At 38.1% G+C, this 60,839-nt stretch overlaps 2 protein-coding genes across 2 annotated transcripts; both read right to left on the reverse strand.

Moving 5' to 3' along the window:
• Nucleotides 1-310: 310 nt before the first annotated feature.
• On the reverse strand, nt 311-19,898 carry LOC139696792 (myb-like protein X). Its single transcript, XM_071595633.1, has 7 exons — nt 17,820-19,898; nt 16,997-17,052; nt 12,245-13,961; nt 9,006-9,281; nt 5,696-6,037; nt 3,538-3,730; nt 311-2,675 (listed from the first exon to the last, which is right to left on the reverse strand). The coding sequence occupies exons 1-7, from the start codon at nt 19,864-19,866 to the stop codon at nt 2,492-2,494; spliced, it is 4,815 nt and encodes a 1,604-aa protein (XP_071451734.1). The 5' UTR covers nt 19,867-19,898; the 3' UTR covers nt 311-2,491.
• Nucleotide 19,899: 1 nt separating this feature from the next.
• On the reverse strand, nt 19,900-54,474 carry LOC139696877 (protein ELYS-like; the record flags this gene model as incomplete). The annotated part of the gene is made up of 22 exons (XM_071595757.1): nt 54,211-54,474; nt 53,857-54,134; nt 49,660-49,990; nt 47,975-48,158; nt 47,260-47,527; nt 45,659-45,818; nt 42,984-43,373; nt 41,928-42,121; nt 39,311-39,638; nt 38,131-38,332; nt 34,829-35,089; nt 33,040-33,151; nt 32,480-32,643; nt 32,286-32,398; nt 31,983-32,127; nt 31,545-31,753; nt 30,880-31,240; nt 29,759-29,893; nt 28,749-28,923; nt 25,742-25,817; nt 25,080-25,425; nt 19,900-21,541 (listed from the first exon to the last, which is right to left on the reverse strand). Coding segments are annotated over exons 1-22 (6,201 nt in total), but the record flags the coding sequence as incomplete, so codon positions are not given.
• Between the last annotated feature and the right edge of the window lie 6,365 nt (nt 54,475-60,839).

Below are 60,839 nucleotides of genomic sequence, written 5' to 3' on the forward strand. Positions count from 1 at the left end.
TGATCATCCTCCTCATTCGCCAGATCTCGCCATCTGCGACTTTTTCCTATTTACAAAATGTGATGAGGGGGTATCACTGGGACGATATGAACACAATAAAGCGAGAAACGATGAGACAACTAAAACGCCTAACTGCCAAGGGTGCTTTAAACAGTGGAAAAGAAGATGGAATAGAGGCACCGCAACGAATGGAGAGAACTGTGAAGGGGACAAAATTGATATAGACTAAATTTTGCAAAATAAAGTTTTAATGGCCTCAGTTAACATATTTATGGGACATAGTATGTATGTAAGAGCACATCCCCATTAGCCCTATGAATATTAAGTTCTGCAACATGTGAGATATAAGGAAATGCACTACTTGTACACATTAACAATTTGGGAATTTTTCAGGATGAACTTTCAATGAAATAGTAAACTCAAGTTACTTACAACCGACTGAAAACTGTGATATTTTTGAGATTTGCATAAAAGGCAACCATTTTCCATACCTTATCGAGCAATATGTATTTAAGAGTATTTTTCAGGGGAACTGGCTTGCACTTGTAGGTTTACCTTATATATATCCCCAGTACATAAGACGGAAGTTTATTAAGGGCATATTTTGGAGTAAACAAAGGGCTGGAAAATGTGGTAATAAAAATTTAGATTCTTATGGGTGACCAGTCATTCTAATCGTATTCACAAAGAAATGTCGTAAGATTTTTTTCCCGGGTTTTTCTGTTAAAAAACTCATTTGCATGAATATCCTCATTGAAAATTAGGGGAAGAGGATTAAGGGTTTGGAACAGATAAAGAATTGTTGCTCGGGGGGGGGGGGGGGTAGTAAATAGGCCTGACAGCAGCAGAGTCATTAGTGATTAACCCATAAGAATCCAGCACAAATTAGTTACATTTATTTAAAATGAAAAATTTCTTGCCTGCCAGGGCATCCAATTCTCTTTTTCGGAAAAAGTAAATACTTCTTGACTTGATAAGCACAAATTCTAAGATGTTTTTCATTTGAAATCATAATTTTTCACTCCATTTTATTCAACCAAATTTCATATTTTCAGCAATCGCTTATGATTCACACTTAGCTGTACATTGTCCGAGCACCTGAAATTCAGATGATTAAAGTGAAAAAAAGGGGGAAACTGCCATTGAGCATTGCACACATTAATGGATTCCAAACATTAACTGACGTTAATAAAGATATCGCTGGATGACCTTTATTACTTCTTCATTGGAATAAAAAAACCATAAATACAGTAATCAATCGAAGGTCAGTTTGTTAGGTGATGGTGGAGTTCACCCAGTACTAATATCTGAACAACCACACAGCTCAAATGAAATAAAATTAACTAAAATTGCTTTCTAGTCAGGGTTTTATTAACCCTTGTTATCATTGTGGAACTGTATTTAGAACTGCTATACATCTCATTCACAAATGAAGTCATCATCCACGCAATACCCATAGTGAAATGCTACTTCACTTTGACATTTATGTAGTCAAAAACCCTAATTCATAAATCCAAGATTCAATGCTATTTCTGACCAGCAGACAGCCTTAAGGATTCCTTTGAGATGAAAAACATCTCAGACTAACAGACTCTTTTGGCTTCCTTCCTGTTTAATACATTAGATGGTAGTCATAATGTAGCATTATTCGTTAACTTGCCACAGAACACCTCACAACATCATATTTCAGCACCAGCATTCTCACCCTTAGGTTGTATTCAATTATAAATTAAAAATTTTATTTGGCTTAAAAAAAAAGATTACACCAAATAATCGCCGCAAAAAAAATTGGAATAAGCAGCAAACATGCATATTATTATTGCTAACAAAAAATTTTGTTTTCGTTTAGTTATTCCAATCAGGAATGAAAGCTTCAGTCACCGAGTGTACTGTCACCTGAAAATAGCAAGGAATGGAAAATTTCTTGTTTTTTTAAACACATTGCTAAAATTGGCGATGTGCAAAAGGAAACATTGAATGAGAGCATGAAATGACAACTCAAACAAGTATGGCAATATTGGTTTTTCCCTTTCATTGGCATTTCATAAATGGACTACACCAATGCACATTAAGCCGAAAAAATTTCCCAGATGAAAATGTCGGTTAACCGGTTAGAAGTATGGCTGTCATTAAGATGATTACCATCATCATTCTCTTCAAAAGAGGAGAAAGAAGCACTGTGAATAACAAGTCCACATAAACATTTCAAGAAATAAAAACAACTTATCACACACTTTCAATGAAGAAAGAAATGAACTCACCACATTTAACTTTTTATTTGATTTGGTAAAAAATGTAGTCCTCTCTCAACAAGTCTGCAATTATTTGCATGAGACCCTACTTTCATTAAAAAAAAAACCCTCCAATTCATGCAGCATGAAACTTGTGCCTGTGGCAGAGACAAATTTTCACAACACAAGACTCCAGTACCTATCACAGGTATCACATCACAACTATATTACACCTCTCTGCATCTGACCCATTCTGGTCATTAAAGTTTAGCAGACTTCCGCGGCTTATATGGCACTATAACTCTCCTAGGCTGTGGCTTCTTTCTCGATGAACTTTTACGTTTTTTGGGCAATGCATCCGAATCGTCTTTGGCACGATTAGCATCCTTATCCTCTAATTCTATATCGACACCTTGGTCCAATGCACTTTCCGACACCACTGACCTGCAAAGAGGAGAGACAATTTTTAAATCACAACAGGATAATTATGCAAATTACTTCAGTGATTATATTGTTACTGTGACAACTACATAACAGGGTTATGACTTGGGAGTGAAATTTGGGCCGGGAGTCCATGAGTAATTGTAACTGGTGGCAATGGTTCTTGGCCTTCTAGTACATGGCAAAAACTGTAACAAGGTTCGCTTGGCACTGTAATGTTGGAACCTGGTAAATGACTAACATTATTCATAATATGTACAAATTAAGAGCATGGAAATCATGGCTCTCTCAGTTCCTTCCAGAATACAATCGTACAGGTTCTGACAATTATTTACCAAATTGAATCTTATTTAGTGTATTTTAATCTAATTGTAAATCGCCACTATTTCAATTGGCTATGCCTGTTACACCAATAATCATTTGAAATGAATTATGTTTTTGATTTTAAGTGATGTACGTTATCATAATTAATTCAAGTTAACATCATATTAAAAGAAAAAATTGCTTTCTCAAAATTTGACTAGGTGGATATTTCATAAAGAACTAATTTCAATGTTTATTAACCTTTCAGAAGTGAGGAAATTTCACCTAAGACAATGGTATAACCTCAACCTTTCTTCAAGTTAGTATTCACATCAAAACTACAATGCTGATTTGATTGGAAATTTCACGGCTTCTTGACCACTATTGGAAACCCGCAAACAAACATGACTCCTCTTGGGAGTCATAGGTTCAACAAAAAGCATATCCATCATTTCTTTTTCATTTCAAACTGGGAGGGTATCATGGGCGAAATTATCTAGTTAAACAATTTCCAATCCCGAAATCATTATAATAAATAAAATATCACAATGGCTCAACTCACCCTGTTGGCGAAGATCCCTTTTTCCTTAGTATTGGATGCAGACCTTTCTGTGCTCCTGCCCCTTCACTGCTATCTTCTTCATCCTTGATCTCTTCAATAGGCTGCAGGCTGCCAGCAGAGCTACGCCTTGTTCGCTTTTTTAAAGACAAAGCAACCTCTTTATCCTCGATTGCTGGCTCCTCCACTTCTGGAACTGTGGGTTCACAAATTAAAAGATTACAGCAAAATGTTTCCAATACTGATCCAATGAATACGTAATTAATCATGACATAACATTAAAGGTGTCGATGTAAACCAGTGAAATATTGAAAACTATATCCAATTTTTTTGCTTCTGATTCTGTGTGGACTGGCAACGATATAATCACACTGCCAAAGGAAAAATATGCCATTTCAATTACAATACAGTAAGCTCTCAATTATGTGTATGTGGGTTATCTGAGCTACTCTCTTGCCAGCGCTTCAAAATTTGAATAAAAATACAATCTTAAAGAAAATCAAATGCTTTGAATCTTCGATATACTTTTTAAAAAATGTTTGAATCAAATGGGTTTTCTTAAAAGTTGTTAATCACACAAAAAAATTGTTAACAGTGCTTAATACTTTAATTTTAACATTTTTGTTCTATCCATAATTTCTAATTACCATTTCCCTTGTATCCATTTAACCCTGAGAATTTCATTTTCTCCTTTAAGGCAAGCTTTACTATGCAACAAATAAGTCATTAATTATCTAAACAGTTCTAATCAGTATTCCATATGACAAATATGTATCCATATCAGCAATCCTTACTTAAAGCCCATCCTTTGTCAGTCATGTCAATAAAATTACAGAGATTTAACTGGAGAATAAATAGATTTAAGATGACATTTTCCCCCACAAACGATAAAGGATCAGAATAAAATAATGTTTGCCCGACTACGCTAGGAGGGAACTGTGTTTTGGGTCAGGTGTGTAATTACCCCCTGCCATATACCATAGCGGTGGCTTGCAGGGTACTAATAAATTAATTTGTTTTTTGCTGGCTAAGTGATAGGTTTAGCTTTCTGAGGAAAATATATTCTGCTCTGCACTTGATGATAATTGTTCATTCTTGTTTCACTGTAATTCTACACTTTTAAAGTAGCCAAAAAACAGAAAACCATATTTTACAGGGCTAAAAAACAAATTAATTGCACAGAAAGAAAAAAGAGAATTTCAATACAGACATCTATTTATATCATGACCATATTTTCTATGTATTTTGGCTTTCTGTGTTGTTTGATTATTCCTGCTTAATCATACATCAATTTAACATGGATAACCGAGAGTTTACTGCATTTTCAAAGAAACTGTTCACGTAGTATTAGATGTAATCCGATGGTGAGCACTTAAAAAATTACAGCATGATAAGGAGACACCTGACTTCACAGCAAGAATGTATGAACCAGGCAACATATGTCCCGACACTTAAGAACCATGGATGAGTAGGGCAATGAAATGATGGCAATTAGAGACCCAAGAATCACTTGGAAGACAAATTCAAGGCTCGGTCAGTTTCTTCTCAGAGCGGCAAGGAGGAAAATGCTGCAGATGTTCACAAAGAGGATGATTAGACCTCAGAGACACTGATTAGACACTAAGCACCAAATCCAATTTCAGCTTTGATGCAGGAGTGGTGCAACAGACTGGTGCATGTACACACAAAGGTCATCAGAATTCAAAACACATTGAATGCTAGAGCTGCAAGGACTGTCCAAAGGAAAGAAGATGGGAAAGAGGGAAGTACTTTGTACTGGTAGCCATCAATTACTTAAAATCAGGAAGAGCAAGAGATAACACCCATTTGAGTGACATTTTGAACATTAATCCATCCAATAAAGTAACAGGGAAACATTTTACACACTGTCTACACTTTGGGATATAAAGCGGATTGATAACCAACCAAATGAGCTGCCAAATACCAGAACTCAATTGACTCTGGTAGGCTGAATGGCACAATGCCATTGAATCAGTCAAATTTACTCAAATTCATAAAACTCCAAAGAGAACCTGGCCAAAAGAACTCCACCAATTTCACACGCCAGAAAGACATAAGAATCTTTCCCCATTCGTTTATTCAATTCATCCAAGTAATATCCCACCATAAAATGGCACATTCCTCACTCTCCCCAACTCACCAGGTTTCCCTTTGCTCTTCCCTCTCTGCACACCCCGCCTTGGGCTGCTCCAAAGGGCTTCAATTGCCTTCAAAGACATCTTTGAGCCCGCAAGAGAGGATCTGCCCCTTCGGCGGGGTGGCGTGGCCTGCACTATGTCATCCATGGTCTCTTCATGGGCTTCTTCTCCAGGAGACGTGGACGGTGCAATTTCGCTATGCTCAGGAATAGCAGCCAAGCTTGCTGCTGAATGATAACGGGCAGCCATGGGGCGCTGACGTCCAGTGGTGACCACAGAAGAATGGGGAACCACCTTAGGAGGGGAGAGGGTGAACTCCATGGTTTCCTTTGGCACATCCAATACTGATTGAGGGGGAGAGAGAGAGAGTGTCAAGATATATTTTTTCAGTTAGGAACATACAAATCAATCAAAAGAAAATGAAAGGTATATTTATACGTCATAATAAATAATGGCTCATATTTGTGCATAGGTTTACACTGTACTGATCAGTTGATTACTGCAAATACCTCTGGGGTTTCTTGGTTCTGCTTGAAGAGACAAAAAAATTGATAGTAATTAATGTAGACTTATGAAGAGCTCAAATTATGGCTTCACCAATGAGTAAAATGTCCCAATTAGCTGAAATAACTGCTCCTTTGTTCAATCACACTACAGCTCTTAATTAACAACAGATTGAGCGATATGGAAACGGGAGGTTAGCTTACCAGTTACAATAAACATAAGATCTACATTCCACATAACTTAATTCCTGATAGCTGGTGAAATGAAAGACTGGAATAAAGGAGCACAAAGAGATGATCTAATATGAACGATTAAATAACCAGAAAAAGAAACACAATGTGAAACCAAGCCTGTAAAATATTCCATGGAAAACATTGAAAATTGATGGGCTACGTCTTTTAAATTTAATAATAACAACTGTATCAACTGTAATACATACATGCGTGGCACATTATTGAAATACTACCTTGATCAAAAAGTTCCCGGAATAACCACCGTGTGCCGCTCCCATCGTTCCGATTTGAGTTCTGTTTTTTTTGTTAAATTGGTACATCTGTTGTTGATATTCCCTTTAAATCTTAGTGTCATAACTTGACATTTGCAAAAGTTACGTAGCCAAGAGTACATCTATCTCTGTGTGTGTTGGCGATTTTTTACAATTGCAGAAATGGATTTAAATTTGCAACAACGAACTTGTATTAAATTTTGCGTAAAAAACGGATTTAGTGGCGCACGGACGTTGGAAATGTTGGAAAAGTGTTTCGGCAACGATTCTCTAAAAAAAAACGGTCGTTTACCAGTGGCACGAGCGGTTCAGAAGTGGTCGTGAGTCAATCGAAGATGATGAACGCAGTGGCAGACCATCGACATCGAAAGTCGGTGAAAAAATTGATAAAGTAAAAGAAATGTTGGTCAATAACCGCAAATTAACCATCAGAGAAATAGCGGAGGACTTGAACATTGCCTATGGATCCGCCCAAGACATTGTGGTTAATGATTTGGGTTTCCGTCGTGTAGCATGCCAAAAGACCTCAATTTCATGCAAAAAAGAGACCGTGTTGACGTCGCAAAAGACATGATTTGCGAGGCTGAATCCGATCCCACATTCATCAAAAGGATCATTACTGGAGACGAGACGTGGGTTTATGAGTACGACACGCAATCCAGACATCAGGCAAGTGAATGGCGTTCACCAAATGAGCCGAGACCAAAAAAACCACGTCGTTTTCAGTCAAAAAAGAAGGCAATGCTGACGGTTTTCATGGATTACAACGGTGTAGTGCATCATGAATTTTTGCCAGAAGGCCAGACAGTAAACAAAGAGTATTATTTGGGCGTTATGAGACGTTTGCGTGAAGCAATTCGCCGAAAGAGACCAGAAATGTGGGCAGAAAACTCGTGGATTTTGCACCATGATAACGCACCGTCGCACAGTGCTATCATTATTCGTAATTTTTTGACGAAAAATGCAACAAATACCATCCAACAGCCACCGAATTCACCTGATTTGGCTCCCTGTGACTTCTTTCTGTTCAATCGAGTTAAAAAACCATTACGGGGAACGCGTTTTAGCAGCCGAGAGGAAGTAATGGAAAAATCGCAGGAAGCACTGATGGACATACCGAAAACCGAATATAAAAAATGTTTCGAGGATTGGATCAAGCGCTGGCATAAGTGTGTTGCAGTCGATGGGGATTACTTTGAAGGGGACAATATAGATTTAGATGAATAAACTTGTATTTTTAATTTTCTGAATAAATTCCGGGAACTTTTTGATCAAGGTAGTATGTAAAAGGTGATGGCTTAAAATTTTGGAGTTAACTAGAACAGATTTATTTGATTCATCCAGGGGACTGTTCCGGAAGATTTTCCAATTATTCAATAACCTACAATAAATTAAACATTTTTCCTCTCTGCACACTCCCTGCACTACTTCCGCACGTTTTTGATGCCCATACTTTTCTAACCGTACACTTCCACTAAATGGCGATGAATTTATATCGGAGAAGCAGTCGTCATTCGGCTTCGTGACGTGGCGGGAGAAAGTTACGATGCCAGGATTAAAAAGCTGGTTACAAGGATGAAAAAAGTTATTGATCGTCAAGGCGACTATGTAAAAAAATAGCTAAATGCTCAGCCTTTTCTACGATGCACACAAACTTAAGAATAAATTTGATTTTTTCATGAAAACAAATAGGAGACCATACTTTTCCAATCGCCCTTATACTTTAAATGCAACATCAATGTTCAAGTATAAGATGATTTTTCCTTGAATATAATGGTTAATAAATCTGGCTGTTTGTCAAGCATCTTCATTAATCTGTAAATACAACAGCAAAAAGTTGATCTAGTCCACAAATAAGTGAGATTTCACAAGCTTAATATAATTCCACAGCATCTATTTTAAATTGCTAGGTATAGGTTTTGAAGTTCCGAACAGTTTCTAGATTTCTTAGAATGCAAAAATTGGCACTATGGCCTGCTATTTTTAAAATCATGTCAAAGTGCACACTTCTATTCACAAATACACAAAATATCAGGAAATAAATACTCCGCCACTTTAGTAAGTACAAATATTTTAGAATTCTGTACAGGTGCACCATGGAAGGAACTCCTACAAAAATCTCCTCCAACCTAAAGAGTGATTAAATTAACCACAATGGAGCACTTTAGCGGCATATACTCAACAATTTTAGATGAATTCCTGGTCAGGATCTTCTATTTAGTCATACTTAACAAAGGAAATTTCAAAAGCATGCTGACTTCTGTTAATATTTTTTTGTTTTTTATTCTTTAGTCAATACATACCGGAGGGATCAGAGTGCACTTGTTTTGGGGGTGAGAAAACAAAGGATGTGTCCACGGAAGGAACACCTTCCTCCTCTTCATTTTCTTCCGTCAACCGGAGGAACCTGGCAGATCTGCCGCCCCTGGTCGACTTCCTTGGACCACTTTTGGTTGGGGTGACAGCTGGAGGCTTAGCCCGTTTCCGACCACTGCGCAAGGTCAACTCCTCAACCCTGTCTTCTTGAGCCGCTGATAGACGACTTCTGGAGCTGGCAACCGAACTTGAGTAACCGGAGACTGTAAACATATAATTCATCATCATTAAGAAAGAGAATGAAAGGAATGCTCATCAAGGAAATGAAAGAGATAGATTAAAAATACATGACTATTAAACAGATTAGGAACTGCACAAAATTTGGTGGTATGAGATGTAAACAATAGATTATCAAATTGTTAACTGTAGAAAACCTTCATCCACAAATATGATATCCTCTATTTTCATACTCAACAGTAGGCAAATGGCTACTATATGGTTTTTAAATTGCACTTTTTTACTCCTAACTGTGCCAGACCGCATCTCATGGGCAGGAGAAATACTGGTCCTACTTCATTCTATAAGTCTCAAGCAGATTCGCTGGGCGAATGAAATTTTCTATTAACCATTTTATCCCTCATCGGGTATACAAAATGCTTGTTTGCATCATAAATGTTGATAATAACATTGTTTTAAGCCAGTAATAAATAATAAAGCTTTGATATTTCCGTATTTTCTAAAAAAAAGTCCCAAATAAATCTTATATGCATGTATGCAATGTGTAGTATGTTTAGTTTCATCTCACACGTGGTGCTGCTGTGAAACTCATATGCATTGGGCTAACGGGGATGTTACCCCTCGGCTCAAACAATGTATCACACGGGAGTCTACAGACACTCAACTGTAAGTAATTTGATTCCAAGTCATTCAATGTATAATAGTTTCTTTTGTATTTGGTGTACATATCTGCTTTTACACACAGAAACAAAATGTTCCATATAGTTAAAATTAGAATAACCACAACAGATAAAAAGAGAGTAGATTGTCATACAGTATCACATTTAAACTTGTGAGTAATGAATTAACCTTCAGAACAAGTACACAGGGCACCTGCAAGGCATTTTGGGCCACCTGCGATAGAGAAGGTTATATCAGAATGGAGAAAGCAGAAAATTGATTTAGTGAACACAGGTAGGAGTAAAAAACATTACATTCATGCGCTCCTAAAGGGCATAAGCTTGAGGAACATGCTAACAACTGGATAAAATACCGGTGGAATGAGATTATTATTTCAAAAAAAATGAATGGAAGCAAAAAAATTAGCAATATTACCCATTTTTCTGGGACAGCATTATGTTGAGAAGGATTCCCTGAGAGAAATGGTCCCTATATGCATACCAGAACAAAAAAGCACCAAAACTGCCATTTGAATACGAAAGGTTCTAGAATTCCACAGCGAAAATATCTGCGATTATGATTTTGCCAGGAGTGATGACATGTTTCTGTGATTCTACAATGAATCAACGTTTAGACAGCATTTATTGATGCAATGATTGATTTCAAGTGTTAACATTAAAATGCTTTTCAGTTTGATCCAATAATATTTGTACATTCTAACTTGAAAAATCATTGTGTCCATCACATAAGCCTGGAAATAAGGTAACAGTTAGTCAGCTGACCTGATGACTAGCTAACTGAGACATTAACCCTCTTAGTGTGGTGGGGATTCCAGGGGTACTAGTGAGAAGTGCGAAGGGTAATTTAAGAAAATGTATCACCTTAGGAAAAAAATATTTTGAAGTTATTTGTTTAGACATCCATATGCAGTTTTTTTTAATTTAAAATAAAATATTGTAGTTAACAATTATGTTATACATTTACATCATCTGAAAAATAAATGTAATTATTACAGTATTATAAATTTGAAGAATATTTTTTTAGCAATAATATTTCGATTTTTAGACACAATACTTATACTTTTTAAAACATTTTACATTAAAACAATAAAACTACCATATTTAAATATAAGAAAGAATCAAAAAGACATGAAGAAAAAATTATAAATAAATAAAGAAAAACCAGTGAATTGCAAATTTTTTTGTCAGCCTCTGCATAGTTCGATTTTGTTGAAAAGGCTGATCTCACTGAGTCAAATTGGGACTTTTCCCCTTTCCTTGAGACTTCGGCAATGTGCTTACAATCTAAAGGCAGAAAAAAACGAAGTTCTAACTCACAGAGAACTGCTGACAATGTAATCTAATACACAGGGCGCAAATGATTAGATAGGATGGACCGCAAGAGAAACCAAAATAATTACAAAGCAGTACTCTCATTTCCATCTTATCAACAAAGTCTGAATAAGCAGTTATATATCAACACCACCACACCATAACACATTCAAGAGATTACAGATGAAAACAGATTAGTAGCCTTTCAGTGGCTTTTCATAGTGGAAAGACCACTCAGAAAAAAAAACGAGCAGACAATTAGGCTGAGCTTCACAACATGTAAAAACTGAACGTAAAATTATAGTAAGAATTATACTTTTTGAAAAGCATTTAAAATTACTAATAAAAAATTAAAAAATGTGTCATATAATTGTATGGAATTCACCCTATCGATAGCACAAAAACCATAAATTATTAAAGAAAAAACCATAAGTTACAGCAATTTAAACAATAGCCTACGCAAGAGCCGATATATCGGCCCGCCGCACTTTTCGCCAGGGATATAAAAGCTGATATATCGGCCCGCCGCACTAAGAGGGTGAAACAATGAGTCATAATTCTGGCCCTAAATGCTTACTTGCAGCAGCTTCCTCTTGTATTTATCAAAAGGAATTCATCGACATAAATCAAATTATTTTATAACAAATGTCCAAAATAATTTTGGTTTTTTCAAAACAAGATCTTTTCCAGTCTATCATCACAATGCCTATTCAGCTAAATGGTCAGTTAACTGAATATGAGCAGTGATAGGGTGTGGCAAGTAACAGATCAAACATGAACAGTGAAAATAACTAAAGAGAAAATACATTTGCATATTACACAGAAAATATAAATGGCATGGTCAAATTATTTATTGCTAAAACTTGAGATTTCCAACTACACCGATGAAAACGAATGGCATTTGCACTGATTTCAAGTCCAGCATATGCCAATAGTCAAACTTTTCGTGGACACTACTTATAAAATCTTTAAGATTTGATTGAGCACATTCTACTCACCCTCTGAATCAGAATCATTCGGCGGAGAGGACCTCTCGTGCGACAGGGCCTCTGCTGTCAGTGGGCTGCCACCCCTCAGCCTCGCACTCCTCCTCGTGGCTGGGGACCCAGTTTCACTCCTCCGCCTCACCCTTCCGGAGCGCTGTAACTCTTGCGTCGGGGTCAGCGGGGGCTCCTCCCTCTCCATGCTTGCTCGGGTCCTCATGCTCTTCCTTAGCACTCTGCCACTTGCACAGCTGCCCACTGTCGAGGCCACCGAGGGTGTGGGGGACACTGCCCTCAAGAGAGCAACTGAATCAACCTCCTTCGCCTCCTCCTCCATTGACTTGCCGCCTTGGGGAACCCCAGTTTCCTGGTCTGCACCCACCCTAGTAGACCGCCGCCTCCTCGGGGCCCGACCACTACGGGTGCTCTCCACCGTCGATGCCACCGAGTGAGTTGGCGAACTCAACCATGCCGCGGCAGCATCCTCAGACTGTGCCACAGCCCGAGGAATGGGTGAGAGACGAATCTCTGTGGAGGCACTGCTGTGCGGTGAGGACGACTTGGTGCTCAGGCGTCTACTTCTCCTCGCGGCAGGCGATGCAGACACCATTGGGGAATGGTGCCTCAGCCTCTCAGCTATGCTAGGACTCTCGGGCAATGCTGATGCACCAACGGCAGTCTCATGTGGTTCATTTTCAGTCCTCCCTTCTGTAGTATCCTTATCCATGGACTTAGTTTCTGACATGGTCCTTTCCCTGGTAGGGCTTGACACACTGCCATGGGATGAAGCGGATTTACCACTGCTCTTCCTTGTTTTTCTAGCACTGGGACTGGTGCTGGTAGAGCCCTTCTTTAGTTTCTTCAGTCTTCCCTCTAAACTCAAAGTCCAAGGTGAAGAAGACTCTTCATCTTGTGGTGCCTTGGTAGATTCATCCAAAGTCTTGACGGGCAATTCTTCCGCAACTTCAGAGGGCGCTCTTTCTTCAGGATTTATGGTGCTCTTTGGAACAGATTCCTGCTGGTGTGATGTTTCTTGAGCCACTGCAGATTTATCACTAGGAACTTTGCCACCTATATCACGAATCCTTGCAGAGGACCGCAAGGGTGTTGTTGGCAATGACGTATTGTGTGAAATTTCCATGGGCACTGGAGTAGCAGGTGCATCTTTTTTGACAGCTCGAGGAGGTGTTTTGGCCTTTGTCTTCTTTTTGGCAGACATGGGCGTGGATGGGCTCTCAGTACCACCGAGGCTTCGAGACAGGAGGGACATCTGGTGCCGGGTTAGCCTTCTTGATGTTGCATATTCCTCAATCTTTGCTGACAGATTCATTTCCTCAACTTCAGACTTCTCTTCACTGGGTGTTTCCACGGAATCTTCCAATTTCTCCCTGATCTCTTCGGGCATTTCCTCACCTGTCTCTGCCGTTTCCTCAATAATTTGCGTTGGAGTTCTTTCCACTTTCAGCACATCACCACCCTTCACTTCCCCTGCTTTGGGCGTCACTTCCTCAATACTTGAATCTGGTATCTGATTAGGACTTTCATTGATAACAGTCACTACTTGTTCACCCTGTGTCTTTGAGGTCTTCCTAACGTAATTTTCATTGGAAGAAACTACAGTTAATGTGCTTGATTCAACAAGTGGGACATCCACTTCTTTGTCTTCTTGTTTTGATGTGTCCTCTTCATTATCTGAATCTTTGACCAACAAAATCTCATGGTCCTGCTTATTCTGAAATGAGAAGATTCCAAATTATTTTTTGACCTCAAGATTAATAATTAATATTCAATGGAGTTAATACAAGATCTTTAACATAATTAATAAAATATAATCTACACCCATTCCATGCAAATGTTTCAGAAATACCTACACATAGCTGAAAATGGCCAAATGTGGGAGCAAACATGCAAACAACATATTCCATTCAGATGACATAATAAGATATCACGCATATCCTTTCAGTGATTGATATGATGTCCTCATATATCAAATTGCAGCCAAGGGCATCATACGAGGTGCGGCAATTTAATAACCAGACGTGTTGGCAGCCAACACGCCACGGCAGGTTTGAGCATGTCTGTGCCTGTTAATGGCTTTCCCACCATGAGCTCAATGGGCATAGCCGTACATTGTTCAGTCTCACTGTAACTATCGCCAGTTCAAGTCCTTGTGCTAGCATCTCATTGAAAAACACCTAGATATTCCAGTTTTATCAACAAGTTAGCCTCAAGTTTCTTGCAAAATTGGGGTCATGAGATGTTAAAGGAAGTGCACGGATGTGAATGTTTATCACACAAGTTTTTGAGTGGTTTAAAAGTTTTAAGGAGGGACGTGAAACAACCAAAGATGATCTGTACCCTGACCCCAAATTCAACACGGCAAAAAAAAGCAAAAATGATCATATCAAAATTCAAAGCCAGGATGATTGTTTTTTTTTTTTGACAAGGGAGGAATTGTCTATGTTCACTGGGTCCCCGAAGGTTCAACAGCCAATCAGCATTATTACGTGGAGGTTCTGACTGCCCTTCATTATAGAGTAAGGAGACGGAGAAAATTTGCGGAAGAGTAATTCCTGGATGCTTCGCCAAAGCAATACCTTGCCAGCCCATACCACCTTGTCTGTGAAGGCACTCTTTACAAAATACAGCACCCCCATGGTGGACCACCAACCGTGCTCCGCCGACCTGGCCCGCTGCGACTTTTACTTACAAAGGTCAAACCGGAACTTGAGGGGACAAAAATTTGACGGTGGAAGAGGTAAAAGCAAAAGCAACGGTGGTTCTCAACAAGCCGACAGAAGTACACTTCCAACACTGCTTTGAAATATGGAAAATTCATAGGGAGCATCGTAGGGATCAGCAGGGAGAGCACATTGAACACCTTTCTAATGTAATTCATGAACATATTCACAGACATGAATAATGTTTTGTAACACCAGTCCGGTTTTTTAATTGCCACACCTCTTAAGTCTTTATGATCGCATGCTTCCGGCTTTGGCATAGGCAAGCTTTTTTTTTTGATTCCCTTCTCTTCAATTGAAACCCAAACTTTCTAATATAACCACTATCACCTGCTTCATAATTATTTTCGACCCATTGCAAAATATTATCTCTGAAGAAACTTTCACTCCTGGTTTCCTTATTTTGAATAGTGATGATTGGAAAGCATCGCTAATTTATATTGCTTCCTCGCAGTGTGATTATAACCCGACCAGAATCTCCAAATAGGGATATCTTATTTAACCCATTGCATACAAAAATCACTGTGTAAAAAAACTTCAGTTGATATTATATCTCCTGACTTTCTGGTTGTAGCGTATAATAATATGTCCAGGGAATGTTTTTTTAGTGTACAAAATGTCACCCACCATCTGCTATACCTTTAGCTCTGTTGATGAGAAACCTTCAATAATTTTTCCTGCAACCTGGGAATTCTGCAACTTTTTTGCCTCATAATCCATTATACTGTCTTCCAAGTTCCAATACGTATCTCAATGGAAGTCATTTGGTCCATCTAAAATTGGCTGCATAGCAGAAATTTGTCTTTGAATTCTGTGCCAGCATGATAATTTTTATTTTGAATTTGGCTCGTTTTGGACTTCCTTACGCTCATCAAGTGAATTCCATTAATCTTATGGATAAAAATGATAAGGAAACATTCAGCCATGGAGCACTACTTTTAGGAAATCATTGGGAGCAACAGTGAGTAAGTTATATTGTCCTTAAGTAAATCAGATGACATTTTATTTCACAAAGCAAGCACAAGGTATACGTCTCTCTATCCATCTCTCTAAATCAAGTGAATCCTCATCTTGAATGGTCAGTTTCGCCAAAGTTCACCAAAGAAGACAAAGGGGAAAATGAAAAAGATGTATGTGATGGATTTTCAAAACACACAAATTTACATGAGCATGAAAATATTACCAACTTTAAAATCTCAACATGCTCAAAATAGTAATTGGCAGCAGAACATCTTGACGATACCTAACTGCAGTTGCTCCAAACTTACATACATGTAAGAGTGAGAGTGCCCTTTATATGGTCGTCTAATACAAGGACATGCGCAGAACTCTTTCAAGTAGTGAAACTTCTTTGCAATCATGTTTTCATGCCTATTCCTCAAATACAAACTTCCCATGGCATACCCGAGACATGAGTGGACACATCAGTGCTCTGGGTTAAGGGTCATTTGCTGGCAAACACACTGTCCCTCTCTCTCACTAATAGTCAACAAATCAAGAAGGGATTGGCTATCCTACCCTGTAACCTTTTCTATAGCACAGTGAAACAAAAACTAAAGATTTTCTTCTTACATACCGATTACTAGCGGTGTTTCTTTTCTACTGTCATTTGGAAGTGCTTTGCAAATTAAATGTACATTTGAGTCGCACATGCACATAAGACGATGTGTTGACTTGGGTCCTGTCCAACATGAGACAGACTATGAGGAGAATTGGCAGATGCTGCACTATACATCATGCCGATCTGTAGATCATCATACACTTTTCACAAATCAGATACACCCCTAATGCTGGTTGATACCTGCTTCTGGCCAGCAGTCCAATACAATTGCATTTGAGTGTTTCACAATTTACGAGAAAGATTCCTGAATGACTTACTATGAGCATTAAGCGAGGTTCCACTGTACTTTGCTTCCAAACTTGGTTGGTTCTTGGTTTAAAAATATATATAAAATAATAATGGGGTTCTGAATCCAAAAATTTACTATTCCGTTTCTCTCGGCACTCAAGCTGCTGTAAAACTTACCTCATTCGTGGGCATTCGGTCATGAGAGGGTTGAGGCTGCAAGACTGTCACTGCTTCTGAAATTGATTGAATAGTTAAATGTACTTGAGAAAAATGATACACAGATAAGGAAGTGAAACCTTCTGAAGATTTTTTTTACACAGAATGAGGCATTTCATATCGAAATTATGTCATCTGGAGATGTTCCTTTGAACAATCTTGTTACTAAGGTGTAAATGAAAGATTAGCGTTTGTTGAAAAGCTAACAGTCATCAACGGCAAATAGACTAGGTAAGACAATAAACAAATCATGGTCATTTTTGTTTATAAGAAAACTGCATTCTTACGAATTGTCTTTCCTGGTCCGATTAACTGTGTGAATGAGACTTGACTGTACTATGAAGTATAATTCACTTTAATCAGGTTACTAAAATAATGTAATAAGAGCAAAAACTTATCTCTATCTTTCATTTTAACAAATACTAAAATGGTCCTTATTATTTAAATAAGGGTCCCAGAATATATATAATGTTATGTGCAGATTATGTTCTATTACTGCATTTGTTAAATTAATTCCTAAATACATCACTTTATACTTTTGTACACAAATATTTTATGCACAACTTTTATCATGATTATTACTTAATTCCAGCTTTTTTTAAAATATGCTTTTTTTACACCTAAGAAAGTTGTCCTAAATTGAATAAAGGATTATATGTCATATGGATGAACGACAGAACAAGAATTAACATGTGCAACATATATTATTTATAAGTCAAACTTGACATATTAATAATATTTGTGCATCAAACTTGAATTAAAATTGACAAGAATGAAAGCTTACCACTATTCTCCTTTTCAGCTGGGCGAATCAACTCTGGCTCCTTAGAATCCAACACCTTTGATTCCTTCAACTTGGAATCAGTTGCAACGGCAGTGGCCTCAGATTTGTCTAGCATCAATCCTTCTGAATTTGCCTCTGAATCCAGCTCTGCTGCTTTGGTCCCTTCAATTGACTGCTGCTCCTGAACCTCCACTGGTTTGACAGGAACTGGACTAGCTTCTCTTTTATCTACCTCCTCAAAACCTTTACCCTCAAATACTTCGGCTTCCTCATTCACGAGAATAATCCTGTCCACATCAGCATGCTTGACCTCTTCTTCCTCCGCCTTCTCAAGCTCCTTGGAATGTTTTAATTCCCCCACATCGACTGCCTGCACATCCCCTTCTGGACCAGATGTTTCCTTAATCCCAGTAGCTTCCACCTTCATTTCTACATCTTCCGCAGATTTAGTCAGAACGACTACCTGTGCTTCTTCCATCCTTTCTGCTTCATGTCCTTCCACAGATAGTGGGGTATCTATTTCTCCTATTTCTTTCACCTCTGCAACTCCTGCTGATGTCTCCACTGGCTCTGTATCCAGCTCAATTGCCTCTGCAACAATACTTTTCAGTGTCCCCTTGCTACTTTCCTTCTGTATCTTCTCTTCTTCACTCATTACCTCTTCCTTATCTGCAATTTCCATGGACTCTGTGTCCAGTTCAACCACCTCTGCAACCTTTTCCATTCGTTCTTCAGATTCCACCAAAACTACCCTCTCTTCATCCTTCCTCACCACTCCTCTATCTTCAATCTCCTTCGAAATCTCCACAGGTTCTGCATCTGGCTTAACAACATCTTCAACAATGCTTCCCACGGCCCCCTCACTCACCCCCAAGTCTGCCCTCTCTCCTTCCTTCTTCACCTCTTCAACCTCTACACTATTCACTGAAATCTGACCTGGCACAGTTCTGGGCTTAACCGAATCCCGAATAATGTTCGTCACCCTTTCCCCACCAGTGAACAGCTGTTTACTCTGCCCTGCAGCACTAACACTGGGTGCACTCTCATACATTTTATCCCGTTTGGTTTTCTTTTTAAACACATCAAACTTCTCTTCCAATAAAACTACATCCTCTTCAACAATACTATCCCCAACTTCCATCCGGCTCTCCAACTCAACAAAGTTATCCTCTACATCTTTGTTCTCTCCCTCGACTGCTTCCACCCTCTCTTCCTCAACTTCTTCATGTTCTTCTGCTGGAGTACTTGACATCTCATCCTTTGTCTCTTCCTTTACCACATCATCATCTCCTCCTGCCCATATTTCCTCAATCTCTTCATTTTCCTTTGATAAAGGAACCACTGTCTCCTTGTCAGGTACCTCTACCGCATCCTTTCCATCGCCAGCCTCCACTTCCACTTGTTTTTCCTCCACTTTCTTGGGTGCCGTCACCATAACGGGTGACTCAGCAGGAGGATGGTCGGAATCAGAGGACAGGACCAAGGAGGGGGGTTCCTCGGCCTCTTCCGCTGATTCCTCTTCAGTTGCAGGGACCTTACGATCTGGGGTAGGAAGTTGCACCTCTTTGGTCACCACCCCTGCTTTCATTGCCCTCACTGGCACTTCATCTACCAACTCAACAATACCATCATCATCCTCTTCTTCTTCTTCCTCATCCTCTTCCTCCTCACTGTCATCATCGTCATCATCGTCGTCATCTTCTTCTTCTTCATCGTCATCATCATCTTCATCTTCATCAATTTCTTCATCATCATCACCTTCTTCTTCATCATCATCATCCACTTCTTCCACCTCAGCACCCACTTCTTCAACCTCATCATCCACTTCTTCCACCTCATCATCCACTTCCTCCCCATCATTCCAACCAAAATTCTCTCCCAAATGCTCTTCCTTTATCCCATATTCCTCCTCCCACTGCTTGATCAAAGATTTAGTTGACTTTCCCTTGTTCGACACACCTATCTGGACTCCCACAACCTCAAGTCCTGCCCTATCATCCAATGCCCGCCCTTCATCTCCAAGATTCTCCACCTCTTCAGAGCCCATGTACTCCCCCTCCTCGCCTTCCTCCTCCTCCCCTTCATCTCCCTCTTCCTCACCCACCCCCAGTTCGTTGTTCTCCCCCGACTCCTTCTCCCACTTGGTAATCCAAGTCTTCCTTGGATTCTCATTCTCCAACTCCTCCTCCTCCTCCTCCTGACTGCCTGAATGTCCCTCCCCTCTGTTCCCGTCATATCCCTCCATCTCTTCCTCATACTCGTACTCACCCCAGTACTCTTTCTCTTCCTCTGTCTCCCCCAGCATTGGACCCCATGGGGAATCCCCGCCATGTGCCTCCGCAGCCTTGTCTCCAACGCTCTCCCTGCCACTCTGCCCTTCCTCGTCCTCCTCCTCCTCCTCATCCTCCTCTGTGCTACTGATCACGACCACATCATCATCGTCCTCCGGCTCTTCCCCTTCACCCTCACTCTCCTCATCTCGCCTCTCTCCCTGCTCAGCCACTTCAGGGGACAACTCTTCCACACTCTTGCCACTCGCATCAAGTTCCTGATCATCCTCTCCCTTTCCATCACCTTCCGTCTCATCCTCATCTGCTTCCACCCCTCCAGCCTTGGCTTTTGCTTCCTCTTCCGCCACCTCTTGGCTTTTCATGCCCTCTCGGATGTCTTGACCTTCATTTATCTCTCCCATAGCATATTTCTTTTCCTCCTCCTTCTCCACGATGCTGGCCACTTCCTCAACCGTGCTCAATCTGTTCGTACCCTCCTCCACCATCTCATCCAAAGAGGTCTCCCTAGTGTCCAATCTGAACATGCCGTGCTGTTTCTCCACCGTGGCGTTGACATCACCTGCACTGCTCTCATAAATTCCCACCTCTCCCTCACCTCTCTCTCCTTCCACAACTGCCTTTCCTTCAGACTTCATCACCTTTTCCAGAGGCAGAGCCACGAGGGATGGAGGACCATCTGCATCCGCTTCTTCCACCTCATGTATACCTCTTTTCACATCCGCTTCTGTTCTCTCAACCTCTTGTGGGACTTCTGACACCTTTTCTCCTTCCAGTGCAACCTCATCCTCAACCTTTTCTTCTTTTGCTAGATAGTCATCATGGACTGGAATCTCCAGCAATCGTGGTTTGCTTTTGTCTACAATTTCACCAACCTCTACTTCATCTTCCATTAATTCCTCATCAGCAACCTTCTCAGATTCTTCATCCAATGCCACAGCCTCTTGCCTTTCGGGGTCCTTACTTTCCAGGGTTGCAGGCTCCGTGGCCTCTATCCCTTCAATTTCCTGCGGCAGGCCTTCTTCCTCTTCTTCATTTTCTTCCATCTCATCATCAACTTCCTCTTCATCATCCTTGAAGAGCAAGGATGGGCGCAACCTCTTTGACTCCTGGTATGGTGAGCCAAACAGCTTAATATACGAATCAGTCAGAATTATTGTTCCTCTCTTGCCCTCTGCAGGACTGCTGCCTACTCCCTCCTCCTCAACAGTTTCCACATTCTTTGGTTCCTCAAAGCTGTGAAATTCACCACTTTCATCACTGCTTGCTTCAGCCTGCAATTTTCTCTTTAATGGCAACTTCTCATTCACATGGATGCTACTTCTGGTCCTGGGCCCCTTGCGCTCTGTCACTCTCTCCAATTCATCTTCCACAAAGGATTCCCTAACCGTTTTCACTTTCGTGGTGGTTTTTGTAGATGAAACAAACTCTCTCCTGTATTTGAAATGAAAAGAAGAAACAAATTATTTTAAATGAATTCCTGCTTTCAATTCCCGTATTTTCTGGCCCATAAGATGCACCAGAACTACTGAGACACTGTGATTTCCCAGATTAGAATTTATGAAAAAATACTTGGATCGCACAGAAAAGGAACCAAGTATTTTTAATGGAAGATAACAGAATTATTACATTACAAAATTGGCACGTATATCAAAGTTTATTCATCACAGAATTTCAGAAGTACATCAACAGTGCTTGTAAAAAAAAACGTACAGTTATTTTCACTGGAGTTGTCACTTTCCTCATACTTAACGTCATCTTCACTTTTATCTTGCGCACGGCTAATTCCATATTTTGAAAAGACTTTTTGATAACCTCAAATCACAGCTTATAGTTTAAATTCAATACTGTATGGTAATCCTCTCTCTTTAGATCCAATGAGATTATTCTAATTTTAACATTTTATGCAACACTTAGTTTATGTGTGTAAAAGCAGATATGTACACGACAATAAAAGGAATGTATTACACCTTGAGGGACACTCATACTGAGTACCTGTAGACTATGAGTTTACTATGAAAGATACAATGTATGAGCAGATGTTAGTCCAATGTGTATACTTTCACAACAGCACCACATGTAAGATTAAATTAAATGCAGTACATTGTATATATTTAGGATTGTTTAGAGAATTTTTGTAGGAATTACTGAGATGGAAATATAAAAACTCTATTGCTTACTAAAGGCCAAAAACAGTGTTATTGTCAAAATTTTTAACAAAGGCATCTATATTCTATGCAGGAAAAAATGATTACTAGCAAGTATTTTTCCTGGAGAATCAGCATGCGTCTCATTGGACAAAATTATGCCCACATACAATTGGCCCGGAACATTCATGCTGATTTAAGCATATTTTGGAGAATAGAATTTAGGAAATACTGCACTGCAAGAGCCCAAAATGATATGATTAAAACAAGCACGAAGTAAAAAAATTGAAGACTCTCTGCCACGTCATTGAAGCAGGAGGATAGACGTAGACTGGAGGCTTTTGAAATGTGGGTGTGGAGAAGAATGGAGAAGGTGAAATGGGCAGAGAAGAAAACAAATGAGGAAGTACTTGGTATGGTGGGCGAAAAGAGGGGTTTGCTGGGAGAAATCCTATGGAGGCAGGAAAAGTGGATAAAGGGGGTGTTGACCGGCAGTGGGATGTTGAAGACTGTGATAGAGGGTAGAATGTTGGGCAAAAGAGGAAAGGGAAGGAACAGGATAGGGATGTTGGACGGGATGAAGGGAGGAAGAAAGTACTCAGAGATGAAGAGGGACCTGATATAGAGTAGGATGATGGATTTTGTGTTCTGTTAGGAGTAATAAAATGTTTGTTTGGTAGTTGTGTCCATCCAAAAACCTACCTTAACCGGTATATTACCTTTAAAAAAAAAAATATGGATTAAAAATGTGACCTTAGAAGCAAAACTTTGAGGAGTGTAGAAATGAATACGGGAGATGTTTTTTTAGATATTTTAACTCAACGGGAGACAGATGAGGCATAAGATTTTGCATTTGTTGGACTCTAAAGCAAAACATAGTAGGCTACCCAGCACGCCTACTCTCAATCACAGCTGTCCAGCAATTGCGAGTAATTCATAAATGCAAGAGTAATTCTAGCTACAAATTACCAGGCTGGGCATCATATCTGAGGACATAATTTCAGGACATTTCAAATTTTTCCAGGTCGCTTTTTGTGGATATTTAAAATATAGATAAACTTATGGAACCATTACAAATATGTTCATTCAAGGTATCCTACATATAAAAAAAGGATGCTTTGGAAGTTCCTAAAGACTACTATCATACCATGAGAGCTTCCTCTTCTTTTCCCTATATTATCTCTTCCTCCATTTCTTTACGACTTCTGCCTGCCTTTAACCTGTCTAAAAAGCCTTACTTCCTTCCCATTCACGCGACATCCTCCCATCTATCACGGCCTAATTTCCTCCAACCACTTTCTCTGCCTTTTCTTGATTTCCCTCAGTAACTGCCTCCCTTTGCCCATACTATTTAACACCACACCATTTGTCTTTCTCTCTGTCCAAATTATCTTACATGTTGTCTGCCATCCCCACATCAAACCCTCCACAATCTACGCTCTGGTTTATTCCCTCCTGCTTTAATGCTTTAACTTACCTTTCCTACTTATAGAGAATATCATTTTTTTGTTTTCTTGTGGTTAAACCTCATTCCTTACTTCACATTATTCCTCCAAAGAACTCAACTATAACTGCAATCCCTTGGCAGTATGACTTACTATCAATTTATTATTTGCATCACTCATAGACTTACACCTCGCCTCCCACATTTACTCCCAGCTCAAGCCCTTCCCACCCCAGCAGAAATGTTGAAACGGACCGGTGATAACTGGCAACCCTGTCTCACTCCCCAGTTTCTTTTGCCTCAATTCTCCTTCAGCTACCCTTACCTGTGCCAACTGATTCATGAACAAGTTTTGAATAAGTTGCCCATCTCTCACTTAATGGTTCCTCTATCTCACTATCTAATATTCCTGGACCTAAGCTATCCTTATCTATATTCCTTCCCCAACCTAAATTGCCTCACCAAGTGTCTTTACCACAGAGCTCTTCTACATATTCTTTCCACCTTTGCTGTATCTTATCTTTATCTAATGGCAACTTCCTCTTCATCTCTCTTCTGGTAGGTTAAGTTTTTTTTCCTAGTTAAATCCTTACAAACTCCTTACTCCCTGAAATTCCTCCACATGGCAATGCACTGCTCCTTCCCACACAACTCCTTAGCACCATTAGTTTCTCTCCCAAGTTTTACATCTGTATATTCTTCACCCCATTTCCATGTTAATGTTCTTTCATTTTATTCTTTTACCCAACCACTAATAATTAATCCTGTTATCCATGGTTTCCTAATCCTCTTTAGTTTTTTTCTTGTTGTTCAATTCTTTATATCCCAGTTTTAAGAACCATTCATCTTCCCCAACCCTAATCATTCCCCTATGATATAGATACGTATAATATTTTTCTAGGTAGTCATTCATATTTACACTTATTAAAGCTTAAAAAATGCATTTTGAAATTTTCCTACACATCATATTTTTTTTAAATTTTAAATTACATTTAATAACCACTACATTGCATTACAAATTTTTGTTAAATGTAGTGAATGTAAATGTAATCCCAATAAAATATGCCTTTTTCCATTTTTTATGACTCAGTCTATGGATTTGAATATAGATACACCATAATATAAGCATATAAGCATAGTAAATTCATTAGAACAAAGCACAGAAGGAATCTTAAGGTTTATTTCTAATTTGCCCACAGATGAGCTGAATGCATTAATTAGTATTCCCTGAGGATATACATCACTTAAGAGTGGATGAGTTCCTCCATTTGAAGCACTGTGGTCTAATCCCCACACAATAGTGCATGTTAGGATTGTTACCCTATGCAGATGCAAATGAATGCTTTTCCGGTTTCATACTGAGAATGCACAAAATACTAACCTGACAGGAGTTAGCGAAGATTTCTTAGCAGGGCTGGGCTGGATAGAAGGACGTGGGCTGGGCTGGATGGAAGAACGTGGGCTGGGCTGGATGGGAGTGCGTGGGCTAGGCCGGGTCCTTGGGCTTGGCTGCACACGTGTCTTCACGAGTTCCTTGATGGGAGACCTGGAGAGGGGACTCTTTGAGGTCGGCACCTTCAGCTCCCTCTCTGAGCCACTTCTATCGCCTCTGCTATGAGTTGGCCACTGTATGGGTGAGGCCATGGTGGGCGATGGTGTCAACCCAGTTGGCAGCTGGAAGCGGATCAGTCGGCCGAGAGACTGCCCCTCATCTTCCTCGTGGACACCTGTAAGAAAGAGAGATGGCCACACACCACCTAAGTGAAGTAATAGAGGTCATACCGTGAGGCAACCAACGGCTAAAGTCAATCATGGCATCAGGGATGGATGGGTAATTAGGCAGAGGCATGATTTTCAGGGAATGGATGAAGGGTCAAGAGAAATGCAGCATCGGCAAAATCCTACTCCTAACTACCAGGTGTACAACTATCAAACGCGGATTCTTTTCCAAAAAAAAAATTTGGAAAAATGATAAGAGAGCTTGGTATATATTGATGAAGTATAGTAACATCATGAAATTAAGAGAAGAAATTTATTTCTTACCTTCATTCTCCTCCTCTTGGTAATAATCAGTGGCAAAGCTGGGAGACTCAGCTGTCATATCTCTTGTTTTTCGGACCTAAATGGAAGAAGTAATATTAAAATTTAAATCTAATGAATACCAAGACACGCAGCAAAAAAAAGTGAGAGTTATGAAAAAATTAAAATTGACATTCACAAGTTCATTTTCATTTTACCAATAAGAAAAGTCAACTTTTCCAGGTTAATACAAAGGAAATTTTTTTTAAATGATCGCAAAACCGGTATCCCATGGTTCATTTTTTTCTTTCATTTCTTCATCATATTCACACACATGAAATCAGTTCATGTCATGCAATGTGATCATTGCAAATCATGCAATGTCTCAATATCGCACAAGCAGGGAAAAATTCATGAATTCAGTGTTCATGCATTGGTGGCTTGAAAGAAAACTTTCTTTAGTAGACTTAAGCAGGAACACATACGAGGGTGGTTCAATAAGTACATGTGTTAGAACTGAAGAAACCATTTTTTCAAAAACATTTTATTTTTCAACATTAGTCCCCTTTTAGAAAGATACACTTCTCCCAACGTTCCAGCCATTTTTTTTAACCCCTCCAAAAAATAGGATTTGTCGAACTCTCCAAAATACGCCTCTGTCTCGGCGATAACTTCCTCGTTTGAGCTAAATTTTTTTCTCGCGAGCCATTTCTTCATGTTAGGGAATAAGAAAATTCACAGAGAGCCAGATCAGGTGAATACGGGGGGTGCGGCAGCAATTCATAATGTAGTTCATGCAGTTTGGTGGCGACAACTCCGGATCAGCTAGCTGTCCACCGTGAGCAATCGCGGCACCCATCGGGCCAACAATTTTTTCATCGCCAACTTATCATGTAAAATATTAATTGCCGTTCCGGTCGACACACCCACGGCCTCTGCTACTTCACGCACTATTGTTCGTCGATCAGCAAGAATCATGGTGTGGACTTTTTGAATGATTTCCTCAGTAACCACGTCTGCCGGGCGTCCTGGTCACTCCTCATCAAAAACAGATGTTCGCCCACGTTTAAATTTGTTGAACCAATATCTAACTGTGGTCATAGATTCTGAAGTGTCCCCATAAACGACATCCAACTTTGCTTTTATCTCCTTGCATTTCTTCCCATCCAAAAACAAAAAGCAAATTACCGAACGATACTGCTCTTTTTCCATCTTAGCGAAAATCACGAAACACTAATTACTCGAATGGCTGCCAAATCCAAACAAACCTTTAAATCAGTCTGAAATTTCTTTCACCATCATTTGATAGATGGCAGCACACGATGATAACATAAACTTCCCTCAGGAAAGCCCTTTGTCGTCAAACACTACTTACTTAAAACAGTACTTATTGAACCGCCCTCTTATAGGAAAAATTACATGACTTAATCCTTGAAGAAAAAATGTGTTTTTGTTCTCTTTCTGATAGTTTTTTCAGAAATGAAAAATGGAGTATTCCAGCAAAGTAGTCCATGACAATGCATGAAAATATTTTCCATGGTTGTATAATAATGTGCGACTTGAAATCTCAAATAAACATATGAATTAGAAACAAATATTGAAAGAGTCATTCTGCTTCTAATGCTAACTGCCAATACAAATGAGCACAGAAAAACCAGTCACTTGCATCAATTCATCAAGAATTTACAAGGGTCCCTACATTACAAAGCTCCATGGGATAAATGTAGCTGGAATGCACACTCCATTTCTGAAATAGATTTCAAACAATAATTACAAATAAAGTTACTAAGTGACGCCAGCAAACATTTGTGCTGTTCGTACATATCCTGCACGCGTATCCTGTATATGAGTTATGCAAATCCTTTCCAAATTTATGATACCACAGCTTAAACATTTAGAAACATTCTTTTTATAAATCTGAAGAAAATTTAAAATATTTTGGGGCTTAAAACTTGGATTCTCCTAATTGGGAAAACGTTTTCTGTTATTTCAATAAAATAAAACTACTTCACTATTTTCCAAAGCATAGAAACTGTTTTTTCACATTACTGCACAAAGTTATTACACATAACTCTTGAAGACTAATCCAAACCAGTGCTATTTAAAATAAATATTATTTTCTATGATGAATTGAGCGGTGGTTTTCATACATATACATGCAGATCATTTTAAAAGTGATGGGAAATACTTTTTAGGGTAGGTAGATCATGCATTTTTGAGCACTTTTTCTCTATTTTCTTACAGATCCATATGCCCTTAGTTATACTGAATTGGTGCTTATGGCACCCAACAAACTGAATCAAAAACATTTGTTAGTAATCAAAATTATCCTTCATAGCTTCCATTATCATTACAGTTTAAATTTTTTAACATCCATTAAGTAACTACACATCTTCAATATAATCCCACCATTCACAGGGTAAACCCTTAATATTTCCAGATAGAACCAGAAGTTTTCTTCAATTTCTTCAGCCAAAAATCATTTTTCAATCATATCTCTTTCAATTTCAGAGATAGGAAAAGCATTTTCCTTATTAAAGATATGTAGAAAATAATTTCCTTTCCAATGATACCAATTACACAGCTGTGACATGAATAGTGAATGAGAAAAAGATGTTACTAATTGAAATAATTTTCCTTAAAACAGTTTTCGGACAAGCACACACGATTTAATTAAAAATTGCCAATTTTCTACAAAATAAAATTTAATGCGACTGGTTTCAATGTAACTACATTATCTTCATCATCTGATGATGATGTAGTTACATTGAAACCGGTTGTATTAAATTTTATTTTGTGGAAAATTGCCAATTTTTAATTAATCATGATATTCCACCATATCACACTTGAAAAGTCTCTTTTTAAGCACACATGATAAGCACATTTCTGAGTGATTTGAGGAATAACTGAGAAACAGAACCGTACTTAATTGTCCAAGTAGAAAATAGATGAACTTCATGACACATGGAGGCCATAAGTAACAATTAGCATTTGAGTATGTGTTCACGTTATGGACTAGGAAAAAAATAACCTTTAGTATTGAGTGAGGTGTCCTGGGAAGTTTCTCTCTTGGAGGTGTAGAGCCTTCAGTCCCCGTAGAACTATAATCATCATTCAGCAAGCCATCCATGCCATCAGCCTTTCTATTTTTCTTGGGCACAACAGGAGTTAAGAGCAGTTGTAATGCTGATGACCTCAATGAGGTTCTGTAATTAAAAAGTAATATAGAATAATGAACTATCCAAAAGAATAGAATAAAATGAATGAAACCCACCAGTCACCCCAAAATTTCCCCAAGTTTCTTCAGAAAAAACTTCATGCAATCAACTTGTTTTGAAATAAATATAGGTAATCACCAGAAAATACCATGGTGCCTTTTCCGGCCTCTCCCTTAATTATGTAATTCCAGAATGAAAATAGTCAGCCAATGTCCCTAAAATTCACTCTCCTCAGGTGATGTGTTACTTCCTTACTTTTTTAGGCATTTTGGTTACACTAAAACCCTGGATTGTGACAATTTAAGATATAAACATGACATCATCATCAAAAGAACATAACCTTTTCTCAACACACTAATTTCGTAATTTTACCTTTGGTATTTGGGTAGAAGAGCAAATTAAAAGATAAAATCACTTCAAATAGATATCATTACCAAAGCACTCTTTGTTCTTACATTAATGACGTTAAAGGTGCTATGACAAATGAGTTCATTTTAAGGAAATATCACAAAATCCAAACATGCCATACAACAAGCGCCAGTAGTGACATTACATGTTTAAGCAAATCTCACTATCAGCAAAACCAATGAAATTTCCACGGTAAAACGAAAAACACCTTAATGCTCCATATTAACCAGTTCTACCTACGTTCACAAACATTTAATCAGAGATAACACACTTATTACATTTTAAGAATGGCCATCATATAAAGTGCATGCATGTACACTTGCAATAATAGAAGGAATTGATTTTTCCAAGGCATGTGAACATTCTTCAAGAGAAATTTCATATATTATAGAATAGAGAAAACTTTGATACTCACTCATCATTTTCAATAGGCGATGATGTTGTGGGAGCCTGTGAACTTGAAGATGTACAGGGTCGCTTGCTAGGAGTACCATCTTCCAAATTGCTGAGAGATTTCATTTGTGATGGGAATATTAGCGGTTGGCCATCACTACGGAAGGACAACAAGATGCGTGTCAAAACAAGTTAAGAAAAGATTCACCAATAAATTAAGCAGAGCATTATGCAATATATAATGACTGACTAATGCTCAGGATTGCAATGAACAACAAAGAAGAGAACTCCAATAGCAGGAACCAAAAAGTAAAGTCATTTGAGTCTTGTTCGAAATCACTGCCCATATAAATCCAATCTGCCATGCATGTGTCACTGCAATAGTCATACACAACGCTTTCACCTATGACCAACCATAACTATTTTCTGTGTACATGAGGCAATTAGTAGTTAATCAAAAACTCAACAAGCTCATCATACATACAACTGAGATCAAAATTCATAATATGCACGTGAAGAAGTTTACAAAATACAGTACAAAGGCTATCGGCCAGCATAATTAAAACCTTCTAGATACATGAAATTTTCAGCACTACTTTTTTTCCCATTTTCCACATTTTGCAATACTAAGGCCAGGTTTTATAATGTCTGGTTAACCTGAATGTTGACTTTAACCCCTAGTTTAGGCCAAAACCTAGTTTTATGACTCGGTTTTTTAGTTTAAAATCATCTTTAAACAGCCCAATAAAGGATGGACCATGTAACCACAGTTACAATATCCATATTCGCTAATAAGTGATAAGTCAACTTATTTCTTTATAAAATTGGATTTTTCATTTTTCTCAAAGTTGGGTTAACATTCATATTAACTGATGACTGAATTTAACAAGACTGTACACATTAAGGCCTTAATGGTGGTTGTTTTAATATGAAGTTTTAAAACAAAGCACACATGTGAGTACCACAAAAAATATTAATGTAAAATGCATAGCTTATTACTTAACATTCAGAATGTGTGAAAAATTTATCAAATTCTACCATGCCTGGACATTAATGATCAATATTTGATTACTGGCCAGCATGTATCTGCATTGACAGTGAATCATGGCTTTAGCCTTTTATTTAATCCAAACTCTAACATACCCATTTCTGCTTCTGGGCAGAGATGGTGCTACTGGAGTGCAGATGAACGGTATCAGGTCGACAGAAGACCGAGCAGGTGAATTGAACAGGTTCTTTGCAGTGAGCTGAGATGTCTCACTGCCTTCCTCATCCTCCCTCTTCCTCTTTGATCTTGAAGACTGCATCGAAAGAGGAGGCTGGGGAGTGCGAAGGGAGGGTCGAGGGGTGGGTGGCATCAGTGGGGGAAGGGGTGGGGGGTTCCAAGTCTCACGGGCTTTGTTCAACATGGTGCCGATTAGGGTGGACTTGGTCCTTACGGACATAGCTGATGGGTCTAACTTAGCTCGGTTGATGACAACAGACAGAGGGATCGGCTTCGGCACTGAAAAATCAAGACAATATTCCAGTTAAATAAAGTTCGAGTGCCATATAAACGTTAAGTCCAACTAAGGTTGCCCCAGATCTTTTAGACTGAACACAGCATTCTGCCAAATTTGAAGGGCTTACTTAATATTCCCAGATTTAAGCAGGCTGGCATTTATAAAAGATTGTATACCAAGAACCTCCACAAATTAAGTCTCCAAAGGTATCAATCATTCAAAATGAGACAACTGAAATTTTCTTTCATCTTCACCATTATGACGTGAATTTTTCAAGATTTAGTACCAAGCATATTGATTGCTTACCTTCCCTCCAGCTGCGAATGTTAGCAGCATGACGAGCACAATAGGCGGCAAGATGCCTCGTAACGGGTGGCATTGCCGAGGCATATCCACTCACAATCGCGTCTCTAACAGTCTTCATTTTCCTGCGAGTGGTATCAATTGCACCTCGTGGAAATTCGTTTTTCTTAGATGGTCTCTCCTTGTCATTTATGCTTAATGCCTCAATAAATCTTTAAAGAGGAGATAAATCATAAGAAATTACAAAAAATGCACATCTTATATATAGTAAGAATACAAAAATAATAATAAATTTTCATAATTATCAATCAAATCATGAAAGTCATCATCAAAATCACTGCTAACTTTAGTGTCATTTACATTACTAAATCAGTTGATGCTAATTAGACTTATTTTAAGGTATATCTTAAAGAGATTAAATATGTACGCATCAAAACTTACCTTGATCTCTGAAGATAGTACATAACAAGCATTTCATGAGCTTTCGCATCCTTCTGTGAGGTAAGAAATGAGACTAGACCCTCCTCTTCAGGTGGAGTCAGAGAGTTCTGTAGGACCCACCTCAGCTCTTTCAGATCCCCACAACCTAAATCAAGTGATACAAAACAAACCCACGCTTAGTCTTCCTTATCAAAGGTGTGATTACATTCATCGCAATTATCTCTGCGTTGACTTTGCAACAAGTCAATAATGCACTATTTAATCTAACACGCTTACAAATGACTTTTATAAAATCATACAAACCATCAAAGAAGTGTTGAAGGAGTTCATGTGAATTCTGATTATTTCTATGCTTTCTCTGGTAATTGAATGCCTCATGAACCAGACCGTTTTCAAGCAGGAGGGTGAGGTTGAGCCTGTGAAAGGTAACAGATGTGAGAAATTTGATGAAAACATAATACTAAATTACAGCATCAATATTGCATCTCATAACTTACTTGAGATCTTCAAGCCCACCCAATGGAGGCTGTCGCACTCTTACATACTTCAAAGCCTTTTGAGGCTCTCCTTGACTAAGAAATGCTCTCACAACACATCGATGCTGCCAAAGTTTAATATCTTGTGGGCATATCAATGGTTCCAGAAACATGTTGATAGCACTCTACAGAAATTATGAAAAAGGAACAAACATTAGACCTTCAATCCCGGGTTCCAGTCCATATAAACTTACCTATGATAATATATTTGCTACAGTTATGGATTTACCAATTTTTCCAAATGGAAATTTTAGAGAGGATAAGTTTTCAGAGCACACAGATTCAAACAATAAATTAACAGTATTAGCATCAAAGGGTGTACTCAGAATAGAAGTCAATTACGTTCCACTAATATTAGTGTGCGAATACATATGACTGCATCCCACTTTCTGATATAGACCTATTACTGAAACTGGCATTACACACTCCTCATCTCAATCAGGGGCTGAATTGTACACATGTTCATTGATCGCTTACAACCACTAATAAACTTACTTATGAAATGCAAATGAAAACCTTACCTCAAAATCTTTGTGATCCAACAACCAGAAAGCTTGTGTAAGTTTGATGATGCTGGGACTCAGTGAAAATGCAGATGGAAATTTTATCAGCTGACTTATTGACGAAGCATACCTATTGAACACAGATATTTAGAATTAATACAGGGTAATAAGAACCTGGATAATTTTACAAGCAATACACTTAAAACATAAATACAGCTTTCAAGCAAAACTTATGGAATACTTGAATAAAAATATTTTCTTGAACTGATTAAAAAGAAGGAAATGAAGTTGATATTCATGCAATGCTATTTGCAAACAGTTAATATTCACTTTAATATGTGACTAACAATTCGGAAAATATACCCTTTTAAAATTCTCTAACTTGCCTTATTTCATTTACAAGATTATTTAGGCAACAACTTGGATCAAGACCTGCGTCCAATGAATCTTTATCATTGTTAATGCATCACGCAGAGTGAAATCCAATTTTCATACCCTTGGAAAATTCATTTTCCCAGTTTACTAATCCTCATCATAATGGCATATAAATATTTATACTCTTGAAATACTCAAATTCAATTAATAAATAATAAACAAAACTGATCATAAATAAACATGGATACAGAAATTGAAATAACCTTCATATAGACCCAGATACATACAATAATTAATGTTGTCCTTTGTAAACATATTTGATACTCATGTAAATTCTCGCTTAGCCCAGAAAAAAGTTAAAAACATGTTTTTTTGCGGCCATGTTATATTGCGGGGCCTTTATGCTGTAAGAATCATATGAAATATTATCGTTACTATAAATTCTATCGCTAGAACTGAACTCTAGTTCTCTATTTTACTTCATGGTGGTTCTATATACTTTTTAAACTTCTATGCACTCATTTCAAGTGATTGAAAAAAGCCACTTCTTGTTTAATGAAAAAGAATCACAATCCTTAAAAAACAATAACAGAATGTACATTGCCTAGTCTTGCGGCAAAATGTGGCATCTTTTCTTTAATGAAAAAACTACAAATCGGTAGGCTTGTAGCTCTGCAAGACTGCAATCATCTCTTCAATATTTCTTCAAATACATCATCCTTGAAAATATTTTATGCATATTTGTCTTTAAATAAGGGGGCAGCTTTTCTTGATACCATTTTCTAATTTTCCAAAATTTTACTATCAAGTTCAATGTTGAAATTGGCATATAAAGTTCCTTAGCCACAGATACAATTGTGCCAATGTATGATGTCTACTAATTTCAAATTGAACCGTATACTAAAAATGACCAAGGGTCATTTTGTGAGCATCAAATACTGCAATGATACATCACGCAGTAGGTAGTAACATCTGTGTATTCCATACCAATTCAATGGCTTAAATCCTGAGCACATTTATAGGTAGCCGAGTACAGTACAGACTTAGAAAGATAGAATGAGCTACTTAATAAGAAAAGCAAACAATCTTCGAAATAGGATAAATAGAGGTAGGAGGCTTTGGCAGTAGGCAACTTGTTTTCCACAATTAGGCCAAAATAATCATATTTTCATTTTCACTTTCATTCCACACAGTATTACATGGCTAACTGCCCCTTATTAAATGTGCAATCACAGTGAAAGATTAAAATTTTGGTGCTTAAAATGATCAATGTCTCTGTAATAATGCAATCATGCAGTTCCAAAATAATAAAAATCACAAAAAAATCAGAGGTAATCAACTACAATGTTTAGGCATTGCATTGATATTAGCTATTGCAAGTTGATACACATTCACTTCTGAGACATTAATGGCAAAGCAGTGAAATAACAACCTTTCATTATCCAGGAGTGCAGCAAGGTCCAAGAAGAGGTAAATGACAAGGCAATGCTTATCTTCCACAGGGAGTCCATCAAGTAAGTATGTGCGAAGTAGTGCTTGGAGTGATGGAGGAGGATAGGAACCAGATGTGTCACTGCCAGATATTCTCCACGTTTCCTGCGTCAAACGCACCCCACATGCTTGCACTGCCCCATCGATGAATAGGATGTCCGATACATTGGACACTCCAGGTATACTTCTCAACACCTTGCGCCTATAAAAAAGTTACAGGGTATCAAATTATAAGCACCATCTCAATAGGTACATAGGTTCCTGGATTTTTCCCTGAAATACCCATTGTCCCTGCAATGAATGAAAGCAATTGACAAAATTAAAAAAGGAACCACAGCATACAAAAGTTACCCAGAACAACTTTTTTCACTCTTCCTTCATAATCTACTATTAATTATGTTGATATTCAGGTGTAAAAATATTTCTTCAGATTAAATCAACCAATAGAAATAATTTATTGAACTCAATCTTCTAACAATAGTATCAGAAAATTAGTAATATATCGACATATCAGTATAATTTAGTCGTCCTCAATTTAAAAAACAAACAAGAGAAAAAAATAAGTATGGGTGCAATGAAAGCATTATCATTTAAACATAATAAGGTCACAAATTAGTCAAGGTTCACTGGTGCACTGAGAGGTGCTCTGAACACACAATATTTGGAAGCCTTTCCCTTTTTTGGGACAGGAACTTACACTTCCTCCCTAAATCTTGCCGTCAAATTCCTCCTGCATAAATGCTAGCAATTGGCCCACAAAAACACTTCCTTCAACTTTTACCCTTCAGTAGTTTCATTGGAATTTTCTACTCCTTAGCCTTATTTAATTTAAATTCACTTCATAACATTCCTATTTCACAATCAAGTATGCCTGGACCAAAGTATCCTCATCTACATCATATTCTCTCTCTATGTCTTAGCTTGCTGGCCTAATATCTTTACCATATACAACAACCATGTACTCTTTCCATCTCTCTTCAGTATTTCTGGTTTCATTAATCATATTTCCTGATACACCTTTGAAAGTCTGTACAAACTGTTACTTCTTGGTTCCTGACAGTGCTTTGACCATCCTCTTCTGTACACTAATTTCACCCTTCGTTTATAAACTTTCTATATCTTCAGACTGCCTTGCACTGCACTTCTTTCACCCAATGATTACCATCACATTATTATTTATCTCTGTACTGTCTTCTAACTAATCCTATGTTTACAATATTCCATTTCATCCTCTTTCCTCTTTTCCCAAACATCTCATCCAGAATTCATGATTTCCTCATCCTTATCTTAATTACAGTTCCTGTAGTTCTGTTTACCGCTAACAATATCCCTTTTTTGATATGTTCCCTTTCTATCTTCTATTGTTCCCATTTCTGCCCTTGGACATGATTTTCTCTATTGTCTGGATACCTCCTTTCTTTTCATCCAGGTTAATGCTTCTACATTCAATTTCCTCAACTGTCCTCCCTGATTTATTCATTTTTTTTATGGGAGGCGACCGACAGCTAAGGTCATTTGCACCATTAGGGATGGATGGGAAAGGAATGGTGGAGAGAAACCAGGAGCACCCACAATTATTTCCTCTAATTGATTGTATACCCTCAATAGAAATAGTATTAAAATTTTGATGGCTCTCTTAAATAAAACTTCATACATAACAGAATCCATTTGAAAGAAAATCATTCGCCTTGACTGGGATTCCTCGAACCCAAATCCCTCAATATCCGGTTGAGTGCTTTAGCCACTTAAGCTATCGAGGCGTCCTCTTAACTCTGAAATTTTGGGAGCTTTTAAAGGAACAAGATGTTGCAACGAAATACCGTACATACAATGTCACAGGCATTCTTAGTTGTGCGCAATGCACCACAGTCCACAAGGTTAAAGCCAACTTTAAACACTTATACGGTTTATACCTTGACAAATTTCCAAAGAAAACTCGTGGACTGTGGCACGTCACACACGACTACGAATGCCGGTGACATTGTATGTACAGTATTTCGTCACAACAACTTGTTCCTTTAAAAGCCCCAAAATTTCAGAGTTGAAGAGGACACCTCGATAGCTTAACTGGCTAAAGCACTCGACCGGATATTGAGGGATCTGGGTTCGAATCCCAGTCAAGGCGAATGATTTTTACACTCTGAAAATGTTGCATTGAAATGCACATAAGCGGATGACTACATTAAAAGTTACCGTTGCGGGGTCTCCCGCAGTTTCTTTGGAAATTTGACAATCCATTTGATTAATTAACTGAGGTAGTATTAAGGGACGTAACCAACAGCTATGCCATTGGGGATAGGTGGGATTTTTATATCAAGAGAATGGTGGTGAAAAACCCAGCATTGGCATTAGCCTACTCTTAACAAAATGGAGATCAAGTGCTAGTATACTGGTTTCTCACCCCAAACGCCCAGGTTTGAATGCTGATGGTGGTTCAGAAATTTTCAATGGTGTCTCGATCCCTATATGGACTCCACGTGGAGAGAATTCTAAGCTCAGTATGTATTAAAAAACCCATTGGTTAGATGGGTGCTGAAACTATCGGTTAGATGGGTGCTGAAACTGTGAACCCCTTCGCCATTCATACTATACTCAAATAAGTAATTTTTTCATTCTACTACCCACTATCAATGGTGACTATCTTCCTCTTAAAATGACATTAATCCTCCAATAATATAAGCTTAACTGCTAAAATCAATCCATCAAATGAAAAAGAGCAGGTTATTTTCCACAAAATTTATTGATTTGCTACTACACATTTCAGTTTGATATAGCATCCTTGAAAAGGGACCTGATGTAGAGTAGGATATTGTGTTTTGCTAGGAGTCACAAAATATTTATTTAGGAGCTGTGCCCATCCAAAAACCTAACTTAACAGGTAGATTACCTAATAATAATAATAGCATCATTGGTCACTCTTATTAATCCTTAGTTACTCCAAAATAACCAATTCCATTTGAGCTACAACTTACTTTCATGCCCATAACACACTTATATACACACATTTATATTATTATAAATGTGTATCACAGTGAAACCCCTTGTACCAAATCCAATTAATCCTGTGGAAAAGTTTCTTTTTCATTTGATGGATTTACAAAACTTCCATGAAGTGACACCTGTAAGTTTTATGCTTACATCAAGGTTTTTCCCAGGATTGATGAGTAGGAAGGGAATCAATCAAGATAGGACATAAAGAGGCATTAAGTTATACCATTACTTCCACTTTTTACATCAACAGACCTTTCTTCATAAATTGCAGTCAGAACTTTTGCTGGATACGGTATTCGAGGGGCTCCGATGTTGGAGGCCTCAATTTCAGCTGCAGCCGAGTCCTCATCCGCCAGCTCAGGAAGGAGACCAACATAGCAAAACCACTGCACCACCTGTATGTGGAGGGCCAGGATACCAAGGACTTCACACCACTGCTCAATTTCTTTCAGCTCTGGAAAAATGAAAAGGTGAATTTTTAGATCACATAGCAGTCAGCTTTCAGAGTATTTTTTTCATTTTAGTGTGCATTGTTTATTTGGAGTTTTGAACATAAAGCAATGAGTGGCTCAGATTAAAACTTTGACATAACCAGGTAGACAGTATAAAAGAAATAAATACATCAAAATTATTACTTTAATCATTCATTATTGACCAATAATAAACAAATCAAATATAAGACATTCATAACTGAATAGATAAGTGAACAAAAAAACATCAAGGCAACTATGAAAATCAACCAGTTTCATAAAGTTTGAAAGCAATTATTTCCATGAACATGGTCAGGAAAAATTTCTTTCCCTTAATCAACCAGGTGTGAAATTCTTGACCCAGGAAAAATCCTATATTTTTGTAACACAGAAAATTTTAAGTAGAAGTGAAACTCTTTGCACTAAAAACTACTAATTTCCCAGAATTTTACCCAAAGATATACAGATACAAGGATGTATATTCTGATTATGATTTTTTACCACCAAACTATTTTTTATTGAAAAAGATTGTTCCAAGTAAAAAGTATTTATTTAAACTGCAATTTTTTTCCAAAATCTCCTAATTTATTCACTTTTTACAGAAATTTATTTTTCTGTGACAACACAGCGTATTTCTCAGGACTTTTAATTCTAATCTATATAAAATCAAGCGGAAACTTCCAGAACAAAATAGTGCAGTGAAATTTTTTTTATTTATACAATCTTCTGCATCTTATTTGGTCAAAAAAAAAACAAAAAATAAATTGCTTTAATATCAGTTTTTATTCCCAATTTCAGGTAATTTCTAAGTTCATTTTTTTAAGAATTTTTTTTTTCATTTTTTTTTGTCAATAATCTATTAATAATACCCACTATCATTCCAATTTAAATAGTTCCTTGGTAAAAAATGATCACCTATGATAATGAGTTGACTGAGCATAGACGTGCATTTACTAACTTACCATCAACAAATATCCAAGACACACATCGTTTCAATATCTCCTTCAGCAGAGTTGACAGATGTTTGAGCTGCCTCCCGCAGAGGCCCATTAGTCTCGCTGCCTGAGGATCTGGCAACAGTGTGCCCCCACACTCAAAGAGAGGCTTGCTTAGTTCATTAATGCACTCCCTGATCACGGATGACCTGTGCTTCACCCACGACATGAAGAAGCTCAACGTCACACCCAGTGAACTAGCACATCCATTTGCGGTGTCTACTGCACATCGGATTAAATACGACAGCATGTGGTACTCGAGTGCCAGCGACAGAAGGAATTTGCGCTGCTCAGCCTGAAATATGAAGAAATAGTAAGGGGTGAGACACATCAAACTTCTCAAAATTTATCAACAGAGCCACTATAGTAATAAGTTTGCTTTCATGATTCAGCTTTCGAGATCAAAGTTTAGTATCCACATTATCATCAAGATTATATCTTTCCAGGGTTGAAATTCGGCATCCCAAACACTGCTTAATTATAAGTACAACTCCATGACAGTAATTATAATTAACACATATCAAAATTAACCATTTTAATTCATTCAGAGTTTGAGAATATGATGTAAAGTCTACAAATTAGGGTGAACAAAAAAATAGGAAATAATTTTTTAAGTCAGCAATGGCAGGCTGCAGAAAAAGTCATGCCCTCAAATACAAAGCAACAGGCATGATTCAACGTAAAAAATCTTCAGAGGCCAAAAATGCAGAGAGAGTTACAAAGAGAACATAAGGTAGGAATTAACACAACATACAGCGAGTGGATTAGTTTTTGCAAGTTTCCAATTGTGCTTCAGGACAAGGAACTTTGTTTTCATCATATAGAAACAGCTTATGAGCTCGGAATTACTTCCGTACGTTGGTCCCTTGTAACTTGGTCAGATGTGGCACTGGAATGCCAGCCTCAACTATGATTGAAGACTGACTGAATTGAATGAATTAGGAACTTGAAGACTTAAGACTTTAAAATGTAGAATATGCTAATTCATTTCATTAGGTATCACTTATGTAAATATTCTACACCTAAATACACAGTAAAAGGTATTACAAGCCAGAATAGGTCTGCTTCCTTTAAAAACAAAGTTACTCATGATATGGCATCATATGGCATACCAGAGACTGCCTTGTATCATCTGAATATTGTCAGAAAGGAATCGCAAACCTTGCACCATTGTTCAAATTTGCTTGATGCAGCTATAAAACCCGGTCACATTGCACCCCACTCAGAAACCATTATACTCTTCAGCTTAACTATTAGATCATGTGCCAGTATGAATTGCGACCGTATATTCCACTTATCTAGTGCTTCTCTCATCTGTGTATTGGCACTCTCACTTCCTCCTATTCCAGCATGCCCCGGAATCCATAGGAATGATATTTCAACACTCCGAACTTCTAAATCTTAGAGAGTTGACTGAATCTCCTGAACTAAAGGTGGAAGGCAAAATGTCCAGAAATGGATTGCAGCGCACTAAATGAATTCAGGCAGATGGGAAAGCATCTCTCTGCCATTGCAATGGATTTTCCAAAGGGTGAGTATAATTGCAAAGAGCTCAGCTGTGAAAATGCTAGAGAGCAGATACTGCTTTACTTGAATGGTGTCATGATAAGCAGTAGTTCAAAAAATTCTTGTGCCATCTTCCGATTAGGTTAAATTCTCAATGCACATTATGAAAAGTCATGTTCCTACACATTTAATTCCAAATATCTTCAGTTAAGTCCTTGCATTCAAAGTGTACTTGCCTTTATACCTGGTGCTCAGACAATATATTTGTAAGTTTCTCTGGAGCAAGAGGTGATTAAGGAATTGCATCAAGTTAATGAAGATACAGTATGTCAAACAGTTGTTAGGAAAAGAAAGTTTAACACTTTGAAATACTTAAATACTTTGAAACAAAGGAAATTATTAAATAATGGGAAAATAAACCCATGGAATGCACACCAGATTGGTCTAGAATCACTAAATAAAGAACACCAAAAACAAAGATACAATAATACAATTGATTTGCGGGTTTATTAGTTATTATTACCAAGAATGCATGTTAATAACTGAAACAACTTAGCACATGAAATAACCTGGCATTCAAAACTACAACTTCATCCAGGGGCATTTCTCAAAGCTATTTATTTCTAATTTTAAGTCCCGTACAAACAGTCAGAAACAACTTCCTTAATCACATACCATGAACTATGGACCAGGGATAAGGATTTTCAAAGATTTATGGTAATTATATTCCATATGCACAAACTAAGAATTTTGACCCATAGCTTTGAAAAATGGACTGTACATTATTGGCCAGATAAGTGAGGGTACAATTCACCTGGTTATAAGCCTTAAAATTCGTGACAAAATTCACATATTCAGGTTTTAGAGTTGACTCCTTCCACTAGTTCACCTTTGGTTTTCCAGAAAGTTCTGATTCTCTGACAATCACACAGCTTGGGTTTATCCAGATCCATCGCCCAGATTTCATCCCAGAACCCCCGGGTCAGTAGTCAAAAGCTCTACCTACTATGATACCAAGTTACTATCATTCACAAGTCTACAATAATAAGCCTACACAAATATGTGTTAATAAACTTACCACAGGAGTAGATGCAGGATTGTGAATATCAACGTATAAAGGTTTGAGACCTGCAGTGATGCATTCGTGGAATAATGCAGAGGGATAAAGATATGTCCTTGAGCCACGATTCCGTAATATAGCCAACAGGCTCCTCTGAAGACCCGGCGTTGACATTTTAATTACACACTTAGAACCCAGAAGAAATGATGACTCTGAAACAAAGAAAGTTATGATTGATGTTAGTCAAGAAATAATTGTAACAGACAAAGAGTACCTAAACCCCCATTTACCTTTCCAATGGTAAAGAGAAAATTGCATAAAAACATTTATTTACATAACTTTCAGATAATTCCTCATGGACAAAAACATTTAACATGTTTTAAAACCATTACTTGTATTCCTCTAAAAGACTGCAAATACAATTTCATAACTCAAGGGACATTTCTATTTACAGTCTACTTAAATATGCATTACATTGAGTTCTTTTAATACATAGAAATTGGAATTAAACCACTTGGCTTTTCCACATAGAAATTTTTTTATTTACTACCTGGGTTTCGTTAGGGTATAACATCATCAGGTAAAAATAAAGGTCTAACACAGTCTATATATCTCTGGACGGAGGGGAAGAGGAGGAGCCTTTCTTCCTACCTCAACCAATCCTTGCTTTCCTCCCTCCTCTTCCTTCCATCCAGAGATATACATTTATTGTGTTTGACCAGTATTTTTACCTGATGATGTTATACCATAACAAAACCTAGGTAGTAAATAAAAAATTTTCTAAGTGGAAAAGCCGAGTGGTTTAATTTCAATTTCATTATGAATATTTTCTACCAAGTGACGCCAGAAACTGCTTTATCTCTTCTTTTAATGCAGTTATCACTTTCAGAGGAAAAAATAAAAAAACTGGTTTATAAATGCTGTAATTTGCTCAGTGGTCATGTTAATAAATTTAGCTTTTTTCCAGATTTTCTCAACAGAAGAGCCACTCCATCCAGAAAAAACTATCAGAGTGAGAGAAAAATGCTACGAATAGCGAAAAATTCCTACATAAAATAATGGGCAAAAACTCACCAAAAGCTAATGCGGATGGAAAAAGATGTTCCTCTGGAATCGGGACTGCAGCTGGGCAGAACCTTGAAATGGATGTGGGATTGATGCGAGCAAAGAGAAGCGGAATGCCATTCGCAGACATAGTCTTCTCTGTCACAAATGGTAAGGTGTACGTTACTAGGTGAGGGTGTCCTGGATGACTGCTCACACCCTGAGACAAGCAGTCACCATTCAAGTCTGATGAGAAGAGCATCAAGGAACTGGCGCCAGAAGGCATTTGCTCCCTGTACCACTGGTTCAAGTCAAAGACCGTCAGACTGTGTTGCAGGTTGCATGGTGTGCCATCCTCGGCAACCTGCCATGACTGCCACACCAAACAACACAGGCTCAGGTCATTCTCGGCAGAGGACACTAAAAGGTCATTGACAATCATTAATAATAATACTTTATTTGTCCAGTGATTTTTTTGCATATAAAAATATACGACATGCCAAGAAAAATATACAAGGATACATACACAATCATTGCTGTATGAATTCATCTACAGAGCAGAAAATACTTCTTTATAAATATTGATTAAGTTGATCTTCGTACACAGACATTGATTTACAATTGTTATGTCATCATGTAGCCTGTTACAGAGAAAATCTAATCGGGGTAGGCAAAGGATTAAATCACTGGAAACAAGCCAGTGCCTGTTTACACAAATCACATCTGGTTTGTGTTCACTCAAGAAGTAATTTCCATTTTAAGTATTTCATTGCACAAACACTGAATGAAACACTGTCAAAAATTGCATATCCAAAGTGTGTATGTAGTCGAAGTCTCAGAGAAAAGCACTCTCCAAAATAACATACTTAAACGCACAGATCATGATGCAAAATTTTGCCACACAGATCTTCATCTATGCTTACATAGAAGAATGCATAACTGCCCCAAGAAACTTTATAACTGATTAATTTCAGGGGATGAAACCTTATTTCCAGGATATGCTCTTTTAAAAATCCCATTATTTCTTCTTTAGTTATTTCTGAATTGAAGTTCAATAAATGAAGAGTCGAACACTGTGGCACTCCCAAAAGAGAGAACTTCTTATCTGACGGACAGATAATTGAACAAGGGTTTCTATGTTTATATCTGACAAAAGTGAAGTCATCATTTTAATGCCAGATTCCTTACTCATCATTTATTCACTAGATGCTTTAGACAGGATACCAGAAATGCTATTAATTCCAAAAGCAGAGCCAGGTTTTCTAAGCTTTCAACTACCACCATGCCTGGGTGTTTTGAATTACAACTCACTGGTCATTCATATTCACAGCCCACACATGAACATCTCACAACAGGAAGATTAGTACACTGTTTATCTTGTATGGGCTTGGAGAATAAGCCCACAGAAATGGACAGAACGGGAAGTGATAGGCAAGGTGGGGAGGAAGAGAGAACTGTGGGGAGAAATCCAAAGGAGGCAGGAAAGAAGGATGCTGAGTGTTTTGATTGGCAATGGAATGCTGAAGACTGTGATTGAGGGAAGAATTTTTAGAATGCCCAAAAGAGGTAGAAACAGGAGAGACATTGGATGGAAAAAAGGGAGACAGGAAATATGCAGAATTAAAGAGAGGGTTAATGTAGTGTCGCATGTTAGGCGGTGTCCTGTGTTGTATAGCATGTGCCCATCCAAAACCTAACTTAACTCGTAAAATACCAATAATAATAATTCTGGTATTCTAAATGATTATGTTCCATATTATGCTAAGCTACATCTTATCAGCTGAAGTTTCCAATGAAAGATCTTCTTAAAACAAAAAACTAATTGTATCTGATAACATTGCCGCTGGGTTGCTAGGTCCAGCCCTTGTCTCCTAACACAGATGCAGCAGTTTCGATTCCCTACACTGTAATATTCCTTGTTCATGATTCTCCATTGCATATAATACTTGTAATGTGGTTAAATGTAAGAGATCCTAATTGCACCATAAAAAAATGACATCATTATTATTCAGCACAAAATTTGAGCAAGTCATATAAACCTTCAATTCCCATTTAGTTCAAATTTTCAGTTGAATCATTGAGGATGCTTGGAGTTTCCTGAATTATAAATGTGCGTGAAATAATTTTTAACCACTAACAAGGCATTAGTGGGGAATTGTCTTTATTTTAACCCTGTGCCCAAAAACAGAAAGGTTCAGTAAGGGGAGAAGGAAGGGAAAAGGCAAGCATGGTTGCCATGTCTTCTTTTATCATGTCAGTGCACCCTTTATGCAAGTGTCCTTAAGTATCACCTGAAACCTAGAAACAGACAGTCATTCTTGAAGTCACATTTCTACTTCTAACGACTCCTGCTCTTCTTCCAGTTACATCTCAAAGAGCATTTGTCAAATATTTAATTGGGATGACGTGAGCAATGATATTCGATTTATTGCCATTTAAAGAGCAATGCTACAACTTCATGTTTCAGTAGAGGCTATAATCATACAAAGAACTTGCTTTAAGAGAGGGGAATTCCCTTGGGGCATTTTGTTTTTTTGTTTCAGACTGCATTTGACGAGAATACTCATTTTTCTACCTTTTCACAAAACGCTGGCAGGAATGCAACATGATGGGATAAAACAATACACTGCATTCAAATGAAAGACAGAACAAAATTCGAGTACACTGCATGTAAATCAAAGGCTTGCTGTTCAATCCGAGTGTACCTTCATCAAATTCAGCAGTTTCCAAACGTCTTAGATATGGAGCACGATCCCTTCCAAGATTTCCATCCAGAGAGAAGCAGGAAATACAACGGCTGATGGTGCGAGCTGCATCCCCGAGGGATAATTCCAATTCAAATCTTCGATGCATTGACACAAAATCCTAGAATATAACAAAGTAAAAAAATCAGAAATCTTAAGCCTCTCACCTGAATATTTAGGGGCCAAAACATGCTCAGTGTACTTGCCATAAGAATAATTTCTTAAAACAATGAGGAAAATTTTAATATTTCATTAATTTAGAGCAAAACATTGATGAAAGGACATTAAAGCGAGAAGTACTATATAAGTGACAAAGTATTGACACAAACGTGATAATGTTGCTGACATTTTCAGTCCCTTAAATTTAAAAATTCCTACTACTATCGTAAGAAGACTGCATCTGCCCAAATAGAAGCAGACCCTTTCCTCAAAAGCTAGCAACATATTTTGGAATAAGGAATGTTAGAGAATGTTGTACTACAAGAGCCCAGTATCCCAGATTATATAACAAACTACCCAAAAGTATCAAGGATACAAAGGGAACTGCTGCATTCAGGCATAAATTAAAAAGATATCTACAGCGCAATATGTTCTACTCGGTTGACAAATATCTCAACAATATTCCCAACTAGTAAGTTCATACTTTTAGTTTCTAGCTATGGTCATGGTCTGATTCATGTTAATGATCAATGATTTTTCTGAATTTGATATTTCACGTGCATGTCACAGCCAATGTTCATGGGTTTGTACCAAACATTTATGTAACTATGAGCATCATTTCTTTTATATATCTTAATTGAGCCTGTGTCTTTGCTCCTCTTTGACGTGCCTTGTATCATGTACATACACCACCCACCTGGTATTTTTGTATTGTGATCTCTGGGCAAATAAAAAGTAATAATAATAATATTTGAAAGATTTTTTTAGAGGCTCTACTTTACTGATGGGTGATTTTTTTCATGACTAATTTCAACAAAAAATAAAGAGCTTAGAAGTGGGCAAATATGGCAAAAACATAAGTTCAATGGAGTGAATGAAAATAATAGAGTTATTATGGCCTACATGCGAGGAAAATATTTACTAAACAATGAAATCAAGATAAAACACTTAGTAACTACACTTACTCTACATTTTCATATTTTTTTATTACTTATTTTTTTTAGTGAGTATAATCTTACACCCCCAGACTTTTCCTCCAAATATTTTTGGCAAGAAGAGAGCATAACAATATACCCAGAGAACACAGTATTACAGAACTAGAAGAGAAAATAGAATGGAAAATTGATTGGAAGATCCCACAAAGGAAGACCAAGAGACAAGTACATAGGAAACAAATTAAGAAGGACATAAAAGAAAGAAGTTATCAGGGGGTGAGTGAATTGATGCTGGATTGTGAAAAATTTAGAGCTGCAGTGAACCAATCTCAGGATCTACAAAAGGATGATGATGACGGTATTATAGAATTTTATACCTTCTTTAGCCCGTTATGGTGACCAAAGCAGGTGAAACAAAGGGTTAGCCAGAATTGACCAAGACTTTCTCGCGTGTTTAGACATACGTACCTGATAAATCCACCCATAAGCATCAATCCATTCTTTGGAGTGGTAATACATGTCATGCATGCAGGCAAAGGCGAGGTCATCTTCGCCCTCTCTTTCACTAGGTTCAGAAGAGCTCCCACTCCTCCTCCCCTCTCCGTCTTTAATTCCTTTGTCCCATTTCCTGCCATACACAGCCCATATGTAACAGTATTTACGCGGATCATCGGCAGGTTCTTGAAATGCGAAGAAAGTTACGTTCCGAGGCTCAGCCATCAAGGAACTTGTGTGCCTGGATGAAAAAAAAGAAAGAAAAATAAGCATAGAGATGTAGCTGAGCTCTACATATCACGATTCATAAGACAACATTAAAAGCATGCTGCATACATTTGACTATTGACAAAGAGCAAATTTTTTTCAATAACAGTGGTTTGAACAATTAAAAAAAAACAGTACATCTGTAATGACCACACAAAAATTGAAATTTAGTTTTACATCATAAAATGAGGCATGATCCTATAAAAATCTTTTATTTTCTTAAAGTTTTGGCAAGAACCCTTGATACGATAGATAATATTCTGAGTTATTAAGAGATGGGTGCAGACAATGATATAAAATAAGTTAACAAGAGGATTATTTATGAATGAGATGTGAGTAAAAATTTCTGTAGCTACACATAACTGAATTACTGTAGTGTTTCATCAGGGACCTGGAGATGTATCATTTAAAAACCACTCACACTAATGAGAGATTTCCCAGATCCCAAACTTGAAAGCAGCCAAATGAGAATCCAATGAATAGAGATGCCAGCTGAGGGACATACAAAGAAGCAGTAATATCCACATGACTTAGTGGCAGACGGTATATGCTCGACGGAGACTCGGACAATTTGAGCATGAAGTAATTATTCACAAAGGATTGTTCTGAAAAAAAAAGAGAAAATTTGCACTGTTAGTTAATATTCTGAACTTTCATTCACATAAGTTTCAACTTGCCGCAAAACCAAAGATAACTATTTTAATTATATGGTTCAACAACATTGTTCATGTTATACAATTAAAATCAAACTTTACGAAACTTAGGGGAATGCAGCAACGACTTCAGCCGAGTCACCCTCAGCTTAATCACTTACTAAAGCACTTTCCAAGACCAAGATGCCAACCCAGATCCCCTCATTTTCAACAAAGTGCTTTCATCAGATTCTCAAGGGGAAGATAACAACATTTATAGCAGCGTACACCCTTCCTAGAGGCCAAAATTGGCATGTGTTTTGGCCATGCAGCCACATAATTTTGAGATATTTAGCATTTTGTTAGAAGAAAGAAGGGAGAAAGGTTCACATCTGATAAAAACTAGGGAAAACCACTATTTTCCTCAGACCCACACTTTCCAAGTATCACAACGCAAGCCAACCTGACCCTACTTTTTATGCAGCTGTGACGTAAATAATGAAAGAAGACGCTTTGCTTTTCCACAAAAAAATGTGTCATCTACAGCCTGGGTCTCATTGTAACTTGAAGATGTTATGCTGTTACTGTAATTCTGTAATATCTTCTTTCATCATGAAGTATTTCCACCATGCTATGCCAGAAACTGTAGTTGTGATGCAAATAAATATCAATTAGTTATCATGAATTATAATCATCATTTTCTCATAAATCGCAGTCATAGTCACTCCCAAATATTATAATGGAGGAATTTTATTCATCTATTTATTTAGCCTTAGTCCGAAAACAGCACTTTTTGGCCTTCACCTCGGACTTTTAACAGTGAAAACAATGGAGATGTTTACAAACACCCAAGCCCTATGTGGAGGAAACCCTCCCAGGCGGGAATCAAACCCAAAGCCCTTGGATTGGCAGACAAGGATGCTACCCCACCGCCACCAAGGCTGGCGATTTAAATTCAAACTAGTAATAAAAGAGGAAAACATTTTACAAACCGTTTCATCAGCCAATCTTACATTGAAATTTACAAGAGACATTTAGCATATTATCCAATTCCCTGGAAAATGATGAGGAATTACTCAACATGGAGGGGACAAATAGCAAAAGTTGATCAACCCACAGATTGGTTTCACCAGTGATAGATCACACATCATAATACAACATGGCATGGACCTATGGCATGTGAAATCCACAATTCATCCAGTTCCTATCCCCCAGCCAATCACAGTTCGCCAGGACGACCTGAGAGATGGGAAATCACTCAGTTCTCAGGGTGAACTAGGGTATTGTCCAGAGCATTCAGATTTGACACAGGGCTCTCCATTCAATAGTCTAACACTGGGCATGCTGAGCTGCCATGCCACCCAGGAGAAAATGAAGCATTTAATTCAATTTTCATGAAGGGAATGCTCTTACTTAACAGCTACCACCAAAAGAAATACAATCCCTTATTTATTATTATTTGACCAATCCTTACCATTTAAAAAGATGGCCAAATGCTCCCCAGGTGCCACTGGGCCCTCAGTGCCAGGATCCCCTGGTGCATGCACAACAACGATGGAGGGGTTCAATTCATCGCTGTGCTCCAGGTGAGGACGAGCTGTGCCACACATATACTCCTCTTCCCCGAGTGGAGATCCCTCATTGACAACACCATCTTCCTCAGATAAACAGAGATCTAACAACAGGACCTGACCCCCAGGTGATAAACCAACAGCCAGAACACCTCGAGCTAACCTCAGTGGCGGAGCCAATGGTGTTGTAGCCTCAGGAATGAGACCAGGATCAACAAGAGCCAATGATGTCACCTGTTGATGAGAAAAATATGGTTACAGATTGCCAGAACACTGGAGTGATCCAGTCTTATCAAGTAACTTCGATCACATATTCACCGCTAATATACTAATACCTATATTCAACCATGCTGATTAGACTTTGATCAACCAACAGATGTGAGAAAAGTTTTGGTGTTACATTGGCTGAGTAGCAGTAGTTTTTACGGGAGGCAACCGACAGCTAAGGACATTTGCGACATTAGGGATGGATGGGAAAGGAAGGGTGGAGAGAAACTTGGCATCGGCTTTAGTCTGCTCTTGTTGAAAGGTGCCAAGGGATCCGAAGTTGAAAGTCCCATCCGAAGGACATCGTACTCACTCGAAGTGCTCTCCAACATAGCACCTCAAATAGGGATCGAGATACCACTGAAAAATATTCTTTGCCACTGGGATTCGAACCTATGCCCTCTCAGTGGGAAGCCTGTACGCTAGCCACTGGACCATTCCAATCCCCACATTAGTTGAAGTTTCATGCTTCAACCCGTGGGTTTTCTCGAGTTGATAACAGTTTTATCACCTTCAGGAAGAAAAACATGTTCACTTTAACCAGGTGTTCCCAGGAATGGAACTGGAGCTGCTATCAAACCTAGACAGCGTGAATGAGCTCCAAAGACCCGAGAGAATAAGTTTGGTGTTGTGGCTAACATATTGGCTTCACACCCAGTGTGTCTGGATTCAAATCTTAGAGGTGGCAGAATATTTCAGAGGTATCCCGATCCCTCCTTGGGGTGCTATGTGGAGAGGACTTTAAGCGAGTATGCCGACAATTAAGTGGGACATTAAACTGTATGACCCCAAAGAATCTTTTGTTGGCAGAGCACTCAAATGCCAGCACCACGGTTCTCTCCCCCCGTCATCCCTGAACATCCTGCCCTGACCAAATTATTCACATCCATCCCTAATGTTGCTAATGACTTTAGCTGCTGGTTGCTCCCCCTGATAACCACTTGAATCACTACTCGAAAAATCTGACAGCACAATGTACACATTAGCATTTGCTTCATACCATAATTACAGGATGTCCGCTGACTGTCCACAATCATGAAATTCTGTAAGTTTCACGTTCTCAGTGTAAGGAAAGGAAGAAGGAATCCAAGAAACATATCTGTATCATTTCTCAAATATATAATAAATGAAAAAGAAACACTTTGTTCCAATCCACCAATTTATAATAAATGAAAAAGAAACACTTTGTTCCAATCCACCAATTTATTACCGGTACGACTAGTTTCGACGCTACGGCGTCATCCTCAGGTACAAAGTTTAAAGTCACAATCATAGTATATATACTCTCTTCTGGAAAGGGTGGGGGAGTTGTGGGAAGAGGGGGCGGGGAGGGGAGTACGGGGGTAGGTACGAAAGTATGTGGGAGAGGGTAGGAAACACCAGGAAAAGCGTTAGTGAGTGGGGGGGATTGGAAGGTGGGTTAAGAAAGGGGAAATTAGGGGAAAGGGGAGGGGATTAGTAAGCTAGGGATTTCATTGGTCAGTATAATTTGAGTCAATGGCTAATGGGGATAAAGGTACGGGTTAGGAGTCAATGGGAGTTGGGGGGAAGGGGTTATTGGTTCTGTTTTTCTGTTATTGCTAGGGAGGCTTCCAGGAGAGGTGATACGTTTTCAAACAGAATGTCATTGAGTAAAGGATGTTTCTTCATTGTTCTCCGGATCTCCAACTCTTCCTTCTTGTCCATCCTCCTCCCTTTTTCTTCCCGATGTAGTATTTTGGGGATGAAATCGCTGGTGTGATTTTCCTCCCACAGGTGTTTGGCAAAGTGGGATTGGGCTAGGTTACACTTCTTGTAGCACCTCTTGTGTTCCTCCGCTCTTGTCCGCACCGCTCGACCACTCTGCCCGATGTACCTCGCACTGCAATCCCCGCAAACCATTTCATATATCCCACTGTTTTCCAGTGGCTCAACTTTATCTTTGGTTTTGTTTATGAAAATTTTAAGATTTTGTTTGTTATAGAAAGCAATTCTAAATTTGTCTTTCGGGAATAATTTGCTAATTTTTTCGGACGGGACACCATAATAGGGCCGTCCGAAAAAATTAGCAAATTATTCCCGAAAGACAAATTTAGAATTGCTTTCTATAACAAACAAAATCTTAAAATTTTCATAAACAAAACCAAAGATAAAGTTGAGCCACTGGAAAACAGTGGGATATATGAAATGGTTTGCGGGGATTGCAGTGCGAGGTACATCGGGCAGAGTGGTCGAGCGGTGCGGACAAGAGCGGAGGAACACAAGAGGTGCTACAAGAAGTGTAACCTAGCCCAATCCCACTTTGCCAAACACCTGTGGGAGGAAAATCACACCAGCGATTTCATCCCCAAAATACTACATCGGGAAGAAAAAGGGAGGAGGATGGACAAGAAGGAAGAGTTGGAGATCCGGAGAACAATGAAGAAACATCCTTTACTCAATGACATTCTGTTTGAAAACGTATCACCTCTCCTGGAAGCCTCCCTAGCAATAACAGAAAAACAGAACCAATAACCCCTTCCCCCCAACTCCCATTGACTCCTAACCCGTACCTTTATCCCCATTAGCCATTGACTCAAATTATACTGACCAATGAAATCCCTAGCTTACTAATCCCCTCCCCTTTCCCCTAATTTCCCCTTTCTTAACCCACCTTCCAATCCCCCCCACTCACTAACGCTTTTCCTGGTGTTTCCTACCCTCTCCCACATACTTTCGTACCTACCCCCGTACTCCCCTCCCCGCCCCCTCTTCCCACAACTCCCCCACCCTTTCCAGAAGAGAGTATATATACTATGATTGTGACTTTAAACTTTGTACCTGAGGATGACGCCGTAGCGTCGAAACTAGTCGTACCGGTAATAAATTGGTGGATTGGAACAAAGTGTTTCTTTTTCATTTATTATAAATTGGTGGATTGGAACAAAGTGTTTCTTTTTCATTTATTAAAATGAACTTCCACAAAGTTGAGGCTGAAACTATTGAACTACTCTCAAATATATCTTAAATTACAGGTTGGCAAATTGTACTTAAGCACCAAATATCCTTTTTTCCTGAAGAGTTAATATCCCTGTATTTCACAGGTTTCTCGCAGTTCTCTGGGTGGACAGACTTTTTTCTTAACACTGTGTGGCAGATGTTGGCAATAACCCAAACCTATTTCATTTCATTAACCATTAGGCAAGGAAGTAAAAAAGATGTTTTGAGAACATTTTAACACAATGCAAATAATAAACGAGAATTGTGGGAAGGTGAGATTGAAAGAAATTATTTTCTCATTGTACGAGTAAGTCAGAAGTAAAATAGAAAACAATTTCAACACAGATTCATCAATCTGACAACATTACTTAAAACAAAACAGCAGCAATTTCATTTCTTGATTAGATTTTGTCGGAAAGAATATTTCTTACAAATAACTGAAACATGTAAGATGTCCTCGAGTTTACTTTCTTACAGAGCAACTTAACACCTTACAACAATATTTGCAATTTGAGTAGTTTCAGCCGTGATATGGTGGAATTCAAGCGTAACAATGACCAAATTATGACACTTCTCCAAAAGATATATTTATGGCACGGACAGTTTCGATGTGCAGGTAACAAAATGCTGTCAAGTACCGTCTTAATTTAGGTTGCTTATAGAGTGACGAAAAATAAGACGGCAGTTGACAGCAGTTTGCACCTGAAGATGTGCCCAAATCCGATGCCCAATCATGATCAGTGCTGTTCCAAGGCTTTTTCTTAAAATTAACAAGGAAACCAAATATCGTGAGAAGTGAACGCTCATCCTTCAGGGTCGTGCATCTTAAGATAATTGTGCCCGGGGTGATTATCAATAAAATTGAGTGCACTTACTTTTCCTGGAACTTGAATCGCCTTGATTATTTTGGATCCACGGATGTCAAATAAGCACACCATTCCAGGAGACATATAGCAATCCAAACCAACGGCGTACAAGCAAGAAACGGACGTTCCGTATCCATTTTCAACAGTTGGCAACTCAACGGCACATGTTACTTTTGTATTGGTGTCCTTTAGTATTCCTCCGAACGTCCATGCAGCAACTTTTGCTCCGCTATCAGCTGCAACGACTTCGAATTTCGGTCCACGACTAATCCATGCATAGTGGTTATCTAAAACATGAGAAGAGCTATTTAGATGCTGAATTACAATTACGAGAGCAGAAGAAATGAGGCTGAAAACACTTACCTCGGGATAATCCACCTAACAAAGGGTATATTCTACTCTGAGTCTCTTCCGAATCTACATAATCAACTACTGCAGCAGAAAATTCAACTGTTTTGGTAAAACAATTCGGAGGTTCGTGTAGCTTCATGGTAAACCAAACTATTTAAAACCACCCACAAAGATGACGAGCATGAGATTCGACCGTTTCACGGTCTTTTACGAATCAATTTGAGGTTAAAATCGTGAGTTGGACACATTAGATTAAAACGAAACTACATTTCATGCTATAAACTTGCGTAATTTCTCCATTAATTGTCGGCGTGTAAACTTGCAACTCACATAAGCTACTGATCCTTCCTGCGCCTTCACTGCGTAATGTGCGTTCTAACTCGAACCGGATTGGCTGATTCAAAGACCGCAAATCTCAAACAAAAGAAATGTGATTTGAAGTTCCGCAACAATTCGTTTAAGGCGCGTCACTTTAATACGTTCCACTTGGATTAACCTAATCCTATTATGTTAATAATATATCTCTTTCTTGCACCACATATTGTAACGCTAGTGAATGTTAGTGAAGGCAATTATGCAAATCCGGCTTTTGGCGTAAAAATTCTCTCAGATATAAAGCTATACAAATAAATCAACAGACAAATAAAAGCTGACTCGTTTCTCTGCTAGAAATAAAATATTAACAACTTCCTTATAGGTAGCTCATTCACCAAGTTAACGTTACCTTATTCTTTGGTGTGTATATTGATTTTCATTATCCTCTTGGGAGTTGAGTATTTCCAAATCGTCAAAGTTATCTGTTGTCAGAACTATTACATCTTGCTTGTCTACAATTGCCCTGTTGGTTGTGTCTAATAATTTACTTTATTCACATGTAGTTTTAGCACCCTTTACCACGAATCAATACCCCAAGAATGAAAATATTGAATCATATTTGAATTGCGTCTACAATATTTGCAATCAATGTGATATGTCCCAAACATGTCTTTTTGGAACCAATTAACATAATCACTAGATAGAAGAATGCTTCCAAGCTATTACTCATAGAGCTTATCAAACTCCCAAATCAACCCTCATTTGAAAAATTAACATTTTACCTGCAACATGTGACTCTATAATGACTGATTTACTACGTTTTTGGTCAAAATGATTCGAGTGTCCTATTATAAAAATGCTATTGGTCCTGATATCATAGGTCTACGTTTGAACTTATAATAAATTCCCTACACAGCTGAAAACTCCTGTGAGCACTCCTTTCATTAAAGCTTCCCTACTAAATAAATGTTTTTATAGCATCCAAAACCCATTGACCAAAAAACTGAATTTCAATTTTGATTGTCATGCCTTATGACATGACATTGATCCCTGGGAAAATAAATATCTTCTGACTCAGTTCAGTTTCATATTTATATAGCTCATGTTTAAAAGAAGATAATTTCTCTGATATTTCCACCTTCTGGCAAATTGTTCGTTTTTCAACATCCTATTGGGGATCCTCCAGAGGAAAGAAACTGCACGAGTTTCATACTCTGATGGGTTTAATGCAAGTTGAACTCCTCAAAGAATCCTTTGTCTTACGGCTGGCTAATGTGGGGGATTTCATCTCTATGCACACATGGACTATTAATATCTAAAGTAAATATAACGATTTAAAGTAGGAGGACCCATAAAACTATGACCCAACATCATCTATAAAAGATTTACACCTCTAAACATTTTTACCATTGCACGAATACCCTTTAATATCGTATAAAGACAATATTTTTCTATTATGACCACAGTTTACCTTCCTCCTCCCGAGTGAAAATGCCTTCATTGCAACTTTTTCTTTTTAAGCTTACTTTCTCCCCACACATATTATTAAAATTGTCAGAATTGATACTTCAATGTTTCTCTTCTACTCTGACATGTTTTCTCCATTTTTTTCCACCCATATCCCAACAGCCTCTTTCCTCAAACACTATATTGGAACCAGCAGGTACTTGTAATACAGCTTGCTTAGTAAATGGGGCAGTGTTAAATTTAATTCCCATAAAAACTTGTATTTTGGTATGTTATTTCCAAAGAGTGCAATGATAAGTCAAATACATCTACAAGATAGACCATGGCCAAGATCAATCTTGTAGATAATGAATAGAACACAGCATAACTCTCTCTCTCTATATATTAGTGAACTACAGGAGGTAGTGAACAGGTGGAAGGAATGCATTGCATATCAGTTATTTGCATCGGCATCATAATGGTTATTTATACAGGTGGAAAGACCCACCCAAAGTTTCCAGTGAATTGGAACTTGAAAAAGAATACAAGGTGGCCAATGATCGAAAAGGGCATGATATACTAAAAAATTATGTGCAAGCATCTATAAAAGAGATGAGAAAGGGAAAAACGACAGGAGTTTAAGAAATTACAGTTGAAACATTGAAAATATTCAATAAGAAAGGAGAGAAAGCATTAACAAGTTTGAGTAATAAGATTTACAAAATGGGACAATGGCCTAGAGACTTCAAGGAAACTGTAACGGTTCCCATAGAAGAGAAGAAAAATGCTAAGAAATTGGAAGAACACAACGATAAATCTGATATTATACGTGGCTAAAATAGTTTATAAACAATCAATAGAAGAAGGCTTTGGAAACTAAAAAGTGTGATGGGAGAACAACATGGATTAAGGTGGGCTATAAGTACAAGAGAGGCAATTATTATTATTATTACTTTTTATTTGCCCAGAGATCACAATACAAAAATACCAGGTGGGTGGTGTATGTACATGATATAAGGCACGTCAAAGAGGAGCAAAGACACAGGCTCAGTTAAGATACATAAAAGAAATGATGCTCAAAGTTACATAAGATTATACTCGATAAAAAAATATGAAAATGAGCTAGTGTAGTTACTAAGTGTTTTATCTTGATTTCATTGTTTAGTAAATATTTTCCTCGCATGTAGGCCATAATAACTCTATTATTTTCATTCACTCCATTGAACTTATGTTTTTGCCATATTTGCCCACATCTAAGCTCTTTATTTTTTGTTGAAATTAGTCATGAAAAAAATCACCCATCAGTAAAGTAGAGCCTCTAAAAAAATCTTTCAAATATTATTATTATTACTTTTTATTTGCCCAGATATCACAATACAAAAATACCAGGTGGGTGGTGTATGTACATGATACAAGGCACGTCAAAGAGGAGCAAAGACACAGGCTCAATTAAGATATATAAAAGAAATGATGCTCATAGTTACATAAATGTTTGGTACAAACCCATGAACATTGGCTGTGACATGCACGTGAAATATCAAATTCAGAAAAATCATTGATCATTAACATGAATCAGACCATGACCATTGCTATAAACTAAAAGTATGAACTTACTAGTTGGGAATATTGTTGAGATATTCGTCAACCGAGTAGAACATATTGCGCTGTAGATATCTTTTTCATTTATGCCTGAATGCAGCAGTTCCCTTTGTATCCTTGATACTTTTGGGTAGTTTGTTATATAATCTGGGATACTGGGCTCTTGTAGTACAACATTCTCTAACATTCCTTATTCCAAAATATGTTGCTAGCTTTTGAGGAAAGGGTCTGCTTCTATTTGGGCAGATGCAGTCTTCTTACGATAGTAGTAGGAATTTTTAAATTTAAGGGACTGAAAATGTCAGCAACATTATCACGTTTGTGTCAATACTTTGTCACTTATGTAGTACTTCTCGCTTTAATGTCCTTTCATCAATGTTTTGCTCTAAATTAATGAAATATTAAAATTTTCCTCATTGTTTTAAGAAATTATTCTTATGGCAAGTACACTGAACATGTTTAGGCCCCTAAATATTCAGGTGAAAGGCTTAAGATTTCTGATTTTTTTACTTTTTTATCTAGGATTTTGTGTCAATGCATCGGAGATTTGAATTGGAATTATCCCTCGGGGATGCAGCTCGCACCATCAGCCGTTGTATTTCCTGCTTCTCTCTGGATGGAAATCTTGGAAGGGATCGTGCTCCATATCTAAGACGTTTGGAAACTGCTGAATTTGATGAAGGTATGCTCGGATTGAACAGCAAGCCTTTGATTTACATGCAGTGTACTCGAATTTTGTTCTCTCTTTCATTTGAATGCGGTGTATTGTTTAATCCCAGCATGTTGAATTGCTGCCATCATTTTGTGAAAAGGTAGAAAAATGAGTATTCTCGTCAAATGCAGTCTGAAACAAAAAACAAAATGCCCTAAGGGAATTCCCCTCACTTAAAGCAAGTTATTTGTATGATTATAGCCTCTACTGAAACATGACGATGTAGCATTGCTCTTTTAATGGCAATAAATCGAATATCATTGCTCTTGTCAACTCAATGTTTGCCTAGTGCTCTTTGAGATATAACTGGAAGAAGAGTAGGAGTCGTTAGAAGTAGAAATGTGACTTCAAGAATGAATGTCTGTTTCTAGGTTTTAGGTGATACTTTTTGACAATTGCATAAAGTGTGCACTGACATGATAAAATAAGACATGCAACCATGCATGCCTTTTCCCTTCCTTCTCCCCAAACTAAACCTTTCTTTTTTTGGGCACAGGGTTAAGATAAAGACAAATCCTCACTAATGCCTCGTTAGTGGTTAAAAATTATTTCACGAACGTTAATAATTCAGGGAACTCAAAGCATCCTCAGGGATTTAACTTAAAATTTGAACTTTATGGGAATTGAAGGTTTATATGACTTGCTCAAATTTTGTGCGGAATAATAATGATGTCATTTTTTTATGGTGCAATTAGGGTCTCTTGATCCTCTCACATTATGAATACAGGGCTTCATCCAGTTTAAAACAATTCCTGTAATTTCTATTCTAATGAGTTTAATTAGTAGTCTATTATTATTATTGGGTAATCTACCGGTTAAGGTAGGTTTTTGGATGGACATAATTACTAATTAAATAATTTGTGACCCCTAGCAAAACAAAACATCCTACTCTACATCAGGTCCCTCTTCAGCTCTGACTACTTTCTTCCTCCCTTCATCCTGTTCAACATCCCTATCCTGTTCCTTCCCTTTCCTCTTTTGCCCAACATTCTCCCCTCTATCACAGTCTTCAACATCCCACTGCCGGTCAATACCCACTTCATCCACTTTTCCTGCCTCCATAAGATTGCTCCCAATTTTACGAATTCCCCACCCCCTTTCATTCCTACCTCCAGTTCTTCCCATGCCTCTTTAATCATTTCCTCTGCATACAGGTTGAACAGCAACGGTGATAATGGGCAACCCTGCCTTACACCTCTTCCTAACATTGCCCAACTGGACTCCCCATTCCCCACTCGCACCTGGGCAGTCTGAGACATGTACAGGTTGCGGATTAGTCTCCTTTCCCTCCAATCTATTCCTATTTTCTGCAGAATACTCATTAGTTTTTCCCAATTCACTCTATGAAACGCTTTTTCGAAATCCACGAAACAGGCAAATACCTCCCGGTTGTATTTCATATTCCTCTCCATTAATAATCTCATTGCTGCATGGCATCACGCGTACCTCTCCCCTTCCTAAACCCAAACTGATCATCCCCTAAGTAATCATTTGCCCTACTCTCTATTCTTTTGTTTATGATCCTGAGAACAACTTTAGCTGCCTGGGATATGAAACTTATTGTCCTGTAGTCCTCACATGATGTAGCCTTTACCTTTTCCGGAATAGGAACTAAAACTGATCTCACAAAGTCTTCCGGCAAAATTCCTTCCTCATAAATACTACGGATCAGCCCATATAGCCTCTCCATCCCATATTTTCCTAAGCATTTTAATAGTTCCGCGGGAATGTTATCACCCCCACGGCCTTATTTAGTTTCATCTCCCTTAATGTCCTTTCTATCTCATTGTCTAGTATGCCTGGACCTAAGCTATCTTCGTGTGCGACATATTCTTTTTCAATGTCTAACATTGTTGGTCGAAGTTCTTTACTATACAGTTCTTCTATATACTCCTTCCATCTCTCTTGGATCTTTCCTGTGTCAACTATTACCTTACCCGCCTTATCTCTAACTGTTAGCATAGATCTTCCTTTCTTACTTCCCAATAAAGATTTAACTTTGCTGCACAGCGCACCGATTTCAGCCTTCCTCTGCAGACTTTCCATATCCTCGCACTGCGTCTTCCATCATGCTTCTTTTGCTTTATTTGTTGCCCGCCTCAATTTATTGTTTAACTCTTTGTACTTCATTTTGCCTAACTCTGTATTGGCATTCTTCCATTTTCTCCGCTCATCAATCTTTGTAATCATCTCATCCATGATCCTTGGTTTCCTAGTGCCTTTTAGCTCCTAGTTTCTAGTTTTTAGCTCCTAGTTTAAATCCTAGTTTCCTTTTAGCGTTAACAGTTCCAATAGTGTCTTTTGCAGCTTTAGACAACCCTTTCTTGATACTTTCCCATTTTTCTTCGATAGTACTTAGTTCTTTACCATCCTCCATGATTTCCTCTACCGCCTGTTTGTATTCCTTCCTTTTCAAACCATTTAATGCTTCTACATTCCATTTTCTGACTCGCCGCCCCTGCCTTATCTTTTTTAAACGGACGCTACATTTCATAACCACTAAATTGTGGTCAGAGTCCGCATCTGCTCCCGGGAAGCTGTGCGCATTTATCACACTGTTCCTAAACCT

This window comes from Hetaerina americana, unplaced genomic scaffold (assembly GCF_022747635.1).
Source record: "Hetaerina americana unplaced genomic scaffold, ioHetAmer1.1.p SCAF_7, whole genome shotgun sequence".
Classification (NCBI taxonomy): domain Eukaryota; kingdom Metazoa; phylum Arthropoda; class Insecta; order Odonata; family Calopterygidae; genus Hetaerina; species Hetaerina americana.

Coding starts and splice junctions, on each gene's coding strand:
- LOC139696792 (XM_071595633.1), bottom strand. CDS start 19,866: ATGGGCTCTGAAGAGGTGGAGAATCTTGGAGATGAAGGGCGGGCATTG. Junction 9,282..12,244: donor GAATGATTCTGATTCAGAGG/GTGAGTAGAATG, acceptor ATATGTTTACAG/TCTCCGGTTACTCAAGTTCG. Junction 6,038..9,005: donor AGTGCACTCTGATCCCTCCG/GTATGTATTGAC, acceptor CCCCTCAATCAG/TATTGGATGTGCCAAAGGAA.